General features: G+C 36.4%; 2 protein-coding genes across 2 annotated transcripts; one reads left to right on the forward strand and one right to left on the reverse strand.

Annotated features, from left to right (window-relative positions):
- The first annotated feature begins 403 nt into the window (after positions 1 to 403).
- Spdya (speedy/RINGO cell cycle regulator family member A) lies at positions 404 to 34921 on the forward strand. Its single transcript, XM_027933540.2, has 7 exons — positions 404 to 457; positions 5911 to 6160; positions 9151 to 9209; positions 11933 to 12018; positions 16602 to 16773; positions 28966 to 29263; positions 34830 to 34921. The coding sequence occupies exons 2-7, from the start codon at positions 5929 to 5931 to the stop codon at positions 34919 to 34921; spliced, it is 939 nt and encodes a 312-aa protein (XP_027789341.2). The 5' UTR covers positions 404 to 457; positions 5911 to 5928.
- Positions 34922 to 35132: 211 nt separating this feature from the next.
- Positions 35133 to 48131, reverse strand: Trmt61b (tRNA methyltransferase 61B). The gene is made up of 7 exons (XM_027933539.3): positions 47216 to 48131; positions 42276 to 42378; positions 40059 to 40249; positions 36752 to 36843; positions 36040 to 36266; positions 35310 to 35387; positions 35133 to 35221 (listed from the first exon to the last, which is right to left on the reverse strand). Exons 1-7 carry the CDS (start codon positions 47912 to 47914, stop codon positions 35178 to 35180), a joined length of 1434 nt encoding a protein of 477 aa, XP_027789340.1. The 5' UTR covers positions 47915 to 48131; the 3' UTR covers positions 35133 to 35177.
- Positions 48132 to 57568: the final 9437 nt, after the last annotated feature.

Genomic DNA, 57568 nt, shown 5'->3' on the forward strand with positions numbered 1-57568 from the left:
GTAACGTGACCGCGTACGTGGTAACTGCGCAGCTGCATTCTCCCAGGAACCTCTCAAAGTAGGGACGAGAACTGTGGCCCCAGCCCTGCAGGGCCACACGGTCTGGCTGCGGGAAGCTAACCGTCTCATCACCGACTGATTTGGGGGCGTGTCGCTGGAAAAGAGAGCAAACTAGGAGGTGCCGCGAGCCGTGCACGGGCCTCGCCCCGCAGCCTGATAACGGTAGAAGTGGGCTGAGCCGCCTGGGTCCGCGCAGGCGGGGACTTGGCGAGGCGCTGGCGTCAGCCCCGCCCTGCTGCCTGCCCTGCGCGCTGATTGGCCCCTCGGGCCACGCGCCGCCGGCTGCGGGCGGGGGCTCTGCTAGGAGGTGGTGAGGAGTCGAGCGACCTGCGCACAACCGCCTGAAGCCGGGAGCTGAGGCAGAGGCGGGCGGCGCACCCTTCGTGGGTCTCCGCAGGTATCTCTGCTCGAACCGCCGGGTCGGGCCGGCAGACCAGCCTCCAGAGAGTTTCGGCTGTGTCTGGCCGGTCGGTGGCCGCTGGCGGCCCACTCCGCCGCCCACCTGTGTGAGAAAGTGGCCGCGTCTCTGCCCCCTAACAAGCGCCGCGGCCTCGTCCCCGACCCACACCCCTGCACCGGTGAATTCCGCGGGTGCCCTCGCGGCCTCGAGCGCACGCCAGCTCCTGCGGCCAGGGGCTCGGGAGAGGCGAAGGCCGGGCGGGGCGGGCGTGCTGGTGCGGAGCTGGGGGAGCTGGGCAGGACGGGGAAAGGCCAGGCGGGAGGGACCGGGGGCTGGAGACGTCCCCGCACTCATTCACCGGGGTCGTAGGCGGTCCGGGTGCCTCAGGGAGAAACCCGGGGCCGGGCATCCGCCCGCCCGCCTCCTTTCCCCGGAACAGGGGCGGCGGTCTTGGGGGGGTAAGTCCTGCCTTCCCCTCTTCCGCGGGTCCCAGGACACGCACCCCCGCCCCGGCGTCCGCACCAGCGTCCAGAGCGCCGGCCCGCGGTGGCGCCGTGCTGTGCCTTAGCCTGTACCTCCAGTTAGGCAGCTGCCCTCTTAGAAGACTCCAGTACGACTGGGGACCACCTAGCTTCTAGTCCTTAGAAAAGCCTGTGACGTAGCCGGGAATAGAGGCGCACGCTTGAGATCCCCGGGACCCGGGACGCCGAGGCAGGAGGGTCGCAAGTTCAGGGCCAGCCTGGGCAACTTAGCGAGACCCTGTCTAAAAAAGGGCTGGGGATACGACTCAGGGGTAGAGCGCCCCGGGTCCAACCTTCAGTGCCTCCATCCCACAAAAACAAAAATACTGAGGTAAAGTACATTCTTTAGAGACGGATTTGCTGTGATGAAATTGAGAACATGTACGTGTAGTTACGAATTCTATAACTAGCATGTTTCCAAATACTAGCGAATTCCGTTACCAATAAGAATTTAACATTTAAATATATTTAGTACTTGAAGTGAAACTTGGCTCAAACTCATATTCAAACCCTTCTTTCCTTGAAAGACACCCTTCCTGGTAAAGAAGATACAAAAAATGATGCTGCTACAGTTTTTGCTAAGCATTCAGCACTGTGCTAGGTATTACCCATGTGGTTCCTTTTCTCAGACTCTACAAAATATGGTATTATTGATAATACCTAATGTGTCATTTTTACTGAGTACTTACTATCTACTGGATTCTGAGTAAACCTAAGTGCTTTTATTTCAATATCATGAGTGAGGAAACCGAGGCTTCCAGAAGTTAAATAACCTAAGGTCACATAGCTAATGAGACATAATCAAGTCTTAAATCCTGAACCAGTCCCTTTTGCGTTTAGACCGATTTAAGTACCCTCTCTTTAGAAAGAAACAAAAAACCCACTCATTTGAATACTGTTCTAGCTGTTGTTCATTTTCTTCTAATCATTGCATGTTCATACTTCCTGCCTCATTTTCTAACTTTAATTCTATTCAGCTGAATATTCTATTCACTCCTACCACTACATGGAAGTGTATTATACGTAATACAATTTCTAATCAGATTTGAATTCATCAAAGGAACTGTGCCAATTAATTATTTTTAAAATGCCTTAGCACTTACTGGGATTGTGGTTCAGATGTAGAGCATCCACCTAGCATGCGTGAGGGCACTGGGTTCGATCCTCAGCACTACATAAAAATAAAGATATTGTGTCCACCTAACTAAAAAATAAATATTTGAAAACAATGCCTTAGCACCTAACAGTTGGATGAGGTCAAAAGCCTTTATAACCATTAGATGATTAAAAATTGAAAAATTTAAATCATCAAAATTATGGAGATATAATAACTGTAGCAAAACTTCCAGCAATTTGCCAGAATATTTTTTCTCAATTTGCTGTATTATTTTTCAATAATTAGATAATGCTGGTTATGATAGAAATGTTGTAGTCATTTCAATAAAGATTCTTCTTAAGTTATTTTATCAAAAAGATTATTATATACAAGGCCCTTGGTTCAATCTCCACCCCAACCCCCAACCCCCACCCCCCAAAAGTGGTTCTTCCTCATAGTAGTGGCTTAACTCAAACATTAAATGAAGCCAGGTATAGTGGCATATGCCTATAATCCAAGCTAATTCAGAGGCTGAAATGGGAGAATTATTTGAGGGGTTTGAGACTAGCATGGGCAACATACACCCCAAAGACAAGAAGCCACTGCCACAATTTATTGTGTGCAGTTAGACTGCAAATGCTAGAATTAAATTTGTATATTGTTTGCATTATCACTAGGTTTATGTTTTCCTCGCAAGGTGATAATAAGTAACATTGGAATGCTAACTGTATGTCAAGTATTTGACAATGATTTCATTTAATGTTTAAAATAGTTATTTAGTGGTTAAAAAATATGAGATTTGGAGTGAAATAGTCTTGGATCCAAGTTCTACTTTTATCACTACATGGTTTATGGGCAAATATCCTAACTTCTCTAAGCCTCAAATTTTTCATCTAGAAAATAAGGTAAAATACCCAACTTACTGAGATGTTTTGAGAATTAAATGAGATTATGTCTGACACATTATCAAGTGCTCAGTGTGTGATTGCAATTATAAGGCAGCTGCAACTTACCTGACTGCCCTGACTTGAGTTGCCAGTGGATTTGCTGTTAGATCAAATAGACAAATGAATCTCCAAACTACTTCTGCTTCTCTTGTATGATTCTATGCACATTGTGCCAGAGAAGAATTATTTCAGATACCCATAGAATTTATTAGATATATTTACAAAATATAATTTTAAATCTCAGATATTTTATTCAAATATGAATTTTACTTTTGCTTTTCTGTGATGATGGGGATTGAACCCTGGACCTTGTGCATACTTGTGCATACCTTTCACCATGCCAAAGGGCTTTACCTCTTGGCCACTCTCCAGCACCTTGGTAAGATTTTTTTAAATGTTAGTATAACCCATGTAAAAATTCATTAAAGAATTTTACTATAGGAGCAATAGTTTCTTCTATTCCCCCTCTTTGCCTATCTCTTGCCCTCAAAAAATGGCCTGTATTTAGATTTGCCTTTCATTCTTTTCCTCTTACTTACAAGCAGAACTCCTCTTGATATATCTAAACAAAAAGCACAATTGAGGTGAATTTGATTGAGACTATAACATTGATATCTCCTTGCCTTAAGCCCTTTATCCACAACTTTCCTATCAAAGTTTGCTTATTAACATCTGTATATCTCTATTTGGGAATTTCAGATATTTGCTTTCTTTTGTTTTTCTCAAATTTTATATTAAATATCCCAATACATAACCAAAGGTTTAATGGACTTATGTAAAGAGGCCTACTGTAAGCATGATATTTTGCCTTTTTGAGTGATAGAAAAATTGCATTGTATTTCATGATTTATCCATGGTTGTTTTTATATGAAAACTACTTACAACTATTTACCATTGAATAAAAATCATATCCTGAAAGATGTGCTACAGCTATTCTGTATTCTGGTACATCCCACCTCTGAACCTAGCCCACACCACCCAACCCAATTTGAGATATCTATATCCATCTAGATATAAGGCTGCTCTTACTCAGAAAAGATGCAGATGAGGCCTCCAGCTGTCTCCCAGATGAAGTGGGTAGGAAAGAGCAGAAAGTTCTTACACACATTTCAAGGCTCATGTTATCACTTATTCATCTTTGTATGGAGTTATGGCACCCCTACTCCAGTTTCATAATTACTTTTAATTTGGCTGGACCTTAAGATAAGATCTAGGAAAAAGGATGGGGGGAGGAGAGGGAATCAAAATAGGAGAGAACCAATTAAGGATAATTTCTTCCTCCAAGTTCTTTGTAATGTGGCATCTAATACAGTAGCCACTATCCACATATGTCTATATTCAGTGGCTGGTGCAACTGAAGAATTTTTTACTTTAAATTGAAAAAGTGAAGGAGTATAAAATATTTTCCCTTATACACAACTTTATTTTTTATAGGACTTACATTTCATGTGAACTGTTAATTTACATTTCATGTAAATTGTTAAAAAAAGCACCATAATTGTAAATAAGTGTAAATAACACACTAGATTTCAAATATTTAGAATATAAAATATCTTATTAATTTTTATATTGATTACCTGTTAAAAATGATATTTTGGATATATTGGTTTGCCTTTTCTTTTTAAATGTGGTTCTAAAATAGTGTAAAATTATATATGTGGCTCTCATTATATTGGACAGTGCTGCTCCAGCCTCACTACATCCAATCTTATTTTCCATTCCTTCCTTCAGCAGGGAAATTTCTGAGGGTCAGGAAGGAGAATCTGAACCTAAATCCTTGAACACCAAGGGAGGCATGGCTGCCTGGGTCACTGTGAGTCATGGATTCAGAGGTTCTCATTAGGATCTTAGAGTAGTATACTGCTTTGCCCATTCATACCTCCATTTCCCAAGTACCCTAAAAACACACTGACCACAGAAGTAATACTAACTAGTATCTATGTTTAGTAATCACCACCAAAGTAATGTTCATGTATATGGTTAAATACTGATGGATTAACTTTGTTTCAGATTTTATTAGATCATAACACTGTATATTCATATACATTTATTATCAGCCATTCCAATAGGATGATCATATACTCAAAATGTTTAAAAATAGAACAATTTATGAAACTGTCATACATTTCTTTGCTAGAATTATTTTCAACTAGTCAATAAATACCAATAAATGCTATTGAATAAGCAACTGTAACAAAAAAAGGAATTTACAGATATTTTTATGGAAAGGGTTGCTTTTCAGTACAACACTTGACATCAGTAATTAAGTTCTAGTTGTTAGACAAGTTTCAAGTCTCAATTTATCACCTATTTATCTTTCTATGGAGTTTATAGTACCCCCACCCCAACTCCATAATTACCTCCAATTTAGTTGGACCTCAGGATCTAAGAAAAAGAATAGGGGGAGAGGAGTGAAACATAATAAAGGAAAGAGAATTATGGAACCAGTTAAGTTCTATAATTGGTGATAGTTTGCCTTATTCTATAAAATAATTTGAGGGTGGTGTTTAACAACCATGTAATAAAATTATGCCAGTTCAAGCAGAATTTAAAAAAATCAGGTAAAAAGAACACCACAAATAGATAATGAACGCAGCATGGTTTTTATACTTTCAAATTTAGTTCTAATTCCAGAATAGTCGAAGCAAAGTGGTATACAGTATCTGATTATTTGGGAAGAGAAAGTATATTAGCTACCCAAAAGAAGCATAGCTTTTCCTGGCACTGAATTCTAAAAGCAATTTCTAATGTGAGTCACTATCACAAATAACATTTTAAATAGCAAGTTCAGTAACAGTTCAGATGACTGCTTCCGGTAGATTACTCAATTAGTTTTTATATAGAAATGAATGAATGTGATAAATAATTAATGTTTTATTTTTACAGGAATCTTGGGGAACCAAAATGAGGCACAATCAGATGTGTTGTGAGACACCACCTACTGTCACTGTTCACGTAAAATCAGGGCCGAATAGATCACATCAGCCTAAAAAAACCATTAATCTGAAGCGTCCTATTTTTAAAGATAGTTGGCAAGCATCTGAAAAAAATGCATATAATAACAAATCTAAACGCCCTAAAGGACCTTGTCTGGTTATACAGCGTCAGGAAATGACTGCTTTCTTTAAATTATTTGGTAGGTTTAAAATATCTAATAGTGTAATTATAAAATATGTTAAATTATAAACATATATTTTATCATTTTCATAGAGACCTAAGAGAATAATATTATTTTCTGTGTCAAATGTTCCATCTCCAACCAAGTTTGCATTTGTTTTTACTAGTCTTTTTTTAAATGTTGAAGTTTTGATTGCTTTTCTTGCTAATGGATTAAAAATTCAGATTCATCTAAAATGAGCAGTACACATATGTAATTCCAGTAACTCAGGAGGCTGAGTTAGGAGGATCAAAAATTCAAGACCAGTCTCTGCAATTTAGTGAGATCCTGGGGATGGAGCTCAGTTCCCAGTACCAAAAATTAATTAATTCAGACTCATCTAGCTTCTAGACTACTTAAATCCAAGTGAATCAAATGTAGATTATGAGCACTTTTGGATCATAGCATGAGTTTTATTTGACATAAAGTAAAATAATACATGAAGACTCAAGTGAGCTACCAACCCAGGCTTAAGGGTTTCCCAGGACTTTCACAGCTAAAACCAAGCAAATGGATGTTGGTTTCTCTAGAAAAGTTCAGTATTACAAGTATTATATCTTGGGAATATTATAAAAAATTAACAAATGTTTTATCATGTTCACATAAAATTTGAGTTTGAATTTGTTCAAATCATGAGACAATGCTCCTATGCTGATAAATTCTGTAATAGGCAAAAAGAATCTTCTTTATAGTACTTCTACTAGCCAAGAAAGAACAGGAATCTTTATTTGGAGATATGGTAAGTAAGGTAGACAGATTAGAAAATGGGGTAGGCTACATGGGTTCTGGGAAGTACCTTTGGGAATGAATAAAGTCAGTTGATACTGTAATTTGGTGGACATAGGTAACAGTTCTCCTTGTTTATAGAGGAAAGCCAGTTGCATTAAGGCAAGCTGGTTAAGATATAAAGAAACCAATGAAAAAAGTGAGATCTTTAAAAAGAAGAAGGAAAAGGAAATATATATAAGGAATAAAAGTAGAAGAAGATATAAAAAAAAATGCTCCCTCATCAGGAATTATAATGTTAACACAAGTTTCCCTTTCTCCTTATTAAGGATAGGACATAGGCTGGGGTCATAGCTTAGTGGTAGAGCATTTGCCCAGCGTGTATGAGGCATTAGGTTTGAGTGTCAGCACTGCATATAAATAAAAACATAAAGGTCCATTGACAGCTAGAAAAGTGTGTGTGTGTGTGTGTGTGTATATGTATGTGTGTATATGGGTGACAGTGACAAAAATTGGGGAACATAGCTCAGTGGTGGTGCTTGCTTAGCACATGTGAGGCCCTGGGTTTGATCCCCAATACCACAAAAAAATTTTAAAATTGTATAGGATAAAATTATTTCTTATAAACTTCTTTAGTACTGATAACTGGTCATCAGATACATGAGAAAATACCTACTGTTAGCTTTGGTAACAAGAAATAAAAATGGAAGCTCGTGTGGTGGCACATACTTGTAATCTCAGCAACTCAGGAGGCTGAGTAAGGCAAGAGGATTGCAAGTTCGAGGCCAGTCTCTGCAATTTAGCAAGACACTATGTCAAATTTTAAAAGGGCCAGGATGTAGCTCAGTGTTAAAGTACCCCTGGGTTCCATCCCTAGTACCACCCCCTCAAAAGCCAAAAATTAATTCTCAGGAAAATCAGTAGTTATTCTTAGAACTTTCCAAAATTTTATTACATTGATGATATTTGTAGCATGTAAAATGACTATAAAGGAATTATGCTTTGTTATATAAAATGTGGGGTGGGAGAATGAGCTGGGCCCAATGCTGCATGCCTTGTAATCTCAGCTAGTTGGAAAGCTAAGACAGGAGATGACAGATTCAAGGCTAGTCTTGGCAATTTAGACCCTATCAATATAAAAATAAAAAAGGCTGGACTGTATCTCAGTGGAAGAGTGTCCCTGTGTTCAATCCCCCATACCACAAATTAAATAAATAAATAAAAATAAAAGGAAAGGGTAGGGGAATGCAAAAAAGCAGATTTTCCTAGATTATATCCTAAAAACTACCAATATATTTTGAGATTATGTATTTTCACCTTTAGTATTTATGTTTTCCCAAATTAAATATTAATTATAAATAGTAAATTTTGAACCTCTTTTTTTTATAAATATTTTCATATGTATTTGAATAATAGATAAGTGAAACAGATAAATAAAAGAGAAAATCCAACACTAAAATCCCTGGAAACTGAAAGGAAGTATTCATGCTGGGTACAACACTTATAATCCCAGCAGCTTGGGAGGCTGAGGATCATAAGTCTAAAGCCAGCCTCAACAATTTAGCAAGGCCCTAAGCAACTTAAGCACCCCTGGGTTCAATCCCAGTTACCAAACAAAAAACCAATAAAACAGTATTCATTAAATAATTTGTTTAAAGCTGAATTATCTGTCAGTTTTCATTTCCAACTGTACTTTGGAACCGGGCACAGTGGTGCATGCCTGTAATCGCAGTGGCTCTGGAGGCTGAAACAAGAGGATCTCACAAAGCCAGCCTCAGCAATGGCAAGGCACTAAGAAACTCAGTGAGAACCCTTGACTCTAAATAAAATACAAAATAGGGCTGGGAATGTGGCTCAGTGGTTGAGTGCCCTTCAGTTCAATCCCCAGTACCCCCCCCCAAAAAAAGTTTGATTTTGGAAAGAAATGATGAGCTAGAATTACATAATATGCTATTAGGTAGTCAATAAACAAAACACATACCATTCTCCCTTAAAGCTGAGCTTCATACATAGGGAGGGGAGGCAAATCAGATGGAAAGATAAAAGATAAGGCAGTAGCTTTTTGTATGGTACTTGCTATAGCAAATATGGTAACTACTGACAATTACACCTTAGACTACACTGGTCTAGCCATTTTTGTTGGATTTCTAAGCATCATTTATAATATCTTGATATAGAAAGTAAGTCTTCAAAAGGAGATATTTTATTATTAAAAGGTAAGTCATAGCTGTGTTTTGTTGTAGATGATGATTTAATTCAAGATTTCTTGTGGATGGACTGCTGCTGTAAAATTGCAGACAAGGTAAATTTGGTAACAATATAAATCATTAGCATTTATTATGTTACTAGATCATCAGAACTTTAATAAAAACTAAGAGCTTATTTTACTAAGACTAGGAAAACAGACTGCATTGTTTCTTCAACACAAAATCCTTACACCTTAATTTTTGGAATAATATACTACATAGATTTCAGTGAATATTATTGATTAGATTTAAATGAAGTTTATATCTAAGTTTATATCTTTTATTGAAAACAAGAATCAATATAGACTTGATACATTTTTATTAGAATTATTACCTTTTATCAGGCTGCAGGGAAAATATTTTGAGATTCACTCCTTTTGTAGCAGTTTCTTAAACATTTGAATATTTGAATATTTTATTAAGATAAAACAAGGGCTGGAGTTGCGGCTCAGTGGTAGAGCACTTATCTAGCATGTGTCAGGCACTGGGTTCAATATTCAGCACCACATATAAATAAAGAAAAATAAAAAGGTTTAAAAAAAAGAAAGAAAGCTATAATTGAAAAAAAAAAAAAGATAAAACAAACAAATAGGTATAATCTCAGTGATTCCAGAGGCTGAGGCAGGAGGATTGTAAGTTCTAGACCAACATCAGCAATTTAGCAAGATCCTGTCTCAAAATTAATAAAAAGGCCTGAGAATGTAGTCAGTGGTAAAGTGCCCCTGCACCTGCTGCCCCGCACCAAATCTCAATGATTTTGTAGGGTAAAATTAGTTTATCATGTTTTTTATTTAGGGCTATTCAAGTTTACATAATATCTAACTTACATTCTCAGAACAATGCTGTTTTATGCTTTTTTCTTTAATAAAACAGTGGAATACATTACAACTCATATATAGAACTCAATTTTTCATATCTCTGTATACGTAGTAATTCACACAAATTCGTGTCCCATACGTGTACTTTGGATAATAATGATCATCACATTCAACCATCATTAATTACCACATGCCCACTCCCTTCCCCTCCCACCCCTCTGCCCTATCTAGAGTTCATCTATTCCTCCCATGCTCCCCCTCCCTATGCCTCTATGAATCAGCTTTCTTAAAGAAAACATTCTGCATTTGTTTTTTTTGTGATTGGCTAACTTCACTTAGCCACATTTTTATGCTCTGTTATTAGACAAAAGAGAATTGTTTCTATGCTTTTTGAGTTAGCTAAATAGTTACAATTTACAATTTACAATTTCAGCTTTGTAAGTGCCATTTTAGACTAGGCAGTCATGTTGACAGTTCAGCATAACTTCACATCACACTTTAAATGTGTAAACAAAAGGAATGATTGGAAATTTAGCTTATGATTAAGTACTACTAAGTATTGAAGTGAATGTTTTTACTTCCCACTTAAGATGGCAAAGATAAAATGAAAAGTGTTTATTTTAAATTTTGGAAACTTCATTTTTGAAAATTCCAAATATATACAACTTAAAGTAAATCATATTGTATGAAGGCCCACTGGGTACTTCTCATCTGGCTACCACAGTCATGAATTCATGGCCATTTTTGTTTCTTCTAAATCCCTGCCCTTGAGACTGGATTATCTTCAGGCAAATTGCAGACATCCTAGCCTTTAATCCATAAATATTTTTAAATAAAGGATTTTAAAACATAATCACAATGTCACTAACACTTTAAAATTTACAGTAATGTTTTAATATCAAATATCCATTTTCTGTGGAATCGTTTTTTTAAACTTTATGGCTTTTTTTATGCATTAAAGTTGTGGACAGCAGGGGGCAGTAGTTGAAAAGAGAACTGTATCAACACTACTTTAATAATCCTTTACCAGAAGTCACATGAAAACTTGGAATCACCTTGGTGCCCAATACTGTGACTATAAGATGAATGGGTATTTTATGAGAAAGAAAATATTACAATTATAACTTGTTTGTAATTTGAATAGTAAGATCCTGTTGTGTTCTAATAACAGGTTAGCCATGTAGCTTTCTAATAATACATTTAAAATATGTTTTCCCCGTGGGAGTGGAGTCATCTTATTCTAATTTCTTGAGTTATTTAGAAAACTCCTGAAAGTTACTTGAAAAATAAGTATCAGGGTTCAGTGGTAGAGCATATATTTAGCATACATGATGCCATATATTTAGCATACATAATCACCAGCACCAAGAAAAAAAGGCAGGGAGGTGAGCATGGATGTCTACAAATAAAAGTTTAGAAGAAAAGTGTATTGTGTGTGTGTGTCACACACACAAATATAAAGCAAATGCTGCAAAATAATAATTTGTGAGTCTATATGAACCATGTATAGTTACTTTAATATTACTTCAGCTTATCTATAGGTTTGAATTTTAAGTTAGAAAAATGGGGTTTTAATTCAAAAAATTATTTACAAATAAAATTTAGGAGTCTTATCTAGTTAATAAATGGTCAATAACTATCACTATTGACATGGATTGATTACAGGAAACAAAAAAGTACTCAAATTGATACTATAATAAAGATAATGCTTTTTAACTTGTTAATAAAAAAAAAATTTTAAATTTAACTGTTTGGGGCTGGGGATGTGGCTCAAACGGTAACGCGCTTGCCTGGCATTCGCCATTCGCGGGGCGTTGGGTTCGATCCTCAGCACCACATAAAATAAAATAAAGATGTTGTGTCCACCGAAAACTAAAAAATAAATATTAATAAATAAATAAATTTAACTATTTGGACAATTTATGAAAGCAAATGTTAATTTCTAACTTTTTTCCTTATAGTATCTTTTGGCTATGACCTTTGTTTATTTCAAGAGAGCTAAATTTACTATAAATGAGCATACCAGGATAAATTTCTTTATTGCTCTGTAAGTATGCTTTCTATGATGTGATTTTATGTTATTTATAATGTATGAGATAACTTATTTAAAACAGAAGCAGTTAAAACTTTATGGATATCTTTGCTGGTGTGGTGGTGCATGCCTATAATCCCAGTGGTTTGGGAGGCTGAGGCAGGAGGATTTTGAGTTCAAAGCTAGCCTCTGCAAAAGTGAGGCACCAAGCAACTCAGTGAGACCCTGTTTCTAAATAAAATACAAAATAGGACTGGGGATGTGGCTCAGTAGTTGAGTGTCTCTAAATTCAATCCCTGATACCCAACCAACCAAAAAAACTTTGTGGGTATCTTTGAATAGACCTTCCTGTATAAAATCTATGCATTTTTTTACCTTAATATGATATTTTTATGTTCTTTTCATTGAGCTTATCATGCTGCATGCCTAAGACTTATTGTTCAATATTCCTCTCGAGTTTGTATTGTGCCTTTTACAGTTTTCAGAGTGTTCCCATATACATGATCTCAAATTCTCTTCTTTATGACTTAAATTAAAAAAAAAAAAAAAAAAAAAAGCTAGGATTTTGCCGGAGCTGTGGCTGGGTGGTGGAGTGCTTGCCTGGCAAGTGTGGGGCACTGGGTTCAATCCTCAGTACCACATAAAAATAAATAAATGGATTAAAGGTATTGTGTCCATCTACAACTAAAAATATTTTTTTAAAAGCTAGGAGATTCTCTTTTAAATTTCCAGTTAATATACAATAAAAATCATTACTATCATTGCCCTTTTACATTGAACATTTTGTGGGAAATAAGTCTAGACATACTCTTTTGTGTATCTATGTCTATAAGATAGCAGTCATTCATGTTTAATTCTTTTGGTATCCACTGACTATTTTATTGAACACAGTGAACAAAGGAATATAGTTTGTTTTCCATTAACTTTGTGTTAGTTCATGTAAACTTTGTGATCTGTTAAATGATTTTAATGATGTGATTTTCCAATCTGTAAGTCAGAATTCAGCTAATAGAAATGTAATTTTAAAATATATTTTGGAGGGGCTGGGGATATAGCTCAGTTGGTAGAGTGCTTGCCTTGCATGCACAGGCCCTGAGTTCCAGCACCACACAAAAAAACCATACAGTCACACACACACACACACACACACACACACGTATATGTACGTGTGTGTGTGTGTGCGTGTGTGTGTATGGGCTGGGGTGTTGCTCATTGGTAGAGTACTTGCCTAGCATGTGTGAGACCCTGGATTCAATCCCCAGGACAAAAAAAAATTATATATATATATATATATATATATATATATATATATATATATATACACACACACATACACACACACACTATACATACATACACACACACACACACATTTTTTTTGTTTTCTATCTTATATCTGGATATAATGCAACATCAAACTTACAGTATCTATCAACATCAAAGAGTAAGTTTTTACCTAAAGTCTATTTTAATTTGGAATTAGAGTTATTAAAGAAAAAAAGAGTTATTAAAGGCATAAGACTAGAAGAAACTGACTGTTGCACTTATTAAAGAGACATACTTTCCAATACATAGGAAAAAGTGAACTCAAATTTAAAATTTGGTGATGATCGCTAAATTGGAAGAATATAATAGTATTAGCAAATACTGAGTATTACATACAAAGCACCATGACATTTTTTATATATTAATATATTTAGTTTTCCCTGTGAAATAATTTTTTCTGAGACAGGGTCTCACTGTGTTGCTTAGTTGTTGGCCTTGAAATCGTAATCCTTCTCCGTTAACCTCCTCAGTAGGTAGGATTATAGGTTTAGTCACCATGCCTCCTTGAAATGCATTTTTTTAAAATCACCGGTTTACAGATGAGGAAACAGACTCAGAAAGATTAATTATTTTCGAAGATCACGAAAGTTAGTAAGGAGCAGAGATGAGGTACAAATTCAGCTGTGATTTACCAATAGTCAAATTCAGCCATTGACACCAAGTTAAATGGCTGTTTACATGTCTCAGTATTATATCTGTATGTTGATATAATATCTTTTATAGTTTTTTCTCACCTGAGAATTTTTTTAAAACCTGGAACTTTAAATCTTACTAGAAGCCTTAAATTGGATTTGTTTCACATGTTTTGTAAAGTTATCATTAAAGCACTTGTCAGCATGTACTATGTAGTGAGTAGTCTGTAGGTTGCATCTCATGTTGTAATATAAGTTCTATGTTAAAAATAACATGAATTATAATTTCCATTCTATGTCTAGTCATAATTTTTTGTATAGCCTGACTCAGTAGTTCCTATATTTTCTATTAGCTACAGTTCTAAAACTGAATTTCTTTTCCTTTCTATATAATCTTAGTTTCCTTTCAATATATTCTTATAACACTCTGAACTTCTATTATCACTCTTCCATATTCTCTTTCATGGTTTTTTGTTTCATATTTACTTGCCTCCTCTACTTAACTGCTCCTTAAGATCAAAGAACATGTATTTTTTTTTTCCCCACATAGGAAGGGTTACATTCAGGGCCTCAGTGTTAAGAAAATGCTCTACCAGTGAGCTACATCCCCATTCTTTTTTAAAATTTCATGTTGAGACAGTCTTGCTAAATTGCCCAGGCTGACCTCAAATTTGCAATCCTCCTGCCTCAGCCTCCTGAGCAGTTGGGATTACACATACTCCCTACCACACCCAGTTCATTTATCTTTTTTTTTTTTTTTAATTTCATCCTTCAATGACTACAATAGGAAGTTCTTAATTCTTTACTTGAATAAACATAATTATTACGCAAAAGAAATGGACTCTGCACCAAGGAAATCTGTTTCAAGTTGGAGGATATCTTCCTCATATGTGATAGAGATTTTGTCATACTGAACATGAAAAAATTGTTAATGTAGAGTAGAATCATGATGTGATCCCAATATGGCTCCAAAGTACATTATAGATTTTTGATATTTTTCAGATGTATTTATCCCCTTATTTTAACAGGGTACTTTTTAAATTTTCTGCCCATGATTCCTTGTTCCCTATGTATTTTGTAATATTTTTGTTGTATATTACCCATCTTTCCTGAAAAATCAACTATGGGGCTTGCATTATTTCAGATGGCAAATCTGCTCCATCCTTAACTTTGTTCCTGTATTATCTAACATGTCTCATATTTTTTCTGACTGCTTTTAATATTTTTTATCATTAGTTTTGAGCAATGTACTTTGGTATAATTTTCTTCATGTCCATTTGGCTTTGAAGATTTATAATTTTCATCAAATTTTTAAAATGTTCAGCCATTATTTCTTTAAATATTTTTCTGCATACCCACTGACTTAAGAGACTCTAATTTCACCTTTATTAGACTTTTGGGGGTTATCCCACATCTAAATGACGCCCTGTTCATGATTTTTGTTCCTTTTTTTTTTCTCTGTGTATGTCATTTCAAATAGTTTCTGTGCCTTCAATTCACAAATCTTCTATAGTATTTAATCTGCCATTAATTCCAGTATAATTTTCTTCTTCTTCTTTCCTCCTCTTTCTCTCCTCCTTTTTTCCTTCTCCTTCCTCCTCCCCCTCTTTTGCTTCCTTTTTCTCCTCCTTCCTCCTTCTCCTTCTTCTTATTCCTCCTCCTCTTTCCTCTTCTTTCCCCGCCCTTCTTCCCTCCTTCCTTCCTCCCTTCCTCCCTTCCTCCCTCCCTTCCTTCCTTCCTTCCTGGCTTCAAACTCACAATCTTCCTACCTCAGCCTCCCTAATAGCTGGGACTACAGGCATCATTTAGTGTAGTTTCATCGTATTTTCATGTCTAGACACACATTTTCAATGTCTATATTTTGAGCATATGGATTAATTTTAACTTTAAAAATATTTTTCAGTAGATGGACATAATACCTTTATTTTATTTATTTTTATATGGTGCTGAGGATTGAACCCAGTGCCTCACACATGCCAGGCAAGTCCTCTACAACTGAGCCACAACTCAGCCCTAATTTTAACTTCTAATGCCCTTGTTTAGTTTTGATTGATTGGTTATTCTTATTATGGATTGTTTTCCTTCTTCTGTGCATGCCTGGTCCCTCTCAAATATTTGATAGAATTCTGATCTCCATTCATGTATACAGAAACTACTTGAGTCTAGGGAAAGATTATTTTAAAAAATATTAGGAAACAGTGTTTAACATCCATTCACATAGAGCTGGAACGATGTCTGTTTCTACCAACCAGACTGAAAATTCTTAATTTATGAAGTTTTAAGAACTCAAGAACTCAGGAAGTTCTTGCCTCAGGTAGTTATCAGTAATTAGCCTCAGACTCAACATTGCTCCAGATACATATAAGAAATAATAAAATCAGGACATGGAAGGATCCAGTTGTTTCCAAGTAACTTAACTGCATCCCAATATGAAACTTAAGATTTATAGGAGTACAAAAATACCCAGAACCCAACAAGGTAAAATTCCCTATATCTCTATTTTTGGTATGCCTTTCTTTAAATTATGAGTAAAGTTGAACATCTTATATGTGTTTAAAAGCCATTTGTATTTCATTTTGTTGTTGTTAACTATTCTTTCTGTCCTTGCCCATTTCTTTTTTGGGTTATTGGTCTTACTAGGTATCTGGCTAATACAGTTGAAGAAGATGAGGAAGAATCCAAGTATGAAATTTTTCCATGGGCTCTAGGGAAAAACTGGAGAAAACTGTTCCCTAATTTCTTAAAGTTGAGGGACCAACTCTGGGATAGAATTGATTATAGGGCTATTGTAAGCAGACGATGCTGTGAGGAGGTAAGGACTTTAAAATGCTTACATATGTTACCTTTGTCTTCTGTTTATTTAATTTTCCTTTCTTTTTAATATGGTTTTAATGTTTCTTTTTTGTTTTGTAAATGTAAGCATATATAATAAACCTGACCATTACTATGTCTACCATTTCTGAATTACCTTATTGGTATTTGAATTTGTGTCATAATAATTAAAAATTGTCATTTCTGTTTTTCAGAGCAGGCTACTCCTATAGTACTTTTATTTTAATGTGCTTCTCGTTCCTAGAAGATCACCAATATATTAGGAAAGAGTGGTGTGAGCATACCAAAATAAATGCTTATTAAGGATTGTAATAACTCTGGAATTGAATCAACAATTTATGCTAAATATGTGATATTTCAAGTTCCCAAGATTGAAGTATATAATTTAAATTAAATATTTTTTAAACCCATATCTCTATTCACATAGAATACGTTGTTTCCTTGATGTTAGATTTCAAGGTAAACCAAAAGGACACTAAAAATTTTAAAGTCAATTATTTGATCAAATGTTTTGGTTTTTAATAAAGAAAGCTAATGTTTCAAACTAAAGGAAAATTTGAGAGAAAACTAAATGGAGAACAGTGATCACTGTAAGCTCTTGTATTAGTTTAGAAATTTTGATAAATGTAAGGTAGATTAATTTATCACTAAGTTAAATCCTATACAGTTAAATGATTATGGGCCAAAAGGAACCAATTAAAAGATTAGTGGCAAACCTAAGTGAAGACTTCAGTGGTATGTCACAGAATTTTGCCTAGAACCAATCTTGTTAATTATATTTATTAATGAATGAAGATAAAACAGACATGCATATTTATAGGATAAATTAAGAGGATTGTTGACTCTTGGGAAAAGATTCAGAAGTAACTTAAAAGAATACACAGTAAGTCAAGCTTTTACAAGATTAAATTCAGTAGATGAAAAGTTGGATGTATGAGGTCCCTTCAAATTAATGGATCCTCATTAAGGAATTTAAATTGGACTCATTCCAATTACAGAGCATTGGAAGAGTACTGTATTTTCACTTTGTCATTCCCTCCCCAATTTAAGAGTGGATAATTTGCATATCTGTTGTCATCCTTATGGACTATATTTGAACACACTAATTTTTTCAAAGTAAATGCTTCAGAACCTGTGAGACACCCAGCTAAAAGAATAGAAGGGGGCTAGCTCAGTTGGTAGAGTACTTGCCTCAAATGCCCAAGGCCATGGGTTCAATCCCCAGCAACACCAAAAAAGAGAGAGAAAGAGCGCATGTGTGCATACCAGTAACAAGACTCCAGGAGGACTGGCAATACTTTATCTGATGACTGACCACCCCACTACTTTCTAGACATTTTCACACCAGCAGGGTTAATATACTCTATTAGAGCTGGAAACATCTTATCTGCTGTACCAGACTGTAAAAGAGCCAAAGAGAATGCTGTGGCTTAATAGTGTGGACTTTATAATGAAGCTCTGAAAATTACCCATGAGTTTCCTCAGTTTTTTCCTTTAGGGGTTGCACAACATGATTGATCTTAATGAATTTTCTTGTGATTGCAAGTGGCTATGATAAAGACTATTAAAGGAGGCCTCACTTGTTTGATGGAGAGGCTCATATGATTTCTAATATTTAATTTGCTCCATTTAAATTTTCATTTACTCAACTTTAGACATTCTAATCTGCATTTTTGTTGGAACTGATATATTGACTGTTCTCACCCAAGTCCTTTTATAAACTATTGCCACTCCAGTATGTGGTCAGATAAGATCAGAGTCAGAGCAGTTTACACAACTGCTATTTTACTAATTAAAAATTTTAAATAAAAAAATAATGTGAATATAAAAGATTAAAATATTATAGACAGCTGAAAATTTAGTTTTGGAATGGGACTTCCAGGAAGTTTAGACTTAAGCTGCAGAAAAGAGGTAATCATCAGATTATAGCTAAAGTATTGCATTTAGTTCTGCATACCACACTTGAAGAATATTGAAGAACAAATATATAGAGAGAGGAGAGCAACTAGAATAGAGCAGGGTCTCAAAAGAAAAATGTCATATGTAGAATAACAAAAAGTAGAGATTTTTAGTATGAAGAAGAGAAGATTTCGGAAGCTTACTAGCTGCTTTCAGATATTTAAAGTACCATAGCAGGACAGAAAATATATGTGAATTTTCTTTTTGGAATGTAAGCAGAGGATTAAGATCTGTAGATGGAGAACTAAAATTCAATAATAATCGTTCAGTTGTTCTAACAGTTATGTGAAAATGAGATAGACTGTTCGAGAGGCAGTGATTTCTGTGACTGATGACTTTTTAAAAACAAGCAGTTGATTGTTATAGAGAAGATTCATCCTTTAGGTAAGCAATTAAACTAAAGTTTTTCCTAACTTTAAATTTTGAGAGTTTAAAGGTATATAAATTTTTATTGCCTGAGCTTTTCCTGGGCAAGCTAGCTTGTTCCTTAATGTTTGATAGAACTCATTCATTCATTAAGTACATACTGATTTATTGATTATGTAGTAAGTCTACCAGATCCTTTATATTGCTTTTAACTTAAAAATGCTTAAAGCAAAAATAGCAGTAACATCCATTCATTCTAGGTCGTAGAAATATGGATGCATGATTGTTATTGTATCCCTTATGCTTTTTCATATGTCAACATTTAAAAACTGTTTTTAAACTGATAAAGAAAAACACAAAAATTGTACATATTAATGGGATACCATGTGATGTTTTCATTACATGATTTCATTGTATAATCAGGTTAGACATATCTATCTCTTCACAAACATCACTTTTAAAAAAATATTTATTTTTTAGTTGTAGTTGGATGCAATACATTTATTTTATTTATTTATGTGTGGTGCTGAGGATCGAACCCAGGGCCTCGCACATGCTAGGCAAGCACTTTACCACTGAGCCACAGCCCAAGCCCCCGCATTTATCACTTTTTTGGGGCAAAAATATTTCAAAATCCTTTTTCTAAACAACAAAAAAATCCTTTCTTCTAGCTTTTTGATCAAAAAGTTCACCTTATTTAAATCTGCTTAATCCCTTTATCCTCTATCACAATATCTTATTTGTTTCTATAGCACTGAACAAATTTTGTAGTTATTTACTTGCCTATTGTTTAAACTATAAACTGAATATTTTATGAAGTCAAACATATTACACTTCTAATATCTCCCATTTCTGTTCTCACACTCAATTGGTAACAATAATGCATTCTCTTTAACTGAGAAAATAAAGCAATCAGAAAAGAATGTCAACATACAGCAAATCTGTCATTCTAACTGTATGTTTACCTATATATTCTGCCTCCCTTCAATATTGTGGAAGAACCATCTTTGCTCCTATCCAAGTCCATTCCCTCTATTTGTGCACTAGATCTCATTTTTTCTTGCTTTTTTCATAACATCACTCCAGTAATCGTCTCCCTTTCCAGCATTTCATATTTTGTTTTACTAGACCACTGCCATCAGAATACAGAATTGCTCTAAGATTGTCACCAACTTAAACAAATTAAAAAGTTTCATCCCCCAGCTACATTTCTGTGCCCTGCCTCTTTTAATTAAACCCCGTAAAGAGTTTGTACTCTGTCTCTACTTCCTTCATTTCCATTCTCCTTGAAACTATGTAAAGTCTTTCCCATCATTACACAAAAACTTTTCAAGGTATCAAATAGTTCTGAATTGCCAAATCTGAAGTTCTTAGCCCTCAACTTAGCAGCAGCAATTGGTAGATGTCATTTATCCCGATATTCTCTTGGTTTCAAGGATATCAGGTTTTTCTTTTTCAGGCCTATTTGTCAGTTCCTTTCCACCTCACTAATCTCATTAGAATGCCCCAGGGCTCAGGGTCCTAGGAGATGACTTCTCTCTTCTACTGATAGTACTAATATCATTCATTCCCAAAGCTTTAATGAGGATAGCTAACATCTCTTCCACATCCTGGTCTGCATATCAAATTGCTTGTTCATATTTTATTGCCTAAATAATAACCCAGACTTAACATGTTTAATACTGAACTCCATATTTCTCTACACAGACCTCTAAACCTTTTATTCCTTACTGTCATCCATATGTTAGTAAAAAGCAACTAAAACTTTTAGTTGTTCAGGCCAAAAAATTGTTATTGTTGATTCTTTTTTCCTTTTTCTCACATCCATACTTGAAAAAATGTCATTTCTTATAAACCCCACCACTAATATCCTACTGTCATCTTTTGCCTTGATTTTTTCCATAACCTTCCCAATGGTCTTTCCTATAACCTTTCTTCCCTATACTTTTTTTGTTCATACAGCAACTGAAGTAAATCTTCTAAAAAATAAGTGAATCATGACTCTTTTCATCAAAAGCCCCCAGTGGCTTCTCATCTCATATAGGGTAAAAGGCAAAGTCCTTATGGTTCTACCAGCTCTCCTTTCTTATCACTTTGACCTCATCTGCTATCCTTGCCCACTCTACTCCAGCTACACTGGCCTCCTTGCCATACTCTTCAAATACACCAGGCTCATTCCTACCTTAGGTTCTCTGCACTTGCTGTTCTCATTACTTAGAATGCTCTTTCCCTAGAATTGAATATGCTTCACTTCCTCACTACATCCAGGATTATGCTTAAATGTCACCTTAAAGAGATCTTTCCTTATGCTACATAAGGTAATATTCCCTCAAAGTAGTATTGAAGTGTCTAGAAAGCAACCATCACTATTTTGTTCAATTGAATTTTGACAAGGTTGTCAAGAGAATTCAATGGGGGACAAATAATATTTTTTTTTCAACAAATGGTGCTGGACAACTGACATGCAAAAGAATGAAGTTGAGTACCTCCCTTATACTATATATAAAATTTAACTCAAAATGAATCAAAGACATAAAAGTCCAAATTAAAACTGTAAAACTCGTAATTAAAAGAAAATGTAGTGATAAATCTTAGTGACCTTGAATTAGGTTTCTTAGATATGAGACCAAAAATACAAGCAACAAAAGAAAATATGGATAAAGTAGATGTCATCAAACTTAAAAACTTTCAGCCAGGCACGGTTGCACACGCCTGTAATCCCAGCATCTCAGGAGGCTGAGACAGGAGGATTGCAAGTTCAAAGCCAACTTCAGCAACAGTGAGGTGCTAATCAACTCAGTGAAACCCTGTCTTTAAATCAAATACAAAACATGACTGGGATTGTGACTCAGTGGTTGAGTGCCCCTGAGTTCAATCCTCAGACCCCCCTCAAAAAAAAGTTACAATTTTTGTCCTTTAAAAGATATCAAGTGACTAAGTTAAGGAAATTATATTCCATACTTTAATGGCTATGTCAAAATGAATCCTAATATTATGTATAACTAAAAAGAACCAATAAAAAGGGAAAAAAATAATACAAAGATACCAAGTGAAGAGGCAATCCACAAATTGGGAATGGGAGAAATTTTTCTTGCAAATCATTTATTTGATAAGGGACTTGTATCTAGAATATATAAAGATCTCTTGGAACTCAATAATAAAAGACAACCCAGTTAAAAAACAAAGGAGGGGCTGGGGTTGTGGCTCAGAGTGCGAGGACCAGGGTTCGATCCTCAGCACCATATATAAATAAATAAAATAAAAATATTGTGTTCAACTACTTCTAAAACATAAATATTTTAAAAAAATAGACAAAGGAGCTGAATAGACATTTTTCCAAATAAGATATACAAATGGTAAAAAAAAACACATGGAAAGATGTTCAAAGTCATTAACTATCAGGGACATACAAATCAAAACCACAATGTATAATTATCAATTCACATTCACTAAGGTATAAACAAAAAGATAAACACACACACACACACACATACAAATAGATAGATAGTAAATATTTGCTGGTACAATGCATGGAATTTAAGGCTTCCAATCCTTTTTTGTACCTTTTTATTCATGAAGTAGGAAAGCATTTTAAAAACCCAATAAATTATAGAATAATTCTTCACTGAGCTCACTTTGCATGCCCCTTACTCCAGGGCAGTTAAATAACCTATTTTGGGCTGTTTCAAACAGGTAAATTTGGGGCTGGGGATGTGGCTCAAGCGGTAGCGTGCTCGTATGGCATGCGAGCGGCCGGGGTTTGATCCTCAGCACCACATACAAACAAAGATGTTGTGTCCACCGAAAACTAAAAAATAAATATTAAAATTCTCTCTCTTAAAAAAAATTGTTAAAAAAAAACAGGTACATTTGAGTCATTGGGGTATAGAGAAGACAACTACCAGCCAAGCATGGTGGCATGTGCTTGCAGTTCCAGTTACTTGGGAGGCTGAGGCAGGAGGATCACAAGTTTGAAGTCAGCCTGGGCAACTCAGTGAGACCCTATCTGAAAACTGAATTTAAGAAAAAAGAAAAGGCAACTATCTAGTAAACTTTATCCTGTTCTCTTTTTAAGTATTCATTCAACAGTTAGTTTATGAGTAACACATGAAGTTTATTGTTGTGGAGAGGGTTATTATAAACAATTACATCATTAGCATTCTATGCATTTGGATCTAGCATATTGCTTATCAAAATATTTCTTTAGTCCTATATCCTAAAATGAACTCAAATTGAGATGGCTACAAACTGACTTAAAATAATAATATTTTAAGCAGGGTCCAGTGGTACACACCTGTAATCTCAGTGGCTCTGGTGGCTGAGGCAGGAGGATCACAAGTTCAAAGCCAGTCTCAGCAATGCCGAGGTGCTAAGCAACTCAGTGAGACCCTGTCTCTAAATAAAATACAAAATAGGCCTGGGGGAGGTGGCTCAGTGGTTAAGTACCCCTGAATTCAATCCCTGATACCAAAAAAAAAAAAAAAAAAAGATAATAATACTTTACAGTTGCCTAGTGCAACTGTAAAGTTATAAATATTTTCGTATAAATTATTTTCTTATTCTCACAAAAATTCCTGTGAGGGTGGTGGCACTCTAATTTTACAGCTAATGAAACTGAATACCAAGGAGGTTGGGATTTACTCAAGATCATACAAGTAAGTAGCAGAGCCAGAACTTCATATTTAATGATTGTCCAGTGTTCTGTTTGCTCTAAGACATCTAGCCTATGTATAAACCTCTCAGTTAGTTTAGAAAAATGCATTTATATTTTATTTTGGGGATTAAGTAGTAGTCTTTTCATTTCAGAGATGAAAAAAACTTGTTTATGTTGTGACTTGTCCATAGCCCTAAAGTTAGTGACAGAGATAACTATACTTACATTCAGCACTTTCCATTATATACCACTGTCAAAAGATAATGACTTTTATAATTTGTCTCTCTCTCCCTCTCTCCCCCCAACTGTGCTATATTTTATTACTGGTATGCCTGCTTTCCCCTTTTAGCCCCATTTTCCTTTTTGAGTACCTAGTTTAATGAGTTTTTTTTTTTTCTCTTTTTGTCAGCTACCACAAATCTGAAAAATATATGTAGATCTTCTCCAGAACAATAAGACTATTTCCCTACTTACTCTGAACTTATTTTCTTATGATTAGGTTATCTTTTTGGACATCATATTCTTTGAGGTGGAATTTGTTTACCTTGGTGATGTCTTAATTTCTAGACTGGTTTACAGATTAGGGAGGATGCCTATACAATGAGAGAAGAATATTCTAATTCCAACCTCTTTCATGCATCATGGAAGACAGCAAATTGAGAGGAAGTTTTCCTGGATTCCACTTATGTTCCATAGTCTGAATGCTACAATATCATTATAGCCAAGTTCTGTTAGTGTCTACTTGACTCCAGATTAGGAATTCAGAAAGCAGTGAAGTAGTAAACAGTGTTTTCATTTTTTTTTAATATTTATTTTTTAGGTGTGGACGGACATAACACAATGCCTTTATTTTTATGTGGTGCTGAGGTTTGAACCCAGTCCCGCCCATACTAGGCGAGCACTCTACCACTGAGCCACAATCCCAGCCCCAAAAGCTTTTATTTATTTATTTTTTTTTTTTTGTGGTGCTGGGGATTGAACCCAGGGTCTTATGCATGCAAGGCAAGCACTCTACCAACTGAGCTATATCCCCAGCCCTGTAAACAGTGTTTTTAGACAGAATAGTGTAGTGATAGCATGAAGCAAGGATGTGAACTAGATAGCAGTACTTAAGAAAATGAAATCAATGTTAGAAATGTTACAGAATTATAATTGTCATTACTTGGTGACTAGTTGAATATAGGGCACGTGAGAGAAGGAGCTGTTAGTTTCACATCTTTATAGGAGGAGTGAATCTATGCAGGAAGAGTGATGCATTCCATAATGGAAATAGTGAAGTGAACTGAAGCAATCAGGAAGATAAGGAATCTGCTATTTAGACATTTTAAGGTGATAACTGGACAATTAGATGGTCAATGGTGTGGTAAGATAAGTCATTATATGTAAGTGCTGTTTAAAGCAGTTAGCCAGATGCAGTGTCACACCTGTAATCCCAATGGCTTGGCAGGAGGATTGCAAGTTCAAAGCCAGCCTCAGCAAAAGTGAGGCGCTAAGCAACTCAGTGAGACCCTGTCTCTGAATAAAATACAAAGTAGAGCTGGGGATGTGGCTCAGTTGAAAACTTCCCTCTGAGTTCAATCCCTAGTACCTAAAACATAAAAATAAAAATAAATAAATCATAATAGTTAAAATTTAACACTTTGAGGATCTGCCATGTGCTGCTATATGTACTGCATATGTATTATTTCCCATAGCCATTCTTAGAGCTAACTAGGTAATTCCAGATAAGAAAGCTAAGGCAGGGGCTGGGGTTGTGGCTCAGTGGTAGATGTGAGGCCCTGGGTTTGATCCTCAGCACCAAATAAAGATAAATAAATAAATGTATTTTGTCCATTTACAACTAAAAAATATTTAAAAAGAAAAAAAAAAAGAAAGCTAAGGCAGAGTGAACTCTCCAAGGGCACATAATTAGTAAAGAAGCATACCAGTATTCAAATTAAACAGTCTTAACTCCAGAGTCAGTACTTTTAATACTTATACTACCTCTTGAGATCTCAGAGAAGTAAAAAGGGAAAAACAGAGAGCCTGTAAAAACAGTATTAAATTTTAGAAACACCAGCCAAAGACACAATAACAAGAAAAAACCCAAATCACTAAAAATGACAGAAGTGTAAGTTAAATGAAAAAAGGAGAAAAATGTTTCTTAAAGTCAACTGCTACCAATGCCTTAGAGAAGTCATTTTCCTAGCATTTGAAAACTGCACATCTTCAAAAGATAACCCTGTAACCCAGAAAGTTATGTGATTTTTCCAAAGTTAAGAATTATGTTTTGGGGGCTGGGGTTGTGGCTCAGTGGTAGAATACTCGCCTCTCACGTGCGAGACCCTGAGTTCGATCCTCAGCACCACATAAAAATAAATAAGTGATATAAAAGTATTGTGTTCAACTACAACTAACAAATATTTAAAAAAAGAATTATGTTTTGTTTTGGGCTAACTCTATAATTGTGACCTAGTAATTTTATTTTTAATTCACTGTTGTTATTCAAGTAATTATATGTGTGTATATATAAATACGTAGACATGTTAGAAAGTAAGTGTGGCTATGTATTTTTTAACTGAGTTGGCATGGAAAGATACTATGATATGTCATTTATTGCAAAAATAAGTTTATCAAATTTTCCATTTAGTAATGGAAATTGCTATCAGTTTCCCTTCACCCTTCTCACCAAGCTTTGTTGTAGGACTGCTACAAAACTCAACGTTGTTTAAGGTGTGTAATGTCAGTGAGCTCTTATTTTTCTCTATCATTTGAGAACTAGACACTTACATGCTAAAATCCCTAAAGTAGCATTAATATTATGACAAGAAAACTTGAAAGCTGAAGTTTATTTATTTATTTTTAATATTTTTTAGTTGCTGATAGATCTTTATTTTTTTGGTACTAAGAATCTAACCCAGTGCCTCACACATACTAGGCACGTACGCTACCACTGAGCCTCAGCCCCAGCCCAGAAGTTATATACACACATTATGTTTTATGGTAGTCTACATAACTAAAAGGATTTTTAATCCTTTTAGTTATGTAGACCTTGTTATGTATTCCTTTTAGTTATGTAGACCTTGTACTGGGTCTTCAGGGAGAAGTAACTAAGACTAAGGGAAAGGACAGTCCAGATGTGGGAAATAGAGATACAGAAGTATTGAGGGAAAAGTAATAATTAAAATGCAAAAAATAAGAAATTCTAATATTCTACTTCCTCACTTTAGATGTAAACCTAGTTTTACATTGTTTCAGAAATGTTTATATATAAACATTTATATATATATCTTCATTTGCTTCTACTTTTTAAAATAATTTAACTTTTTACATGTTGCAAACTTTTTTTGAAGGATTTAAGAAGTGAATTATAAAGTGAATTCAATTCTAAAATATATTTTAAAAATAACAGGAAACTAGGGGCTGGGGCTGTAGCTCAGTGGTGAAGCGCTTGCCTAGCACATTTGAGGCACTGGGTTCGGATCCTCAGCACCACATCAAAATAAAGAAATAAAACAATGGTATGCTGTCCATCTATAACTGTAAAAATAAATTTAAAAAAATAATAGAAGGCTGGAATGGTAGCTCAGTGATAGAGTAGTTGCCTTGCATGTACATTCTTGAGGCCCTGAGTTGGTTCCCCAGCACTGAAAAAGCATACTATTAGCACAGTATTCTTTATGTCATTATCTTGGGGAGTTATAGTAACGCAATTTTTTGAAGAAACTATTCTAAATTTGTTTTTTCTTAAAGGTTTTTACTTTTAACAGCAAAACCCTTACTTTCCAAACAAAAATTATACACACAATCTCCAAAATTGAGTTGATTTGCCTGTTGTCTTCCCTTGTCCCTCCTGGTATCCCTAAAATACCCCTGAAACCTTAGGGCTCTCCAAACAGTTTGATAATCACTGGTCAAAACATTGGTTATTGATATGTTGTAGATTTCATGAGGTTCCCTAGTTGACTTTTTAAATGGCTATCATCTGCCAGTAAATGGCTATCATTTGCCAGATGCCTACTATGTGGTAAGGACTTTACACACCTATCTCATCCAATCTCAGAACAACCCATGGGATAGATACCATCCTCATTTTAGAGAAGAAATTGGGGCTCATAAAGGTTAAATAACTTGCTCAGTATCACACAGCTAGAAGTGGCAGAGCCAGGATAAGAAACTTAAAGTCTACCCTGACTGTAAAGTCCATGTTTTGTTTAATAAGCCTTATAGAACAAAGCTTGATAGTGAAGGACTCTTAAATACTTTATAGGTAATCTCATCTATTGCTCATAATAGCCCTCTTATTCTCATATTACAGATAAGAAACTGAGGAACAAAGAGATTAAGTAATTTACTTTTGTTGTTATTCACCATATCCTTTCCTAATGACAAATTTTAGACTAGTCTAACATACACACATTTGAGAACCTTAATTAATTTTTTTTTTAACCCAGCACATTCCAAAGTTAAGAATCATGTTTTGTTTTGGGCTAACTATATTATCTTTCCTAAACTTAAAATATTCAAATTTCTGAAAACAAACACCCTAACAACCTGGAAGTTTGTTTCAATTCTGTTTCCTGTTTTGACATTATTTAAATACTATGTCAATATCTGAAGATGTTTTGTTGCCGTTTTAAAATTGGTAACTTAGATTTTTTTTTTTTTTTTTTTTGGTACCAGGGAGTGAACTCAAGGGTACCTGAACACTGAGCTATATCCCCAGCCCTATTTTTTGTTTTATTTAGAGACAGGGTCTCACTAAGTTGCTTAGTGCCTCACTTTTTGCTGAGGCTAGCTTTAAACTCTTGATTCTTCAGTCTCAGCTTCCCGAACTGCTGGGATTACAGGTGTGCACCCAGCACCTGGCTGGTAACTTAGATTTTTATCTCAGAAATGGCTGAGGTTCTTTTTTTTTTTTTTTTTGGTTTTGTTTTAGGTACTGGGGATTGTACTCAGAGGTGCTTTTAACACTGCGATACATTTCAAGCCTTAATTTTTATTTTTTCAATTTTGAGACAGGGTCTTACAAAGTTACTGAGGCTGGCCATGAATTTGTGATCCCTCCTGCCTCAGGCTCTCAAGTTGGTAGAATTATAGGCATGTGCCAACACACCTGGCAGAAGTGGCTGTTCTTCAGTTAAATTTTTGTACACTTTATTTTAATAAATTTAAAAATCTTATTAAATTCTAAAAGTAAGCTTTCCATTACAGGTTATGGCCATTGCACCAACTCATTATATCTGGCAACGAGAACGCTCTGTGCACCACAGTGGAGCTGTAAGAAACTATGACAGAGATGAAGTTCAACTGCCCCGGGGACCTAGTGCCACACCCTTAGATTGTTCACTCTGTGGTAAAAAAGGAAGATATGTTAGACTGGGATTGTCTTCATCATCATCTTCATCCAGTGACACAGGAGAGCTGATGGAAAAACACTCTCGGGAATCACACAACTCATTATCAAAGGACATAATAGGTGCTCCTTCTCATGCTTATAGCTATTCTCAAGGTATGATTTAGTGATAAGACAGAATTAGATTTATGCATGTTATTTATTGAGTTCTAGTCAGTCCTTACAGGTAGGGATATATGATTATTTATATATTACAAATAATTAAATTACTTTGAAAGTTTTCCCCTTTTCAGTTACTACTTTTGTCTCGTGTCCTTATGTTTTATGGTAGTCTACATAACTAAAAGGATTTTTAATGACATATGTTAAATTGAGAACTAATGCACTATAAGCATTAAGTATTACAGCCTGAACCATTTCTTTGAAATGTTTATTCAAAAAGGATTTCAAGATAAAAATAAATTTACTTTTAATATTACCATCTAACTATTGGCTTCCTTCTATATACTTTTTCATTTCTAACAAAATTAGAAGTATACCATATCTAAGCCAACTTTTTTTTTTCATTTATCATAAAGCATCTTCCTATGTCATCATGTAGTCTTTGAAAGCCTTATTTTTAATCCTGACATGGAACAAGTGCCATAATTTATGTGCATATTTCATTTTTGTTGAGATTTAAGTGTTTTGAACAATGGTATCTTATATTAATTAGAAAGTAATTATATTAACTGGGAATATAACCACACTATTTTTCAAGTTATTTTTATACATATAGTATTTCTCTGGCATTTCTAAATGGAAATAGTACTAGAAAAAATATTCTGAAATATGAATCTTCGTTACTTATAAAGGCTTTCCTCCAGATTTTTTTCTTCTTTTTTTTTTTTTTTTGTGTGTGTGTGTGTGTGCGCGCATGCAGGGTACTGGTGATTGAACCAAAGGCCCTCTACCACTGAGCACACCCCCAGCCCTTTTTATTTTATTGAGACAGTACTGACAAGTTGCTGAAGTGGGCTTTCAACTTGTGATCCTCCTGACTGAGTCCCCTGAGTTGCTGGGATTACAAGTGTGCATCTGGCCGTTTCTTCCAGATTTTCACCCGTCTGAAGATAGGATTGACAGGTGTCTTATAATTCTGTTTAACTCTATCATAAGAAATTAACTGACCTGGATTACTTCAGAATTTTACCTATTTTTATCCCAGCTTTACTAAAGGAGAAACTAGACTCTAGACACTAGAAAGTAGAGGTTGTGTCCCAGAGTTCCCTGGCCATAGTAATCATTCAACAAACTTGACTGACAGTATAACACCTCAAGCATAATTTTTGTTGTTTTACTCATATTTGAAAGTAAATAGGGTCTACATGGTCTTTCTTTGGTATTCATAATAGGTAAGATGAACTGAATTTTTAAAATGTCCCAGGTGCCGAGAGTAGTAATCATTTTAGATTCATAATATCATTTAATATTCACAGACAACCATATGGTAAATACTGTTCTCTCCACTTGGCAGATAAGGAAACTGAGGCTTAGAGAAGATAAATAATTTGCCCAAGTTAGTGATACAGAGGGATACAAAGAGCTGATGCTCTGTTCCAGGTTTGTATGCTAAACCTTAACATAGGTAGTTATCAATGCTTCTGAGTTTCCTTCAAACAAAAGAAAGCAACGCCTCAATCTTCAGGTGAAAACATGTTTTTCTATCTTTAATTTTTTTTCCTTAAAAATGTTCCAAAAGAGCCAGGCATGGTGGCTAATGCTCGTAATCTCAGTGACTCAGGAGGCTGAGGCAGGAGGATCACAAGTTTGAGGCCAGCCTCAAATCATCTGAAACCATCTCAGAAACTAAATAGGACTGGGGATATAGCCCAGAGGTAAAGCACTCCTAGGTTCAATCCCCAGAATCCCACTCCCCCAGAAAAATTCAAAAAAACAAATCTGAATTGCCTGTGATACTTAGAAATGTTTTTCACTTGAAAGGTAAAATGAAACTGTCAAAACATTTCACTTTTGGGAAGGAAGATAGATGAGATCTTCTTTATGATTTACATATAACACAATCACCAATCTCATTTGAAACCAATCCCCCAAGAAATCCTGAAATGGTATTACGTTATTCTTTTTACTGATGAAAAAACAAGCACCAAAAAAGTCACACCATTACCAGGTAAAACAATACCAACAGAAACCAAGATCAGAACCCAGTTGTATCTGAATACACAGCATTTTTTTTTTTTTTTTGCTGTGGGAGATTGAACCCAGAGCCTTACACAGGCTAAACCCATGCTCTACCATGGAGCTACATCCTCAGTCCCCACAGCACTTTTTTATACTAACCAAACTATTATTGTTTCTCTTTATGCTATGGTAAGCTACATGACACCTAAGCTGGTCCAAGTGAAACATGGGATGCATTATTATGTATTATCTGAGGACCCCTCAGATTTTAGAATGAAGCCCAGGGATAAAATTGTACCAAGCCTTAGTACTGGTGCAGGGCAGGCACAGAACAGTCCAACTGATAATTATACTCAAATAATTTTTCTCAAAAATACATACTACTTTATGCTTTCCTATTTATTTTTGTCATTACCCTTGTTATAGTCATACAGGTTGAAAATCCTTACACTTAATGAAGACATAATCAGCGTATATAAATTAATGATGTAGCTGGACATGGTGGTACACACCTCTAAATCCCAGCGATTTAGGAGGCAGAGGCAGAAGATTACAAGTTGTGAGGCCAGCCTGGGCAACTTAGTGAGACCGTATCTCAAACTAAAAAAATAAAGGGGCTGGGGACATAGCTCACAGGCAGAATGTTTCTGGGTTTAATTCCTAGTATCACTAAAAATAAAACAAAACTTTATGTATTACTATGAAATCATTGACTTAACAGGCTTTTTTCTCCCTTTAAATACTCAGACACCAAAGACAGTTTAACATTTTTGTGTGTGTGTCTTGCCCTGGGTACCAAACCTAAGGCCTTGAGCATGGTAGTCAAGCACTCTACCAATGAGCTACATCCCTATCTCTTTATAAAAATCTTCTTTTGAGCCAGGCACAGCAGTGCACCTGTAATCCCAGCTATTCTCAAGGTTGAGGCAGAAAGATCACAAATTCAAAGCCAGCACCAGCAACTTGGAGAAACCCAAAAAAACAAAAATAAAAAAAAGGCAGGGCTGGGGTTGTAGCTCAGTGGTAGAGCATTTGCCTAGCACACATGAGACACTGGGTTTGATCCTCAGCACCACATAAAAATAAATAAATAAAGGTATTGGGTCCATCTACAGCTTAAAAAAAGGACTAAGGAAGAAACTTAGTGGTAAAGTGCCCCCTGGTTTAAATCCCTAGTACAAAATATATATATACTTTTGAAAGTGTCTTACTAAATTGTGTGCAGGCTAGTCCCAAACTTTCTACACCCGCCTCCCGTACCCAGTAGCTGAGATTACTGGTGCAGGACACTGATCTGACTTAACTTTCTTCCAGTATCTCCTTTTATATAACCATGGAACATTCAGAAATTCCTGCTATCTCTGAAATATAAGGTTCAAAATCAAAGCCTTCTACAATTCAAGAATTATATACCTAAATCTTCCCCTTAGAACAACCAAGACAACAGACGAAACTACATGATCCAGTGCAGGCGTAAAGCCATCAAACTTATTTACCAACTTCTGTCTGGGAAAGGTGGAGCAAGACCTGAAAAGCAATGGGAGGAAGGTTTTTTTTTTTTTTTTTTTTTTTTTTAATTTTTTTATTGTTGGTTGTTCAAAACAATACAAATTTCTTGATATATCATATGGGAGGAAGGTTTTGAGTCATCCCAGATCTCTAAGAGTTTACAGTATGATATCTGAGAGTCAGGCTTGGACATAGAAAAATTAACATTACAAAATATCTATATTATATATAAACCAGTTTGTCAACATTCTCAGTGGACTGAAGAAAAGGCTTAAACTGGGACTTGATTAATTTTGTAAATAAATTCTTACTTGCTTGGTCTTTGACTCATATTTAGAATGGAAACCACATAAGAGAGGTCTTGTTCAATTCCATATCTACTGAACACATTGTACTGAAGAGAAGTTCAGTGTCCTACATAAAACAGAATTAAAGGACAGCCCATTCCTTTGCTCTTAATCCTGCCCCTCTACAAGTAGACAATTAGAACCTGACACATAATGGGCATTTGAAACTATAGTTATGCAGAAATATAACATCAAAAGAATACTCTCCTCTAGGTGCAATCAGTTCTCTGATGTAACCAGAGTGATTTTTTTTTTCAAAAACACAACTCTAAGGCTATTATCCTTTACTTAATTCAATCTTTCAATGGTACTCCATTTTTTTCTTAGGATAGACAAATTCCTCAAAATGCCAGAAGATCCTACATGATCTATGTACCTTTTAGTCTTTTTCACTCACCTCTAGCATCACTGGCCCTTTTCTCATTTTCCCTGCCTAGTCAATAATTATTTACCATTCAGGTCTCAGTTCAAGTGCTGCCCCTATTATGTCTATTCATAGTACCCTCTATTTCTATGGAACATTTATTATAGTTTTATTTTTATATTTGTGTAGTTGTTTATTATCTGGCTCTATTATGAACCATAAACTCTGTAAAGCAGGTTTTTAGGTTAAAATTCTCCACATTCTATAAACTGTTATAAAAAAATTTTTACATACACACACATATACACACAAATATATATATTTTATATATATATATAATTTAAAAAAAAAATAGTTATAGTCTAAGGGACAAATCCAGGAATAGTAGCATTTATCTGCCCAGGCAATCCTATTTCAAGACCTGTAAAAGATCTACAATTAAACAACTCAATCTCTTAATCTTATCCATAAAATATGGATAACAAATATGGATAACTTTAAAGATGAGTTGCAAGTTTGAAATTAATATATGTAGTTCTTTAAACAATGTATGGTAGATAGTAAACACAAAATAACTGATACTTATGAATAATAAGCCCCATTCATTCCTAATCAATTCATATTTCTAAAGTGTATTTCTCCAAACGTTACATACAGTGATTTTCGATGTTCTTTCAAGCCAATTCAAAAGATACTGAGAGGGATAAAAAAGATTTAAGAGGGGCTGGGATTGTGGCTCAGTGGTAGAGTGCTCACCTAGCATGCATGAAGCACTAGGTTCGATCCTCAGCACCACATAGAAATAAAATAAAGATATTTTGTCCACCTAAAAATAAAAAATAAAAAAAGATTTAAGAATTGTTATATCTTAGGCATATAGTTCAGTGGTAGAGCACTTGCTTAGCATATGCAAGACTTTAGGCCGACCGGCCAACACCCATAACCCCCCAAAAAATCACGTCTTTATTAGAATTTTTAAGGTGATTATATCATTCTTATCAGTTTATCCCCTACTATAGGGGGAGGTGTTACTGATAATTGAACCCAGGGGTGATTTACTACTGAGCCACATCCCAAGTCTTTTTATTTTTTATTTTGACAGGGACTTGCTAAGTTGCTGAGGCTGCCTTCAAATATGCAATCCTCCTGCCTTAGTCTCCTGAGTCACTGGGACTATAGGCATGTACCATGGTGCCTCACATGCCCCCTACTATCTACTATAGCCAGGATTTCTCATTGTTTCTAAGATAACAAGCAATTAAATTATATATTTAAAATATACAGATACATCAAATTTATCTTAAAATGCATTTTATTTCAGTAGCCAAAGACCATCAATCAAAGAAAGGAAAGAACACTAATTTCATGAAGACAGACAAATCCATGGAGTGGTTTACAGGAAGTGAAGAATGAGATGGCTCATCTAAAGCAACTTGGAATCATTAGCTACAAAAACTAAATGCAAGACGTGTCAAAATGGGACATTTAAGCAGTTTTGCAAAATTTCACATCTTTTTTTAGCTTTTGTTATTTTTCAAAGTTATATGTAAAAGTTATACAAATCATAGTAACAGCTAAAAATACTAATCTATGAAAGTACTGATTTATAGCTTAAAGTTCTAGTTTGATATTTTTCCATCTTCAAATAGGTTGCCATCATTTGGGATACTCAGTTAAGTTGTGGTTTGAACTTCCTCAACTTGACAAGAAAAGCTAATTTAAGAAGAAAAAAATATAAGGTCATTATATTACATTAATTAAAATAAAAAATAATTTAATATGGCCTGAGAACATTACTCACCTGTATGACCAGCTTGCCAATGTATAGGTCTGGCAATATAGGGAAATGATCCATATGGAAAATCAGAATGTGATCCTTCTGTTGTAGAACAAAATATGTACTATAAGCTACATAAATATTTTATAACTTGTTTATAATAACTGTTAAAATATTAATTACTATCCCTTTACTGAAGTTTTTTCCTCAGACTTTTTTTTTTTTAAAGCCATTTGTTTTGGAACTACTCTGCCAGACACTATACAGAAACAATTCGTCAATGATTATATAATAACTTTATCATATGGTTTTAACCAAAAGGATAAGCCCATATCATAAATCAATGGTATCTGAAAACTTTTTCATGGTCTAAATAATGTGTATAATACAACAAGAAGCTAAATTTAATTCTCTGAAGAATTCCAGCAGCATCTTAGGAGATGCTTTTTGCAAAAATAGCTATCTGCATATCAGGTCATATTAAATTCATCTTATCAGTAATAATAATCACTGATCTATGTTTTAAACATCCTTTAGTATATTTAAATTATTTCACAAACCAAGCTCATGGTGACAAACAATAAATATGAATCATATACAATGTTCAATTCTTCAAAGATACCAGAATTTTAAAAGTACAAAAAGTCATTATTTCTCCTATTCATTCTAGGAATATTTTTTATTATATAATGGTCAATACACTTAAGTTCTCCATTTATCACAAACAGATGCATAAAGTAAAATTTAAGCTCACCATGGTCATTCTCTTGAAAAATCTCACTTTCAACTCCAGTTTCCTTTTGGGTATGTAATTGTAAATCTTTGTTGATTTTAGGTTCTACTTTTTTAACTAAAATTCCATTTTTCTGTTTTGCAAGGCAAACCAACCAATCTCTGACAATGACTTCACTTATCTTTTCACATGAGAGAGCAAGTTCACAGATGCGAATTCCATCTAAAAGTTCAATAACCTGTGTGATGCTTTCAGAAAAGTGAAAAATATACCTTTACATTTCTACCAAAATAATAACTCTACATTTATTTTAAGTTCACTGTACATCTTACCCAAATTTAAGTGATATTACCCAAATTTAAGTGATATTACCCAAATTTAAATGCTATATATAATTAAATTAAGGGGAAGGGGATTAAAAATGCAAGTTGACACATAAGTAATGTCACAGACTACTAAATAAAAAATAGAGACATTAATTTAACATTAGTGTTCACATTATGATTTGAAAAATTCTTCCCAATTGTTGGAAGAAACATGTATCTTATTATTTATGTAAAGGATGATTTAAATAGCAATATAACTGAATTTGGACCATACGTCATGTTTTGCCTTAGTTATAATATGAATGTATATACCCAGTTACAATATGAACATTTTAATCCAGTATTTAGGAAAAATAAAAAGTGTATTTAAAAATCAGATTAGAAAGAAAAATGTCCCTATTACTCACTTTGCTAGATATACAGCACATATACCACCCTGTTTAAGATTTGGATATAAAACAGGCAAAGCAACTTGAGGGTTTAACATATCCAAAGCTACCTGTGGGGAAGGGGGAAAAATGAAATGGATCAGTCTGATTGTTTAAATAAAGCATGGGTTTTCTATTCTTAATTGTGGTGAAATGACACTTTTAGAAAGCTATTACCCAGTTATTTCTTCGAATATGGTACTTTTAGAATATTAGCTGTCATTTTACTGCTCCCCAAATGGTTGTTTATCACTATACAATTTGTCATAGCATTTGACTATACATAAAAATCATAATGGTATACCTTGTACTTGGCAATATTAATAGAGAAATCTTTCTTTGGCTATTTATGTATACGTGAATATGGACAAGAATTCCTGTATTAATATTGCCATATGGGGCTGGGGATGTGGCTGAAGCGGTAGCGCGCTCGCCTGGCATGTGTGCGGCCCCGGTTCGATCCTCAGCACCACATACAAAGATGTTATGTCTGCCGAAAAATTAATAAATAAGTTAAAAAAATTCTCTTAAAAAAAATTTAAAAAATATTGCCATATGTAAGACATAATGTTATAACATAAAAAGTTAAAATGTATTTGAGGTCTTGTAATTTTAAAAATATATCTTTATTTTGTTGTTTATTTTTATGTGGTGCTGAGGATCAAACCCAGAGCCTCACATGTATGAGAAAAGCGCTCTGCCACTGAGCCACAACTCCAGCCCTCTTGCTAAAATATAAATTTAAAATGCTTTAGTTCAGTTTTGGTAGTAAAAATTCACATTATTTTAAAATGTTTTAATTTTTTATGTTTAAAGGAGAAGCTCTGAATATTAATTTTGGAGGGTAAGAAACGTGCCCCTTATTGCTTTTTTCTTTATTCAATTGTAGATTACAGGGCTGTAACAGATGACAAGTACAATGAGTAAATGAATGATTGAAATTTTCAAGTAAAAAATTAATTAAAAACAGGGGCTGAGGCTGGGCCTCAGAAGCAGAGTGCTTGTTTAACACAGGTGAGGCACTAGGTTAGATCCTCAACACCACATAAAAAATGAATAAAGTGGGCTGGGATTGTGGTTCAGCAGTGGAGCGCTCGCCTAGCATGGGCGGGCCCGGGTTTGATCCTCAGCACCACATAAAAATAAAGGCATTGGGTTGTCCATCTACATCTAAAAAATAAATATTAAAAATAAATAAGTAAATAGATAAATAAAGTTATAAAATATACATACTTTAAAAAATTAATTAAAAACAAAAAATCCAGTCAAAGTTCATTTATTGTTGGAAAACTCCAGAAAGCTTAGAATTATTGGCACATCTATTTATTAAATGATATATTATTGTTTATGTGTTTGTTTAAGTAGCTCAGAGTGCTTGATTAGTATGTATGAGGCCCTGGGTTCAATCCCCAGTACTCCAAAAATTCAAACAAACAGTGGGGTGAGGTGGCAAACGCCTGTAATCTCAGTGGCTCAGGAAGCAGAGACAGGAGAATGGGGAGGTTCAAAGCCAGCCTTGAAATGGCGAAGTGCTAAGCAACTCAGTGAGACCCTTGTCTCTAAATAAAATATATAAAATAGGGCTGGGGATGTGGCTCAATGGTTGAGTACCCCCTGAGTTCAATCCCTGGTACCCCCCCCAAAAAAAAATCAAAACACCACCAGTACATTAGACCAATGGACATCATTCACTATTTACCAAATTTTTTTAAAAATATTTTTTAATTGTAGTTGGACACAATACCTTTATTTTATTTATTTCTTTTTATGTGGGGCTGAGGATCGAACCCAGGGCCTCACACGTGCTAGGCAAGCACTCTACCGCTGAGCCACAACCTCAGCCCTATTTACCAAATATTTTCTAAGCATGTTCTTATACATGTCAAGCATTTTCCTAAGTATCTAATGGGAAATTACAATCTCTCTTATGGAAATCTAATTTTTGCGAGGATGTTGATTGACATGAACTATAACCATACAGCAGAATAAGAGGACAAAGACTGACAGGCATGGAAAGGTGCCATTTTATATATGAGCTGGTCAAAGAAGAAATCTGAAGAAAATGATTTACAATGGAAAGTTGGGGGGAAGTGTGCTCCACGCAGGAAAATAGCAAATACAAATGTTCTGAGGCAGTGGGCTACTTGGGGAGTCTGAAGGTGCCACTGTTGCTGACAGTGGAGATGAAAAGGGGAAAATGGTAGGGATATGTGGAAGTAGAGGGGAGACGGCTTACATAGAATTTTGCTGGCTTTAGCTTTACTTAGGGAACAGTCTCTGGAAAGTTTTAAAGAATGACATGATTTTAAAAAAACTTTTGTGAACAATAAAGCATAGTTTAAGCATATAACTTGGTGTATTGACCTCCAGGGGGACTGAATTCAGGGGCGCTTAACCATTGAGCCACATCCCCACCCCTTTTTAATATTTTATTTAGAGACAGGGTCTCACTGAGTTACTCAAGGGCCTCGCTAAATTGCTGAGGCTGGCTTTGAACTTGCGATCCTCCTGCCTCAGCCTCCTGAGCCACTGGGATTACAGGTGTGCGCCACCATGCCTGGCTGAACTTTGCTTCATTTTTCACTGAAATAAGCTAGCCTTACAGCAACAAGTTAAGGAAAGCAAGGAAGATCCCTTATTCCAGGCCTAAGACCATAGTGCCAGGCTATGAATGTTGAGTAGCACCACCAAGGACAAGGCAACTCCAACACTGTAATTCTGAAACTTTTAAGTCACTTAATACCTACACATTCCACATCTCTACCATCTTTGGTTATTGCTTAAAATACCATCCTTTCTTTTCATCTGTCCTTTTATCTACTATACTTCTCCCTAAGTTAACCTCTCACTGCTATAAATCCCTCTAATTTCCACATCTTTAATGAACACTCCTGTACATCCTGACTTCTAAAGATGCTGCTTACCTATTCCCTCTCAAATGGAGGCTATTTATCTCCCTACTTCTCACAACTGAGGTTAGGCTCTGGTCTCAAAATGCTCCCAATGCTGCTTCCTAATTATTATTCCTTTATCCTGGAAACACTGAGATTTATGATGATCAACTTTTGCTTCTAACTTCTGGTCATTATCCAACATTCATGGACAACTGTGGCACTTGAGTCAGTTTCTCTGCTCCAAATCCCACCATGATATTAAAAGGTATTAAAGAAAAATACTCATCTCTAGTTATAGAAATAGGGCAAATATAACAAAGACTGTTGCCCAAACACAAGAAATCCAATTGTTTTCTTTGTACTCAAATAGGACCTACTTTAAAAAAACTTACCGCATCAAATGTTAAAGATTTGATATCTTCAGTTGCTCCAGAAATATCCTTATGAATAAAATTCACATTGTCTGGCCATTCTTCAATGTGACTTAATTTCCATGAATCACGCCAGTGCTTGTAATTCTTCTTGGCTAGATAATGGTGGTCTTTCCGTATTTCAAAACTTATGACTTGTCCTTGTAATCCAACTTAAGTTAAAAAAAAAAACCAAACTTATATTTCATAGTATAAAGTGTCAATCTATTTTCCAAAGGAATTATTAAATGTGAAAAAAATCTAAACAGTTCAAGTTTACAAAAGTACTTCTCCCATTCCTGATCCACCATCTTCCTCTTCGTAGGTAGCCATATTACCCATTACTTACACTTCCCACACTAGTGGGTGCCTATACCAGCATGCAAGTAACTCTGCTTTTCATATATATCATGACAAAAATACACTGTCTTGTACCTTACTCTTACTTACCAATGTTATTTCAGCAGTTATGGGTATACTTTTAACAGCTAATACATTACAGTGTATGTCTATACCATAACTTATTTAATAGTCATCTGCGATGAACATTTAGCTTGTTTCTCATCTTTTGCTAATACAAATAATACTGCAATGAACATTCTTCTGCCTAAGTCTTCATAACATATGTCAGTTTATCTTTATAGGACAAAGTACTAAACATAGAATCAGTAGTCCAAAGGGCATGTCAATTTTTTATTTTGAAAAAAAATTGTCCTCCAAAAAGGTGGTGTTGATTTATACTTCCAACAATGTATTAATAGTGTCTACTTCTCCATACACCCTCTTCAACAGTTATCAAACTTTTTATCTGTGTCAATATAAAAATTTAATAGTTTATCACTGTAGTTTTACATTTCTTTATTATTGATGAGGGTTGAGCCTTTCAGATATTTAAAAAGGATTTCAATTTGGTATGTGTCTGATGAATCTTCAAATTGTTTAACATAAGTAAACACTACAGTTCCAGAGAATACTATATCTTAAGGCAATTAGGAGGGGAGACAAAAGGAGGCATCTGTGATACACAAACATATTCTTCATTAACCTAGGTACTAAATACATGAGTGTGATCACTGTATACAAGTTCATGGAGGGTTGAAGATTTAACTCAGTGGCAGAGCACTTACCTAGCATACACAAGGCCCTGGGTTTGATCCTGAGTAGTGGGGGGGAAGTTCATGTGGTATAAACTTATAATCTGTGTACTTTTTGCTTCAATAAAAAATTTACTTTATGGGGCTGGGACTGTAACTCAGTGGTAGAGGGCCTGCCTTGCACGTGTGAAGCACTGGTTTTGATCCTCAGCACCAAATAAAAATAAATATATTGTATCCATCTACAACTAAAAATATGTTTTTAAATTTACTGTAAAAAATGGTAGAAGCAGCTGGGAATGATAGCACACACCTATAATCCCAGCAACTCTTGTGATCCTCTTGCCTCAGCTGATCACAAGTTAGAGGCCAGCCTCAGTAACTCAGTGATGCCCTGAAAAATAAAAAGGGGATGTGGCTCACTAGCTAAGCACCCCTATGTCTAAATGAAAGAAAAGAAAGAAGGAAAAAAGGACAGAAAAAAAGAAGGCAGGCAGGGAAGGAAGAAAGGAAGAAGCAAGTGAGGTACAGTGGCACATGCCTCTAATCCCAACGACTCAAGAGAATCACAAGTTTGAGGCACCAGCCTGGGCAATTTAGAGAGCTCTAATCTCAAAGTAAATAAAAAGTGACAGGAAATGTAGTTCAGTGGTAAAACGCCTGTGCATTCTACCCCCAATACCTGGATGTGGGGGGCAGCATTAGAATGGAGGGATTAAAAGAAAAGAAATGGATGGAGGGTTAAAAAGAGTGACTGGAATAAATGTACAAAACATGAAGAAAGACAGTGGCCTCCATTTGGTTTTCAGGAGAATGCTATTACAAATTTATGTATTCCCCCAAATATCTTTTTGGCTTTTTTTGCAGTACTGGGGATGGAACCCAGAGTTGAACATGCTATGCAAGCACTCTACCAGGGTCTCCCTAAGTTGCCCAGACTGGTCTTGAACCTGCATCCTCATGCCTCAACTTCCCGAGAAGCTGGAATTAAGGTATGTGCTACCTTACTCATCTGTATTTTCCCAAATACCTTTATCTCTTTATTATCATGAACAAACTGAATGCTTTGTTATCTAGGTCTAGCTCATTTATCCCAATCTCTTACCTGCTTTTGATAAAAATAAGCTCATTCCACCAGAACCCGAACCAGCTTCCAAAACAGTATCACCTGGGCTGATGTCCATCATCGATAGTATCATATTCATATCCTATGATTGAAATATGGAATGTGACTAATAACAAAATAATAAGCACTCATTCTTATGCTATGTTGGAGAAGGAAGCAAAAATTTTTAAAAAGGATTGACTTCTAGTCCTACTTACAAAGAATCTATATTTTGCTTAACAATATAAGGAATTTCAAGCCAGGCATGGGAGTGCATACCTATGATCCCAGTAACCAAGATAGGAGAACTGAAAATTCAAGACCAGCCTGGGTAACTTTGCAAGGCCCTCAGAAATAGCAAGACTTTGCCTCAAAAAAAAGTACTATTTTTATTTTTAATATTTTTTTTAGCTGTAGTTGGACACAATATCTTCGTTTTTTAATTATATGATACTAAGGATCGAACACAGCGCCTCACACGTTCAAGGCCGGCACTCTACCACTGAGTACAGCCCCAGCCCAAGTACTGGGTTTGCAGCTCTGTGGTAAAGTGTCCCTGGGTTCAATCTTTAGTTACACCACACACACACACACCCAAATAAAAAGAAAGAAAAAAGAAATTCAAGAATCAATTAGCAAATAAGCAATTCAGAATAATACTCAAAGTATAGATGCTAAATAATACTAAAATAATAATACTAAAAATATAGACATAATAATACTAAAAGTATATAGCACGATACAAATGCAGAGGAGAAAGCAGAGGAAACTTTGCTTAATGACAAAAAGTAGAGAATAGAAACAGCTTTGACAAAGCATACGTGGAACAGTCTGCTCATCTCAGGAGGAGATGGAAACATGTTTTCATGTTGTTTAATCAGACTATGAGGAAAGTATCATCATTCTCATTATAAAGATGAGAAATCACACGTTAAATATTTTGCCCAAGGCCATGACACCAGGAATTAAATGGGAAAGTTAGGAATAAAATCAATATTGAACTCTAAAGACCCTATTATTGACTATTACACTATAATAATTGTTACAATGAGAGAATTTTAAAAGTAAGCATTTATTACAGTATGTCCCTCAATGCCAAATCTTTAAGTTGATAATAAATAGCATATCTAATAATTTTTTACTATCTTTTCTGGGAAGAGCTACTTGTGAAAATTCTAAAAGGGGTTTCTAGTATCCTTCTATCCAGTCACAAAATTATAAATTAAATATGGTTTTGACTGGAAAATGTAAATATTTTACAAAGTATAGTTGTCTAATTAAAAGCTAAAATGTATTTGGATTAAGGCTTGTGGACCAAATGAAACAGACATGATTTTTAAGATGTATTAGTCAAAAAGTCTCATTCAATGTTTAGTCTTTAAGAAATACATATCCTCTCCTATGTGCCAGGCATCTTGGAATAGAGATGGGAAGAGGTACAGACAACTTTATATAAATATAAATATAACAGCTAATATAGTGGGAGGTAGCTTGGGTAGTCATTTCAGTAAAAAGTCCTAGAGAAGGTACTTCTATTTTCTTGGTCCTTTCATACAGAAATGTGGTACATTATAAAGTAATTTGTGCATATTTTAGCTTTTACTACCTGTCACTGAGGTTATATGGTCTCAATAGGATGAGCTTTCTAGGCTACACATACAACACATACAACAGTCATTTCAATTCAAAATTAGGTGGAACACTGACATTCATTCATTTTCCTGCTTCTTTCAAAATGGGCTTGAGGCTGCTGGGAGAGTCCTCCACAGTTATGAAATATCACTTGACTACTAAGTTTTCTTAGGATTTAAAACTTTGGGCTTTCAAACAACCCTTTGAGACGTGTTTTTTTCTCAACAGGTATTCTAACCTTTCTTCATTAGTTTAATAATATAAATCTAAGTCTCGGCCTAAGGATTTATAACTGACAAAATGGCAACAATCTCTATTAACCATTTGTTTTTAAGAATTACAATCAAGCTGAGCATAGTGGTGCATGCCTGTAGGCTTGGAAGGCTGAGGCAGGAGGATTGGGAGTTCAAAACAGCCTCAGCAACTTAGTGATGCCCCAAGCAACTCAGCGAGATCCTGTCTCAAATGAAAAATAAAAAACGCCTGGAGATGTGGCTCAGTGGTTAAGTGCCCCTGGGTTCAATCCCTGGTACAAAAAAAAAAAAAAAAAAAAAAAAAATCCGAGGATTGTTGCCCTTTATGCTTCTATTCCAAAGCTAAAAGTGCTTGATATTGACCAAATGTAGACATGTAGTGCTGGGTGTGGTGGCACTGGCCTTTAATCCCAGTGGTTTGGGAGACAACAAGAGGATGGTAAGTTCAAAGCCAATCTCATCAATTTGGTACCCTAAGCAACTTAGCAAGACCTGGGCTCAAAATAAAACATAAAAAAGAGGCTGAGGATGTAGCTTGGTGGTTAAGCACCCCTGGGTTCAATCCCTGGTACAAAAAAAAAAAAAAGCATTTCAAGTTGTAAAGGTCAAAGTTCAAAGTTGAACTTCCTAATTTCCCACAGTCACTACTTTAGAAATAAAGAGAGGGGTCAGTACCTGGTAAGTACATTATTTAAATTCCTTCTTAGAGCAGAACATTGACTTTTATCTGTGACAAATGTAAAAGTGGGAATTGAAGAAAAGATCTAATTTTATGACCCTGTCTCAAAAAATACAAAATTAAAAGGATTTGGGGGATGTGTCCCTGAGTTCAATCCTTCAATTCCCAGTACCAAAAAAAAAAAAGAGAGAAGTGATGTGTAAGAGAGAATGCAAGTTTCTATCAAGATCACCCAACCCCACTAGCCTAAAACTCTGGGGAAAATGGAGTCCTTGGGTAGAACTTTTAAAATATTGATTGGATTCCATTTAAAACCTCCCAATGCCCCCCCCCCATAAATGAAATAAAATACTCTATTATGTCTACAACTTGACCCACCCAGACCACAACAGGAACTCTGTTGAGTAAACTGTTCCACGTATGCTTTGTTCAAAGCTGTTTCTATTCTCTACTCTTTGTCATTAAGCAAAGTTTCCTCCGCTTTCTCCTCTGCATTTGTATTGTGCTATACTTTTAGTATTATTGTCTATATTTTTAGTATTATTATTTTAATATTATTTAGCGTCTATACTTTGAGTATTATTCTGAATTGCTTATTTGCTAATTGATTCTTGAATTTCTTTTTTCTTTCTTTTTATTTGTTCCCTTCAAAAGAACACTCTGGAGGCTGGGGTTGTGGCTCAGCAGTAGAGCACTCACCTAGCACATGCAAGACTCTGGGTTCCGTCCTCAGCATCACATAAAAGTAAATAAAGTGTTAAGTCCAACTACAATTAAAAAAATAAATATTAAAAAAAAAAAAAAGACCACTTTGCTTCTAGGCCTTTGCAAGGCTTGCTCAGCCCTATTTAGGTTTCCTATCAAATATGCTCAGAGATCTCTGATCACCTGACACCCTTCTCCTACTCATTGTTCATGTGTTTGTCTTCATGGCACTTGGCACTACCTAAAATGACCTTTTTCCTTCATTTATTTGTTGTTTGTCGTTTCCTCCAGAGTGTAAAGTTTATGTTGAGTGCAATACTGTGTATAACTCCCTGGAAAGTAAAGGTAGTCAAATTACTTGCTGAATGAGTCCTCCATTGGAAAGAGGAACTGTTACAAAGTAACATTCTACTCAAGGACCATGACTGAGGATTGAAATAAATCACTAGCAAAGGATGAACAAGGAACTAGGCAGTTAACTCATTATTAAGAATATTCATGGGGCTTGTGTTGTGACTCAGTGGTAGAGTGCTCGCCTAGCATGCACGAGGCACTGGATTTGATCCTTAGCACCATATAAATATAAAATAAATATATTGTGTCCACCTAAAACTAAGAAATAAATATTTTTTTTAAAAAAAAGAATATTGATTTTGCTGGGCACAGTGGCACACTCCTGTAAATCCCACTCTGGAGGCTGAGGTGAGAAGGATCACAAGTTTGAGGTCAGCCTCAGCAAGTGAGACCCTGTCTCAAAATAAAATATAAAAAGGGCTGAGGATGGGGCTCACTGGTAGTGCCACTGTACTGCAATAACAGAAAAGAAAAAAAAAAAGTATTCATTTTATGTTTAATGTTAGCCATTTTGTTATAAAACTTTATTTTTTTCCCTAAACAGAAAAGCATAGTAATATATATCTCTACTGTGTTATTTATTTTAGCAGCGCTAGGGGATTGAATTCAGGGCCACACGCTTTCTAGACAAGTGCTCCACCACTGAGCTACACTCCCAGCCCTAGTATCTATTAAATATACCTCTAGTAAGCAAAAACTATTTTATATATGTGTGTGTGTGTATATATATATACACACACACACACACACACACACACACACAAATGTATACCTCTAGTAACATGCCTTACTAAATTAAATATGATAATCAAAATACCACTATAAGGGTACTACAAAATTGTCAACACTCTTTTAAGTATTGAATCTGCAAACTTAAAGAGTAATGTGAAGGGGGCTGGAGTTGTGGCTCAGCAATAGAGCACTCCTGAACACAAGTGAAGCACTGGGTTCAATCCTCAGCACCACATAAAAAAATAAATAAATTAAAAATAGAGGTATTGTGTCCATCTACAACAACAAAATAAATAAATAGTAATGTGAAAGAAATATAAATATTTATTATGTGTCCTGTGAGTCCACATCACTCTAACAGTAAGCTGGCACACTCTTCATTTTATAGGTTAGTGAAATCGCAGCTACCAAACTAAAATCTGGTTGCTTCCTCTTAATAAGCAATATCATAGATAGGTTGGTTACATCCATCTGGCTTATTGAAAAAAAATCTGAGAAGAAAATTTTCAAACGTTCTGAGGTGTGTTTTGAGTACATTCATCAGGACTGTGGTACCAATACCCACTTAATCCCTCTCTCATTACCTTTGGATATGTGATGGCAGGCCCTCTTTTCATCATTAATACATAATCTTCCAATGCCGGCCTCATCAGCATGAAACTCTTACCACAGGAACTCGTCAGTACCTGGCCTGGGAACTTCCCCACGATCTCGCTGTACGGGACTGACCCCCAGCTACTATTTAAGTGACCGACATTGCTCAACCTAAATAATTTTCTATATTGTGTTTCTCTTTTCCCAGTCGCAGCTAAAATCAGCTCCCCGGCCCGAAAGGGTCCCTCTCTGGAAGTTGAGCAGGAAGAGGAGTCGTGAAGCTCTGTGGTCTCAAAAGTGGACTGAGGCACCGGGGTCAGCAGGAGATCCCCGGATTCCGAATATGCGGGACCAAATTGAGCCCGCTCTCCGCTCGAGCTTTGGTGATCTCGAGGGGGTGACTCGTCCCGCGGCGTCTCCAGTGACGAAAGACATGTGTTCCCAGTGCCCGGGACGCGGAGAGGGAGAGGTGGAGACGAGTCTGCGTCTGGGGCTTTTCTTCGTGTCGCCTCTGGCTCTCTGTCTCCATCTCGCACTTCTCTAGGCGAGGACTCGCAACACAGTAACCGCGCTTCTTCGAAAGGCGGTCGGCCAAGGCCGCACAGGGTCGAATCGATCCCGAGCCCCAGAAGCCTACCCAGGCGCCGCAGCTCCAGCAAGCCCTGACTGCGACGAACAGCGCACAGCATGATTTCCCGCCAGGCGTTGTCTCAGAGGAGTGACGTAGGGCCGGGCAAGGCCCCGCCCCTTGATGCCAGGCGCCCTGGGGCATTGGCATAGGACTCCGCAGCAGCGCGGGAAGGGTCGCGGTACTGCGCCTGCGTCCAGAGGGGCGCTAGTGGGCGGGGCGTGAGGTGTTCCCTCGGGGGCCTGGTGGAAGAACTGCTAGTGTAGCGTGTCTGCTTGCGCAAGATGACGGTTTTCCTCTACCGAAAGTGAGCACAGTAAAGAATTTACCGCTGGTCAATCTCCGCCTGGCCCGTTCGGTGACAGAAGGGTTAAAAAAGACAAAACCAGTTAAAGTGCTTTGTAAAGGCTTTCTCCCAGAGTTAGCTTGCTAGTAATCGTGACCACAAACGTCACTCGGGATGCGATTGTTAAACGTCCTGGAAGAACGCGCCACCTGCTGACCGGTGCTCCTTTCCTAGCTGCCTACGACTGCGCCCCCACTCCCACCCCCAAGCCCGAGTCCTTTTGACAGGTTTGTGACCTCCTACTTGTTCCCACTCGCAGGCCCCGAGAGTCTATTAAAGTGATAGTATTCACTATGCGCTTATTAAACTGTGTTTTAATTAATTAAAATATCTAGACTTTAGCCTCCCCAAAACTAAATAAGCTTTTTAAAACAGGAAAAGAGATCTTTAGAGTCCAAAGTTAACCTTAAATAGCACTAGTCTGTCTGCTTAGTAGTAGTTCACATGGCAAAAGTTTATTGAGGGCCTGGCTATACCAGGCATGTTAGAGACTGATTAAAATTTAAAACTTGTCTAGAAATTATTCTCATTTTCTGCTGAAGAAAACTGACCAAGGGGGATGAAATGGTTCAGGAAAGACTCCTAACAAAATAGCTGACAAGTGGAAAGGCAGGGTTTCCTATTCTAGGTCAATCAGATTCAGCAGCCTTTGCCCTTTGTACCTTGACCCCTTTCCTAAAGACTGGTCGACAGTGCAATTGAACTGAAAAGTCCAAGCGTGTTCAAAGGGCTGTGGATTCAATGTGATTTGGTTTAAATTTGATAGAATGAATTTTTACATTATTTTCTGAGGCATAAATTTATACTTTATAAACTATACTTTCTAGGACATCAGTCACCATAAACTCTATCATTAGAATTTTTCTCCTTTCTTTGGCTCCCCCTCTTGCCTCCTATCCTGGAGATGGAGCCCAGGGGCACACACTGAGCCACACCACCAGACCTTTTTAATTTTTATTCTAAGATGGGGGTCTAAACTGCCCAAGCTGGGGCCTGGTGTTGTGGCTCAGTGGTAGAGCACTCACCTAACTCGTTTCAGGCACTGAGTTTGATCCTCAGCACCACATAAAAATGAATAAATATAATAAAGATATTGTGTCCAACTACAACTAAAAAAATTAAATAAACTGCCGAAGCTGGCCTCAAACTGATGATTCTACTGTTGCAGCCACTCCAGTTGCTGGGGTTGCAGACATGTGCCACTGAGCAGTACCAAAAAAATAAAGTTTGTTTTCTTAAAAACCATGAATGAGGGGCTGGGGATGTGGCTCAAGCGGTAGCGCGCTCACCTGGCATGCGTGCGGCCCGGGTTCAATCCTCAGCACCACATACAAAAACAAAGATGTGTGTCTGCCGAAAAATTAAAAACAAAACAAAACAAAAACATGAATGATTATTAGATTTTATGAAATTCTTTCCCCGTACCTTTTGAGATTACCATGTAGTTTATATCTTTTGTTCTATTAGTAGAAGTATTCCATTTATTGGTTTTTCTTTTCTTCTTTTTTTGGCACTGGGGATTGAACCCACTGGGGCCATACCACTGAGTGACATCCCCAGCCCTTTTTATTTTTTATTTTGAAACAGTGTCTCAATAAATTGCTGAGGCTGGTCTCCAATTTGGGAGCTGCCTGAGGCACTGGGATTACAGAGGTGTGCCATCATACCTCGCACATTTATTGATTTATTTTTTCCCCTGCAGGTGGTTCTGGGGATTGAACCCAGGGCCTTGTGCATGCAAGGTAAGCACTCTTATCAACTAAGCTATATCCCCACTCCCAACATTTGTTGATTTTTGAGTGTTAAACCAACCTTGAATTCCTGGAAGAAATCCCATTTGATCATGGTGTTTAACTTTTTTATATATTTCTAGACATGGTTTATGATATTTTGTTAAGAATCAGAGAGGTAATCTGAATTAAAGCTGGTGTTGCCTGAGTTTTATTTATTTATTTATTTTGGATGGGCGGTACTGGGGATTGAACCCAGGGGCATTTTATCACCTTATCACACTCCCAGTCCCTTCTTAAAAAAAACTTTTTATTTTGAAACAGGATCTTGACAAGTTGCTGAGGGTCTGGGTAAATTATCTAGACTGGCCTCAAACTTTTAATCCTCCTGCCTCAGCTTCCCTTGCCACTAAAATTACAGGAGTACATTACCTAGCCAGATGCCTGAGCTGACCCTTTAGGACTGATAAGAATTAATTGTTAGTTGGTAAATTGGATGAAGGCTTGCCTGGAATTGGGGGCAGAGAGAGGCTTGGAAGAATATTAATTACAGGCCTGAGAAAAAAATAAGCAGGGCCCAGAATAATTGTGGTAAGGAGGCTGGGCCTGGTGGCATACACCTGTAATCCCAGCAACTCTGGAGGCTGAGACAGGAGGATCCTAAATTCAAAGTCAGCCTCAGCAACTTAGTGAGACCCTAAGCAACTCAGTGAGATCCTGTCTCCAAATATAATATCTAAAAAGGGCTGGGGATGTGGCTCAGTGGTTAAGCACCCCTGAGTTCAATCCCTGGTATAAAAAAAAAAGAACTTTCATCCATACTCTAAATCTACCTTATCATATCCCTCTGGACTGAATTAGATGTTATCATACTCTCAATTCCTTAGCAATTTACTTACATTTCTTCTGTGTTTATCATATTCTGCTTTGTGTATAAAAAGCACTCAATAATCTTCAATGAGTTGTATTATCTTTGGTTTTATTGGTGCCTCCAGGTGACAAAAAAAGAACTGTATGAGCCAGGCGTGGTTGTGCATGCCCATCTTCACAGTGACTGGGGAGGCTGAGGCAGGAGTATCAGAAGTCCTCAGCCATCCTGAAACAGTAAAATGGCTGAGGATGTAGCTTAATGGTAAAATACTCACCAGTACCAAAAGAAAGAAGTGCGGGGGCGGTGGGGGGCAACTCTCCGAGACAATCTATGAGTAGAAACAGTGTGGCTTTGCGGGTGAGAAAGTGCCCTTTTTAATGTTTCCCAGTTGTTTTCTCGGAGAGTGCATCCCTGACCCATTCCTCCACTCTAGGCTGCCTTCTCCTATACCTTGTACTTTTCCTTGTTGGTGCTTATCACCATTATTCACCAACAGGTGAGATTTTTTTGTCTAAGGTGTCACTCCACCTTCCACTAGACTTCACTAAGCTCTTGAAGTCAGAAATCAGAACTCCTTTATTCCCCCTCACATCCCTAAGTTCTAAGGAATGGATGAAGGGAAAGTTGCAAAATTAGGACACAGTCCTCTCCTCCAAGGATTCATCTTATAAAATGCATTTGCCTGAGAGGCAGCTTGGCATAGGAAAATAAATAAATGCCCATGAAGTTTCTGAAGTCATTTAACTACTCAGAGCATCAGTTTATCATCTGTAAAATGGACAAAATGATGACAAAATTTCTTCACTTTCTAAGTTTTTATTAACCAGTGAAATTTATTTAACACACACATATCCAGCTCCAAATAGCATGGCCAGGCATGGTGGTACATGCCTGTAACCCAGCTACTTGGGAGGCTGAGGTAGGAGGATCGCGAGTTCAAGGGCAGCCTAGGAAGTTCAAAAAGACCCTGTCTCAAAATAAAAGGGCTGAACTATAGCTCAGTGGTAGAGCTCCCCTGGGTTTGATTCCCAGTACTGCAAAAAGAAAATGTTTTTAATACCAGCAATGTCTTATGATTAATATATATTATCCTGTTTTTCCTCTGCTGCACAAGTTATCTTGTTGTCTTTTTGTCATCTTCATGTATTTTTTTTTTTTTTTGTAATCTGTCATTGATCCAACTCATATTCTCCTGGTTGTATAAATCTCCACTCAGCATCTTCAGATACGCTAGCTATTCTATCACTTTCCCCTGCCTTAAACTACTCAGGGAGACTCTGCAACTGCTCCTCTACATACCTGTCCACCTGTCATCTGGGGTCTCACTTAGCCTGGAGGTTCCCTTGACTGCTCTTCTCTGTCAGTCTTCTGAGTTTCCTATATCTCCTCTTCCTTTCTCTCAATTACCTACTTGTTTTGTCAAGAACATGAACCTTCAATGACTTACTGAGAAAGAGAACCTGAGAATGAAGATTTTTTTGTGAGGTTGAACATTTGAAAGCATTTTTATTCTATGGGTGCCTTTGCTAGTTAGTTTTTCTGGTGAGAATTCAATTTTTTTTCTCAGAATTTTGAAGGCATAGCCTCATTATCTTCAACCTTCCATTGTGTTGATAAGACAGATTTCATTTGATTCCCGAACATTTGTATTTAACTTGTTTTTCTTGTTCCCTCTGGAAGCTTATAGGATCTCATTGCCTCTTGTCTTTGTTCTGAATTATTTATAGCGCTGTGCCTTGGTTTAAGTCTAATTTCATTCACTGTATGCGGCATTTATGGCCTCTCCCCCTTTTTTTCTTTTACATTATTTCTCCCTACCTCTAACTCTGGCAATCACTGTTCTACTTTCTGTTTCTGTAAGTTGATTATTTTAGCTATGGCATACAAATGAAATCAGGCAGTGTGCATCCTAGGACTGACTTATTTGATCTAGTATAATGTCCTTTAGTTTCATCCATGTTGTGGCATATGGCAGCATTTTCTTCTTTTTAAAAGTTGAATAATATTCCATTATATGTACATACCACATTTTTGTTAATCCCTTCATCCACCAGTGGACATTTAGGTTGTTTCCATATTTTGGCTATTGTTAATAATATCTCAATGAACATTGGAGTTCAGATATATCTTGAAGAGCCTTTTGGAAATTCTTTTGGATATATGCCCAGAATTGGGATGGCTAGATCATATGCTAGTTCTATTTTTAATTATTTGAGGAACCCCCACACTATTTTCCACAGTGGCTGCACTAATTTGCATTCCCACTAACCCATGTTCAAGGGTTCCCTTTTGTCCACATTCTTGCCAACACTTATCTTTTTTTTTTTTTTTAAAGGCCATCCACACAGATATGTGGTGATACCACTGCTTTGATTTGTATTCCCTGAAGTTGAACATCTTTTCCTATACTTGTTGGTTATACTTATTTGGAGCAATGTCTATTCATGTTCTCTCAATGTCTATTTTAAAATCAGATCATTTATTCTTTTTCTTTTTTTTTTTTCTGGCCCTCGATATAGTAATTCATATCCCTCAGTTCTGGAAAACCTGTTCTGAACAATTCCTTTGATAGTTTCTTCCCTTTTATTTCCTCTGTTCTCTTTCAGGAACTCTTATTATTCAGTTTTAAGACACCTGAAATAGTCCCCCATTTATCTTTTCTTTGTCAATGGAATGTTCATTTTTTTAAAATGTAACATTGTTTTATTTCAATGATGCAACATCTTTTCTTGTTTTTTAGAGGTTATTATAATATATCAATTTTTAAAATGCATCCTTTCTACATGTAAAACATTTCTGAAGTTGGGAGTTTGTTTTGTATATGTTAACTTTGAGAGATCTGTTAGAAATCTGTATTAGTGGTCCAGGCAGGGTGTACCATGCCTGTAATCCCAGTGGCTTGGGAGACTGAGACAAGAGAATCACAAGTTCAAAGCCAGCCTCAGCAAAGGTAAGACACTAAGCAACTCCGTGAGACCCTGTCTCTAAATAAAATCCCAAATGGGCTGGGGATGTGGCTCAGTAATCAAGTGCCTCTTAGTTCAATCCCTGGTAAAATAAATAAATAAATAAAAAGAAATCTGTATTAGTTTCCTGGGCTGCTGCAACAAATTACTATAAACATAGTGGCTTAAAACAATGGATGGGTATTCTCACACAGTCCTGGAGGTGGGAAGTGCAGAAGCAAAGTATTGGCAGGACCAGGCTCCCTCCAAAGCCTCTAGGGAAGAATTCTTCATTTTTTATTTTTATTTTGCCATGCTGGGGATTAATCCCAGAGCCATACTAATGCTAGTTAAGTGCTTTACACCAAGTTACATCCCCAGCCCCAGGGAAGAATTCTTTGTTTCTTTCAGCATTCCTTGGCTTTAGCCTCTGTCTTTTTTTTTTTTTAATATTTATTTTTTAATTTTCGGCGGACACAACATCTTTGTTTGTATGTGGTGCTGAGGATCGAACCAGGGCCGCACACTTGTCAGGCGAGCGCGCTGCCGCTTGAGCCACATCCCCAGCCCTAGCCTCTGTCTTCTGTAACTTTCTTTCTTTCTTTTTTCCCTCTGTGTTCTATCTCCTCTGTGTGTGTCTCTGTGTCTTTTTCTTAGAAGGATACCAGTCATTGGATTTAGGGCTCACCCTAAATCTAGAATAATCATTTTGAGATTCTTAACCAAATTATATTTGCAAAGACCTATTTCCAAACATTTACTTGGATATATCTTTTTCTGGGCGGAACACAATTCAACCTACCACAACATCCATGCACCAATGTTGAATAGGGAATTCAATATGCAAGTTGTGCACATTTGGAATTCAGAGAAAAGACCCAGGCTAGAGTTATACATTTGGGATCATCAGCATATGGATGGTATTTAAAGCCAGATGTCTAAGTATTATTAAGGAAGGAGTGGACTGAGGATGTAGCTTAGTGGTTGAATACTTGCCTAGTGTACTAGAAGCACTGGGTTTGATTCCCTGAACCTGTTGTGGGGAACAGAAAATTCAAGGCCAGCCTAGGTAACTTAGTGAGACCTTGTCTCAAAATAAAAAAGGGGAAGGAATGTAGCTCAATGTTAAAATACTGATGGACTCAATCCCCGGTATCTGGGGGAGAGGGGGAATAATAGCATGTATATATGTTTATGAGGAGGAAGTTGAGAGGTAAAAGTTGATGCCAGCAGAGAGAGAAAAGACTTTTTTTGTAGTAACATATTTGAATAGGAAAGAGGAGATAGAATTTAGAACTTAAGTGGAGGGGTGGTCTTTGGCAGGAACATGGATAGTTTATCCATAGTACCAGAAGAGATGGAATGTAGGTGGGTAGGGATGCAGGTACTGGTAGCTTGTGGAAATTATTTTGTGATTGCTTCTATTTTCCCAAGAAATAGGAAGCAAAGTCATCTACCCAGAGCAAAGATGGATTAGGAGGTTTGAGGTGTTAGAAGATAAGACTTAAGTGTCTTGGAATGTTGAAGGGACTGGACTGGGGCCCAATATTTTGGATCATGAATTTAAAGTGGCTAAGTATCACATTAGAGTGGCTGTGGCTTGTCTCTAGTCATTTTCAGGTGTTTGTGGGTGGAGAGTAAGATTTTGTTAGGCTTGCAGTTTTACCAAGGAAGGACTGTAATATAAGAAAGAGGCAAGGGGTTTGAAGGTTACAATGATACAACTTAAAAATGAAGGGAGAAGGTATGAGGGTTGATGAGAAAATTGTGGGTTGGTGATATAAATATTGGCTGTAATATGTAAACCAAAATGAGTGAGCTGGAAATAGGAGGGATGGCAGTAAGAGAGCAGGGTGTGGAAATTGAGATTATGAAGGTGGTTCAGTTATAATGACAAGGTTAGAGATATGACCATTAGAGTGAGTAGCTCATGCAGAGTAGAAATCAAGATCACTGAAGGGGAGCAGTCTAGGAATTGATTTGCTTGGGTGTGGAAGGGTCATTTATGTGAACCCTACGTGCACTCATCAGGTAAGGTAGTCAGTGCCCAAAGATAACTTGGTTAGAAATCCAGCTCATCCTTTCCCAGTTTCTTTACTTTTCTTATCTAATGGAGGGAGATATTGATAGTTTCTACATTGTGGGGCTATTGTGAGGACCAAGTGAATCAATACACATAAATTACTTAGAACATTGCCTAACATATAGCAAATGTAAAATAAGCTCTTATTTTTATTTTCTGGTTCTGGGCATCAAACCCAGGGTCTTGTGCATACTAGGCAAGTGCTCTACCACTGAGCTACAGCCCCAGTCCTTTCTTTCTATTTTATTTTGGGACAGGGTCTCACTAAGTTGCTCAGGCTGGCCTTGAACTTGCAATTCTCCTGCTTCAACCTTAACAGTGGCTGGATTCATAGGTACATGCCATGTACCCAGCCAGACTTCTTTTTTTTTTTTTTTTGGTGCTGGGGATTGAATGCAGCACTTTGTGCATGCAAGGCAAGCACCCTACCAACTGAGCTATATCCCTAGCACCCCCAGCCAGACCTTTTTTATGTAGACTCACATCTGCTCTCGCTTTCACTCTCTCTCTCTCTTTAAACAAAAATTCTTTAAAAATTACCAATGATCTTGATCTTGCCAAGATCACTGGTTAATTTAATGTTTATATTACAGTACCTGACATGGCTTTATCATGTTTTGCTTCTGAAATTATCATAAAAATTTGTTTTTCAGGGAAAAATAATATTTTTTTCCTAAGAGATTCTTATTCTCTTAGGCTTTTCATCTCTCTTTATTGTCATCTTTTCTCAATCTACTTTTCTGGATGTTCTTCCTCTTCCTGACTTCTTAGCTTGGGACTAAGTTCACTTTTTTATTCACATTGAACATGACCTTTCCAGTCCCATGGTTTTGAATGGTATCAATATTCTAATGCAGCCAAAATTTATATCTCTCTGATCTTTTCTATTATTCGCAAAATAGTATTACCTTTCACTTATTTGTCCAGTTTTTTTTTTTTTTTTCTTTTTGTGGTGCTGGAGATTAACCAAGGCTTCATCTAAGGTAGGCAAGTAAATGCTCTACCAGTGGGCTACATCCCAAGCCCTTACTCCGATTATAAAACCATTCTTTACCCATTTCTTTCCCTCACCCGACACACCAATCCATTCAGCAAGTCCTCTTGACTCTAACTTCAGATTACATCTGGAATCTGACCACTTTTCATCAGCTTCATTGCTTTTATCAGAGTCCTACCTACCACTGTCCTTTGCCGTGACTGCAAGTCAATAAGCTCTGAGTGGGCCAAACATTACCTGACTCGCCGCCCCCCCCCCGCCCCCCCCGCAGTGCTGGGGATTAAATTCAGGCCCTCCCTCAAGTTAGGCAAGTCCTGTACCACTATACTCTACTCCTGTACCTGGCATTTCTCGAATTGGATGCATTGATTTGGTGAAACAGTAAAGAAACATTAAAAAATAAATTTTTTTAAATTTTGGGCTGGGGATGTGGCTCAAGCGGTAGCGCGCTTGCCTGGCATGCGTGTGGCCTCGGTTCGATCCTCGGCACCACATACAAAGATGTTGTGTCCGCCGAAAACTGAAAAAAAAATTAAAAAAAAAAAAAAAGAAATTTTGACTATTTACTGTAGCAACACGGGTTGACTCTCAACGAAATATGAGGAAGTAGCTGCTCATGCCATGACTTTTACATTACTATGACAGAAGAAATTATTACTGTGTACTTAACTATAGCCTGGAAATGAATAGGGGAAAATGAAAACAGTTGTCACAATCACGGAGTTATAGATAAATGTTTCTTT

The sequence above is a fragment of the Marmota flaviventris genome, chromosome 14 (genome assembly GCF_047511675.1).
Source record: "Marmota flaviventris isolate mMarFla1 chromosome 14, mMarFla1.hap1, whole genome shotgun sequence".
Lineage (NCBI taxonomy): Eukaryota > Metazoa > Chordata > Mammalia > Rodentia > Sciuridae > Marmota > Marmota flaviventris.

What these genes read in the sequence shown, in the direction of transcription:
- Spdya (XM_027933540.2), top strand. Translation starts at nt 5,929, where the DNA reads ATGAGGCACAATCAGATGTGTTGTGAGACACCACCTACTGTCACTGTT. An exon ending in TGCTTTCTTTAAATTATTTG is followed by an intron (nt 6,161 to 9,150) that starts GTAGGTTTAAAA and finishes GTTTTGTTGTAG; the next exon opens with ATGATGATTTAATTCAAGAT. An exon ending in GCAGACGATGCTGTGAGGAG is followed by an intron (nt 16,774 to 28,965) that starts GTAAGGACTTTA and finishes TTTCCATTACAG; the next exon opens with GTTATGGCCATTGCACCAAC.
- Trmt61b (XM_027933539.3), bottom strand. Translation starts at nt 47,914, where the DNA reads ATGCTGTGCGCTGTTCGTCGCAGTCAGGGCTTGCTGGAGCTGCGGCGC. An exon ending in TGTGCTGTATATCTAGCAAA is followed by an intron (nt 36,267 to 36,751) that starts GTGAGTAATAGG and finishes CTTTTCTGAAAG; the next exon opens with CATCACACAGGTTATTGAAC. An exon ending in TTGGCAAGCTGGTCATACAG is followed by an intron (nt 35,222 to 35,309) that starts GTGAGTAATGTT and finishes TTCTTAAATTAG; the next exon opens with CTTTTCTTGTCAAGTTGAGG.